Consider the following 72089-nt stretch of genomic DNA (forward strand, 5'->3'; position numbering starts at 1 on the left):
AAGCCCTGGTTACAGAGGGTACAATTGCTGGGGCTGCCTAAGGAGAGCTCTGAAGGGCAACAGAGCAGGAGCTCTGAGTGGAGACAGGGATTAAAAGGGGACAAGATGTTGGTGAGAGACCAAGGGGAGCCTGGGATTTGCACCACATTCCCAGAAAGACATGGGTGAAGCACTTTCAGAAGCTTATGATTATGGGCAGTAGGGTTTTGAAAATTCCTTCTGAGGAATTTTTAAAGGCACCAATATCTGTTGGTTTTGTCAATGACTAATCTGAATGAGTCTTGCTGTCCCAACCAAAATTTTGGTCTTTATTTTGTTACATAATGTACAAAACGCAGTTTGGGAAAGGCAGAGCCCATAACATTGTATATGGCTGTGTTCTAGGTAAGGAAAATATTTGCAATCCCTTAGGTTTAAACAGGTAACAAACAAGTGAACTAGAGAGTGTCTTGTGGGGGAAAGCAGAGAGGCATGTTTTATAGTATTTTTCTTAAGTGGTTTCCTAGAGCTGCTCGGAGGCCTGAGCTGCCTATTCCTAAACAACAACAGATGTTATGGCCCTGGGTCCCCTGCCTGTTCCTAGCAACCATGGGAAATTGCCTTTGTGCCTTACGTAAGACTGTGCTGGAGTGGAATAACAACATCCAGGCAAGGGGGGCTCCTCTCTGCGGGCCACAAAACCTTGTGTGAAGATTTGTAAGAGGAAACAGAGGCCCTGCAGTTTTCCGCTTTCAACTCTTTCAGCTGCTCACTAGCAGAGGATTCACAAAACACAAGACAGGGGCAGATAAATTTTCTCAGAGAAAAAAGGGAATTAAAGTAAAACTAGGAACTGGGGGACTAAGAAGGAGTTTCAGAGGGCTCTCTGCACACTTTAACCCTTGTGCCAGGGGCTGCTCACAAGGCAAGGTGTTTTTATTTCAAGAGCTCAAGGCTATGCCTGAAGACACCTTTTAGAGTTATCCATTTATACTAAGGCTGCACACCTGAGACAACCCACAACAGTTAAAAAGATTTCAGAGGAAAATAACAGTCTGCATGTGGATCTCTAATAACAAAAAAAATACAGCTGGCTTTGTTTATAAAGGGTATGTGTCTCTTAAAAGCAATAGTTGCTGCCAGTCTGGATTAGAACAGATTCTCAAAAGCAATTTTAAATGTAATGTATTGTCACAGTTAATGTCCCCCATTCTTCAAGAAATGGTTGTTTATGCATGTTTAAGTTTACTAGAATTCCTGATGCACCTCCTTCTAGGTATTTCGTTAGTTGGATCTTTTTAGGTTTTTTTGTTTTATTTTTAGTAATTCCTTTTTGTACCTGTCAGCTTGGAGATAGATTTTTGCCATCACCCTGCTACTATAAATTAGGTCCTTCTAAAGAAGGATCACAAAATTTGTTTAACATTCCGCCATCTGCTTTACACAGAGTCCCTTTCCTGGGGAAAATTCAATCAGATCTCTTAAATGTGCTTTAACAGAACTCTGAGGATTCTTTCGTGTGCTTCTGCCACTTTCAGGAAGGTCTTTAGTTGGCACTTTGTGCTTATGCTGTACTTAGGTAATTTGGAAAAGAGGCTCTTGTGTGATAGTGCTAATTTCTCTTTATGAAGCAACAAGAGATAGATCTACTCAGTGAGAAACTCTGTCTTAGTACAGCAATTTACAGCTGAGCCATATTACAAAATCATCTGACTTATGTGAGAGGCCAAGGTGCATCAACCTGCAGCTGCCACAAATCAGTTGTTGAGATTAGGGGAAGCAGCAGATCCAAGCACACTCCAAGCTTAAATTTGAAGGCAATTCTTGTTTCAATTTCACCAAGGTTCCTTGGAAACTAGACTGCTATTTAATATCGCCTGTTTGTCCCAAAATAAACAGTGGTGCAAAATTAGTGAATGTTGGCTGATAGAATTGAAAATATGATGGGCGTGCAACAAAATGGTTTCCCAGACTACAAGTTGGGAGCTGTTGTTCAGAATAAAATAACTTGGTATTGATTCCTCCCCAGCTGTGATAGCTCTGTACTTTATTAGTATTTCACCTGTGCTGTGATGAGCCTTAGCCAGGGCTTTGTGCTCCTCCAGGTGCAGAGAGTTTAAGGTAGGACAAGATGATGGGAGAGAAGTTCCTCTTGTGAGGAGCACAGCTGGGTTTTGACCAGCCAAAATGTACCAGAGGCAAATTTTACTCAAAAAGCCATCATGGACGTGAGAAACTTCACAGTTTGATTCCTCAAGTGTGTGTGTTTTTCAACCCTGCATGTTGCTGTTGATGAACAGACTCTTTTTCTACACTGTTAACTTTTCCATGTGTGCCTCTCTGGTGATGTGAATTTCTGATGTGACACCCTTTCCCTCCCTGAGGCTCAGGTGCTGCTTTATCCTTTGCATGACAAGAGCAAAATAACAGAAAAAAAACCCCTTTGTGCCCTGTAAATATCTTTGTGCAAAGTGGTAACAGGGCTGTTTTGATAGGAGGGAGTGGGTGGTAAGAAAATAACATTCTTCAACCTAAAGCAAGTTCACGTCAGTGTTGTTACTAAAGAACTGTGGTTCCTTTTGTTTAGGGGTGCCTAAAGCATTTCTCAGCTTTACTGCAGTTTTCATGGTGATTTTTGCTATCAGTGTACCTGAAAACAAGGTGAACATGTGAAAACTAATGGATATAACCAAATTTAAAAAGCTCAGCAAAACAAATGCACAAGGAAAACAGATTCTCATAGTCAATATATGGACTTTAAAAGACTTCAGCACTTCTCGGAAGTGGTGCCAGCAGAAATGAAAGAAAACAAATGGAAATAATATGGTCTCTGTGCAGCCCTCTTTGCATATAGCAGAGATGATTTTCATTGTTCTCACAAGAGCAGAAGATTTCAGGTTGTGATAACAGGATTACCTCATTCCACAGCTGAACTACATTCCTTCTTTGGCTGCTCTGACAGGGCCAGGACAGGGCCTCTAGGGCTGCACAGTTCCTATTTAGCAGAAGAAAAGTTGTCTGTCCAGTTTCATCATGGTACTTCAGGATCAAAACAACATTATTGCCTTTTCCTGGTACCCCCTTCAGCCCAGCTGGGTTTGTCCCCTGGACTGTGAGAATTGCACTCAATCTGAAGTGACTCCCCTGAAATCTGATGTCTGCTAAGGTGTAGTAGAAATAGACCTTGTGGAGTTAGGTGTCAAAAGGGAAAGCTAACAAAAATAAATGGATTCCAAGGAAGGGTGTAAATATGCTGGATGCCTTGTGAGAAATGCTGATAGAGAGGAGTAGGAAAATGAGTGGAAAACACAGAGTTGGCTGCTGCTGGTTGCAGTATTGGTGGTGCAGGACTGTGCAGGGGATTAGTGGCAAGAACAGGTTAAAACTTGGCATGGGGAGAAAGAAAACAGTAGTAAAGGCTTGAAGGGGTTGTGTGCTGGCAAGGAGAGAAAATGTCCTTTCAGTTTCTCAGCAATGCTGGTCCTCAGGGTGACAGTGCAGCCAAAGGATGGCTCAGGGAGGGAGTGGAGCAGAAACCAGAATCCCATTGAAACTGCAGGGCATGGGAGCCCCTTAAAGTGAATTTAGCTATAGAAGCTGGGGATTATCCAGGGTAATGAAGTAAATGAAAGTATGATGGTATTTGCTGTTGGCTTAAAAATGACTAAATTCCTACCAGCCTTGTCCAAGTCAGACCACAGAGCTCTCACAGTCCCTGAGGCATGGGGCATCTCAAGGCCAGCATGTTGGGATGACTGTCAGATTTCTAAAACATTTAAGTGGTGTGCAAGAGCATTTACTGGGAGAAGCTATGCTAAATCACAATTCTGGAGACTTGTGTTGGGAAGCTGAGCTTAAAACATGGAGAAAAAGAATAGAATGCTGACTGAACTACACCCTTGCCCCAGAGAATATAACATTTTAGACTTGAATGAGTATTCTACTCCCCAGATTAAAGCCACAAAAAATTTTGAGTCTTTCTTTGTGCATTGAGAGTGTTTTGCACCATGGTAGATGAAATGAAATAGTTTATTTCTGTAGGTTTTTAAGAAGAGGCTGCCTCGAGTAGCAGAAAGACAATAATAAAGCCAATAAAAGAAACCAGCCCAAAAGAAAACAAGCAATTTTGATTACATTTTATACCCCTAAACAGTATTTCACAGAAAGATAACCTTACAAAACACAGTATTACTCCAATTTCTGCACAGAATGACTTAGTGAATGCCATATGGTACATGTGTGGTGGCTCACACGCCACACTCTTCCTGAGTAATTTTGAGGATGCCATACACCAAACAGGTGGCCTCTTGAGCTCAGCATGTGACAAATATAGTTGTGTGTAAAATGTTCAGCTCCAGAGGACTCAAAAGATAAAATGCTGGATTGGAAAGAGGAACTCAGGAACAGGGAGAGTGAATGACATAATTTCAGATTGTTCAGTGCAAAGAATGTTTTGAAAAAGTAATCATTCCAAAGAATATTCATCCCACCCAAAACAAGTTGTATTTTACATTTCCCGTGGTGTTAAGGGGTGTTAGAAAACCCCAATTCTTTACAAAGTATTTTACTGCAAGTCTCTGTTTATGAAGCAGCACAACCTGATGGCTTTGTGCTAAAAGATTCTTACTGAACCCGGTCTTCCTTTTACTTTTTGTATATACAATGTGTTTTCTGTACACAAGTTTTGTTTATTTTACTGAGCAAAGTAACTGCAGTGTCATATTAAATCCCACTTGAAATTTCTTATCTGACTGGGCTCAAGTTGGCTGCTAAAGAAAGCCTTTGTTCAAGGCTTTGAACAAAGCTCTCTGCAAATTATTTGCATCCTCTGTAAGAAAAATTACTCACTACTAACCAAAGGGCTCAGAAAACATGACCTCGTACTGTGATTGTATTTGTTGTAGAACTATTCCAAAGCACCCAGTTCTGGTGTTGCTGGTACTGCTCTTTTTGTCCCCAAGTTGTTCATTGAATTGATAACTGCCTTTACACCTCCACTTGGAATGTACCACTGGACTCAGGTTCACACAGGATTCACAGGGGGAAATCACTGAGCTTTTACTGAATTTTAGAACTGTTCTGTTGAAATTGCTCGCAATTACCAGATTTTTTTTTCTGATCTTGCTTCAGCTAATTATGTAGAAAAGAGTTTTTGCTGTGAAGCTTCAAAAAGAAAATATATCTGACTAAGCTGGCTAAAAGAATTTCAATGTCCTAAAACTGACTCTCCTGTTTGGACCCGTGTTGGTCTATTGACAGAAATGAAACTGAAAAAATCTATGGGCTGAGAATGCTGAGCCCTGACTTGTGCAACAAGTTTCCTGTTGCCTCCTTTCATTCAGGAGGGTTCAGTCAGAGAAGTCTCAGTAAGAGCTCTGAGTAGTGAAGTGATAAAACTTGTGTTGTTCTTGTGCCTTCTCATTAAGATCTTCAAGAACTTCTTACAAGCATAACAATCAAGGAAAGAAGGTAAACCATGGCACATTGTCATAATTGTTGGGACCTCCTCCTTAGCATGAGAAATAAAGTGGGGAAAAGCAGAAAAATATATTGTTTGAATTCCATTGCAGTGGGCAGTAGAGGTGGCTGTGCTGAATCCGTCAGAGACTGGTGTAATAGGCAGGAAAAGAGCACAGTTTTATTCCTACTATTAATGCGAGAAATTAATTTATGGTAACTTGTTGAATTCAGGGTACTGGACCTCCCCAGAGCCAGCACCTGTGCCATGAGGTGTCCTTTATTCCCTTGATTTCTCCCTAAATGAATCTGAGTATTACATCTCCTCTATCTTTATGTAAGGTATTCCCTTCAACGTTTGATAAATAACAGTACTCATCAACCTACACCACCAGCACTTTATGTGTGTCCTTTGTGGTTCTCTAATTTAATTAGATTTTTTTTCAATTTACCTTTGTTTGTCTCTGGTATATTGTAAGCAGAGTTAATTGCATGTTGAAGGATTTCTCCCAGAATAACTGTTTTAGAAGCTGGAATATTGTGGCCATTTTCTCTATCTACTTATCAGAAAACAGTGTCTTTATGTGTACTATTTTAATATGCATTGGCACAGCATTCTGTAGGATGTGTAGATGTGCCATAAACACAGATTGCTTTTTGCTATTTAGATTAAATTTTCCTTTTTGAATACTGCCCTTCATATTGACATCTCATCCAAGCTCACCTCTTTGCCCTTTTTCTCTTGCACTTTTCCAGTTGTGCGTCTGAATTCCATTTCTTGGCCAAAGGTCTAATTTCAATACTTCAGGATTGGTGGCTAGTGTACTTAAGATTGTCATGGTTATGATTTCCCTGTACCTTATAGCTGAACTTGTTGGTATTGTTTTGCCTTCAGAAGTGTGGTTTACATGACACTGCTGTCAAGGACTATTCAATTCTGCCTGTGTTATGCTCTGGTTTAGGACTTTGCACTGAACACAAATCTATTGTCACATCTCTGATGTACTTAAGGTGCAGGTCCTAGATTTCCATGAGGCTTAGCATGCCCTTGTGACTTGACAAATGCAAAAACTCTGTGTCTGAAGCAGTTCTGGCTTCTCAGAAATTCCATCCACACCATATTTGTGCCATGGATTTAAGGAGGAAGCTCTACCTCATTTTTGACTGGGATGGACACCATGAGCAGGAAAGCACTGTTTGCTGTAATTTGTTTGCTGATATCCATTTTTACAGGGGAAAAATCTCAGAAGGATCATTTTTTTCTTCTCTCCAGTTTGCTGAGTGCATCTGTTTCCCAGTCATACTTGAAGATTTCTGTCAAGTGGCGGATTAGGCTGGGACTCAGAATTTTAAGGGGAAGATGTAGGTCAGGAGATTGTTGGCATGAAAATATCTCAAATGTACCTGAAGAGTTGCATACTGATATACATTCATGGGGATTTCAGCCTATCTGGTTAGATGCTTGTTTGGTTGAGCAGAAATTATGGTATCTTAGGAAATTTTGAGATGGGAGTGGAAAAATATTTCTAAAAATACCCAGTGAGCTGATTCTTTATGTTGATTTATGTAGGTGTGCAGAAGAGACAAAAAATGCAAGTCAGGCTTGGCAGTTGGTGCAGCAGGATCAGAGCAGTGGAATAAATGTCCAAATGTATTCACCTTTTGCCAGAAGGTGAGGTTAAAGATAGATATCAGGAAACTGCTGTCAAGGTCTGGTGGACCAGAGACTTGTAACATTTGTCATTCAGCCCTCTTGGTGTTTCTAAATGACAACAGGGAAAAATGAGGTAGAGCAGTTCTTTCCTGAATTTGGAAAATTTGATTATTTTAGTAGTGAGGTGGTGCAGAATTATTTACCACAAAACACCTGCAGATGCACTCTGTATGGTGGGGATTTTTAGAGTTTTTTAGACTAACATTATATAAAATGAAGAAGCCAGGTGAATTTTTAGAAAGTTTAACTGGGCCTCAACATAGCTGGAAATAGCTACTGACTAAATAATTCTTATGAAAATGACAAAACATTTAAAAAAAATTAAATTATTTCCTTAAGCCCAGGCAGCCCAGCAGCCCAGAGGTGATCATTCAGAATTAATTTATCTAGCAAATCCTCTTAGTGGAAATGCCTTTAATCTGACAAATGGAAAGATGTTCACTACTCTGAAGTCCTTCTACCACATATTCTATCTGTATCACATGGGGAGTTGTCTGGCTTGGAGCTTTCAGAAATTCAGGAGAATACTTGTGATGTCCTGTACGTGTAAATTTGTAAACCCACATCATTTTTGTAGCGGTGATTCCAAGAGTTTTGAAGACTGGGTCAATGTGCCTTGAATAAGACATTTATAATGATGAAAAGTTTTGGAAACTTTAGAACATCTGATTTTTGAGGGATCAGAAGTAAAACAGGCTTTGGATTTGAGCTTGCTAAGTAAGAAGGAGCTCTCTGTATCAAAAAGAGAACTCCAAATAACAAGCCCTCTAAGTCAAAGCAGAGCAAAGCTCCAGTCCCTTCCTCTGCTGTACTCACCCTATTGATTTATTCCTAAGCAGAGCTTCCTTTGTCTTTTTCACCAGTTCAGTTATAAGACTAAAAATTGACTGGCTATTCATTGTTGGGATTTTTTTTTTTTTTGTTTATGATTTAAGAGTGTTTGCTTTAAGAAGGAATAGAAGAAATAACTGTTTATCCTTCTTCTAGGTGGATTGACATAATACCCAAAAATTTAGAATATCAATCCCTGCTTTGAACTTCTGGATCTAGGGCAGACCTTCTGTCTTGATAGAAGACAAGGTCAGCTCCTTTGTAAAACTGGGTTCCTATGTAAACACAAATCTAAGTGGAGCAAAGAATGACTTTTTCCTGATTTATGGTGTGACCCAAGTCCTGTAGTGTCCTATAGTTCTGATTTAGTGCTGGTACAGTCTCTGGCTTTGACTTCCCAGTTATTGGCTGTTCATCAAGGAAATGGATGAATTTGATCTAATTTTCTCAGGTGGGCCACTGCTCTTGCTGTAAGCTTCCCAAAAATTCAGAGGCATTGAAAGCCAGAAGGATTTTCTTTTAATTTTCTCCCCCTATTGCCTCAGATTTTTCTGTGGGGGGGTAGAAGAAAAGTCAGGAGAAACAAATGTCTTCTAAATGTTGAGTTATTGTCAACAAGGAACAGGCTGGAGATATGCTGAACCACAAACATTTTGACCATTCCATACACTTCTGGAAGGAACGAGTAGGAAGTGGTGGAAGAAAAAGAAATTTAAAAATATATAGGGATTTTAGAAATATCTTCTGGTATCTGAGTGCACAGAGATGACCTCTGAATAATATGGAAGATACTGAAATGTCACATGCTGATTCTGGTGCTGAGGGTAAGAGCCCCAGGAATCAGGCAGTGAAGTGAAGCCATTTCACCCTGTTGTCTTCAAATGAATCATTAGCACCCTGATAAATACGCACAACAATGAGGAGGCTACTTAATTTGACAATTAAGATGAATTGCTTGGGAAATAACCTGCTTGCTCTACCTGGTTTTAATTATCATTTAAATGATTGGGAAGCTCACTTCACTTGAGAGAGGGCAAAGGAGAGTGAAATGCAACCTGTTGAAGCAATGACTACTCCTCCAGCAGCTGGAATTTAATACTCACCTGGGATTGTTCCAAACACAGCACAATAGCTAAAGTGAGAAGAGTTCCTGTACTAGACCATGGTTAAAACAGACAGTAGATTTTACTGCTTTTATGCTTTTTTCTGAGGTAGGGATATGACCTGGGGGGAGAGAGGAAAAGAGGTTGAATATTATTTCAATCTCATCCAGGAGAAATCTGCTACACCTGCTGATGCCTTGGAGTGGCTACCTAGAACAAAGGCTAGACAAGGTCAAGAGAATAAGAGTGGGTATTTCTTAAAAGGCCTTCAACAGATACACCTTGGGCAGTCAAAAGCCTCCCAGAGGCTACACCCAAGATGGACAGTGGTCACGAGTTTTTCAGACAGAAATAAGTGTGGTCCATTTACATATCAGGGGTTAATTCTCCAATGACATCTTCAGGTGTTGAAGTCATATTCCTCTGGTTCGCTCCCAATTCACTTTTGTTTATACTTTTCAGGGCTGTAGGGTGTCCTTGAGTTCCAGGCCCAAAGGAATTGTCTGACCAAAGTGTGTAGACAGTAGTTAACATTTTAGATGGAGTTTTTATATGGATTATTTATCCTAATGCAGCTCAGGATTTGAAAAATATAAAGGCTAAAATCTTAAGGCATCTTTTATATGGAGTTTTTATATTGATTATTTATCCTAATGCAGCTCAGGATTTGAAAAATATAAAGGCTAAAATCTTAAGGCATCACTGCAACCAGGAGGTCCCTCCTAGCCCCTGACCAGGATGTCTGCAAGGCTCAGTGCTGATAGACTGCTTATGTTTGAGGTGCTAATGTATTCACCTCCCAGTGGCTCCCTGCACCTCAACAGGGAGAGCCCTGCAGTGCTGAGCTCTAAATCATCATATGCATTGTCACAGCTCCCTGAATGGATGGCCAAGCCGTAGCTGAGTTTTATTAACCTTGCCTAATTTTAACTTTGGGCCAAACGCTAATTCCTTTGCGTCTGTAAATGATCCCATTGGTTCCACCTCATCTAAGTTGCTGGAGTATTACTTGCCTTTGAAATGGTAATTCAAAAAAAAATTCATTCATTGATTATAGTTAAATATAAAGTCTAAAAACTATACAGGAAGTGAGGGGAGATGTCAAGAGAGAGACTAAATACTCTCTAGTGACAAATGCCGTGCTGCCATGGAAGTAAATTTTTGACTCACTTTTTAAATTGTTCAAAAAACAAAAGCATCAATGGTGCTTGTACAGTCAGTGGAGCTGTGACAAAACAGCAGGTTTTGAGTGAGCCTGATGCATGAAGTCTAAAAACTATTGAGGAAGTGAGGGGAGAGAGACTAAATACTCTCCAGTGACAAATGCCATGCTGCCGTGGAAGTAAATTTTTGACTCACTTTTTAAATTGTTCAAAAAACAAAAGCATCAATGGTGCTTGTACAGTCAGTGGAGCTGTGACAAAACAGCAGGTTTTGAGTGAGCCTGATGCATTCTAAACTTTCTGAGGTGGAGGATGACAGGAGGCTCAGCTGGCCCTGCTTGGCATGGCTCTGGAATGTTGGGGGGAGTGTGTGGGGTGGCCAGTGTCACTGGGGGTGACAGGGCAGGGAATCACCCAGGGCTTTTCCTTGGGATCTGTGTCTGTTTCTGCCTGTTGGGTGCTGATCATCACTTGAGACTTTCCTGTCTGTGGGTCAGGCTGCCAAAACCGAGCTGAGGGCTGAAGTTTTTGTCCTAGCTGTGCAAGTGACCTGTGAATGGGATTTCCCATTACTTCCAGTCCCTTAGCAGCCAGTTCAGATGATTTTCAATTCAGGTAACACTTGAGGCTCTATTTAGCACCCTGCAGGTTGCAGCATTAAAGAAACTTGGCAGAGGTCCATGTGGTGGGATATGTTATTTGGGGCCAAAATGCAGAAAATAATTAGGATAGAAATTGCACCTGAAGCAAGTAATGGCTCTGCCTGAAACTTGCTGGAAATAATACTTGAACTTTTTCTGCTGCCTTTAAAGTGGTGTTAGTATATTATCAGTTGTAGTGACTGTTGTTCTACTGTTACTCCTTCAAAAAAAATCTGAGATTACAGGCTTAGAAGGCCTCAGAGATTTAGGAACTGCACCATGAAAGAGTGACAGATTAACAAGGCTTTTTGCAAAAAGAAACAAAACAAAAAAATTCTTTGACTTAACCTGAGGATTGGATATATGGTTCTAAGGATATATGGTTCTAAGGATTTGTCTAAGAGAGCTGCATAAGGACCCCTCTCATCTGAACTGCTCTTAGTGGCAATGAAAATAATTTTGCCTCCTCTCTGGAGTAGCCTAATTTACTTTTACATACTGTCCATGAAAAAATATAAATATTGCCTTGCTCTGGATTAAGAAAAGAAAGTAATTCAGTAATTCATCTGGAAATATTTGGGTTTTTAATGCGATTTGACCCCGTTCAAAAAACAAAAGCATCAATGGTGCTTGTACAGTCAGTGGAGCTGTGACAAAACAGCAGGTTTTGAGTGAGCCTGATGCATTCTAAACTTTCTGAGGTGGAGGATGACAGGAGGCTCAGCTGGCCTTGTTTGGCATGGCTCTGGAATGTTGGGGGGAGTGTGGGGTGGCCAGTGTCACTGGGGGTGACAGGGCAGGGAATCACACAGGGCTTTTCCTTGGGATCTGCGTCTGCTTCTGCCTGTTGGGTGCTGATCATGACTTGAGACCTTCCTGTCTGGGGGTCAGGCTGCCAAAACCGAGCTGAGGGCTGAAGTTTGTGTCCTAGCTGTGAATGGGATTTCCCATTACTTCCAGTCCCTTAGCAGCCAGTTCAGATGATTTTCAATTCAGGTAACACTTGAGGCTCTATTTAGCACCCTGCAGGTTGCAGCATTAAAGAAACTTGGCAGAGGTCCATGTGGTGGGATATGTTATTTGGGGCCAAAATGCAGAAAATAATTAGGATAGAAATTGCACCTGAAGCAAGTAATGGCTCTGCCTGAAACTTGCTGGAAATAATACTTGAACTTTTTCTGCTGCCTTTAAAGTGGTGTTAGTATATTATCAGTTGTAGTGACTGTTGTTCTACTGTTACTCCTTCAAAAAAAATCTGAGATTACAGGCTTAGAAGGCCTCAGAGATTTAGGAACTGCACCATGAAAGAGTGACAGATTAACAAGGCTTTTTGCAAAAAGAAACAAAACAAAAAAATTCTTTAACTTAACCTGAGGATTGGATATATGGTTCTAAGGATATATGGTTCTAAGGATTTGTCTAAGAGAGCTGCATAAGGACCCCTCTCATCTGAACTGCTCTTAGTGGCAATGAAAATAATTTTGCCTCCTCTCTGGAGTAGCCTAATTTACTTTTACATACTGTCCATGAAAAAATATAAATATTGCCTTGCTCTGGATTAAGAAAAGAAAGTAATTCATTGTCTAAGAAAGCTGCATAAGGACCCCTCTCAGCTGAACTGCTCTTAGTGCCAATGAAAATAATTTTGCCTCCTCTCTGGGGTAGCCTAATTTACTTTTACATACTGACCATGAAAAAATATAAATATTGCCTTGCTCTGGATTAAGAAAAGAAAGTAATTCATCTGGAAATATTTGGGTTTTTAATGCGATTTGACCCCACTCCATATATGCAGAGAGAAAAGCATTCAGTCTTTGCCAGCAGCCACACAGGTATCACCGCTGAGTCAGAGGTTTACAGTCTGTAGTCAAAATTCTGTGATAAGGAACAGGCTGCACGCAGATGGCAGAAGTTAATAGTCTGATCCTGCTATCAGGACACATAAAGAAATGATCATCCATAGAAGACAGAGCAGTTCTGATGGCTCGGAATAGATCTGTACTGCCCTGTACTTTGTACCCTCATTTATGTAACAGTGTTATCGTTCTGTTGCACACTGTATTATTTTTAAACTGACATAAATAATTCCACACAACTGAGCATAATGGGTCTGCAGGACCAAGGTAAGGAGCCTGTTGCACTAAATCTTGGAAGGAAATGCTGCCAATCCCAATTTCAGCTGCAATTAATGAAACTATTGCCGTGGCCAAAGCAGTAAGTGAATCTGGTCACAAGGATGATGCTGTGACACAAGCTGTAACACAACTGCTGCCCAAATATTTTGTAGCATATAGAAGTTTGGTCCCTTTTCCATACTGCAGGATCCTGCTGTGTTTTGCAATTAAGATGTTACCCCAAAGCCTTCTCATTCCGAGTCCTGAGCCTGATTATAGCGGCAGATATTTTTTGTTCTGCTTTGTGTTTCAATTAAAATATTTAACATTGTGTTATCACATTGCTATATCTCAACTATTTGGACTATTTTGTTCTTGTAAATAAATCCTCTGTAAATGTAAGAAGCCAGTGGAAAACATATCCATGTCCATGCTTAACCTGTTTAGCAAGACAGCAGTTTATTGTGTAACTGCTATATAGCAAGAATAATCCATTATACCTGAGAGAGGACAGTTACTAATTTGTATGACTTTCAAAAAATTATGATGTTAAATATATTATGAAAACATAATTAAAGATAGGCCTGTACCTGCACATTTTAAATGACAGGTAAAAAATAGTTATACAAAAGAGATCTAATTAATATCTGACAAGTTGAAAATACGGTTAGTTTATTTTGTGATTTATATGGGTTCACAGTACTCTGAAGAAATAGAATGATACATATTCAAAGCAAAAATAGCTGAGTTTAAGGAGCACTTTGGGAGCTGGGGCACCCACATTTTAGAGGGTGTCAGCTAGGAGTCAGATGAGACTCTTGTAGTTGTGATGCAAGGAATAATGTAACCAACACATCAGATGCTGACCTCAGCCATTCTCTCAGAGCATGGAAGGAAAGGCCCTTGCTTGAGCCAATCTTTTCCAATTCTACCTGGCTTTGCCCTTTGCCCAAAAGTGATGGATTAGTTGGGCATGCCTGTGTTCTCATGGTGCTGTCCTTACCATCTTCCAGGAAGAGGTATCCTTGCAGACTAGGGTTTGGGTTTTTTTCCTTTCCCTTGGAAATTTGATTATGAAGCATCCACTGTGCATAATTCTCTTCTGACTTAAACCTGGCACTCACTGCCTCCCCAGTCAGGGTGCCTGGAATTCAAGGTCAAAGTCAAAGATGTTGTTGCAGTTCAATTTTCCGAGTAGTTTTGTGTAAGGCTAATACACACTAATGCCCTCACAATGTGTGCCAGTGCAAGATAATTTGGGACTAATGGGCTAACTTCAACAAAATTTTGATAAATATATGCCCACAGGAGTGCAGCTTTGTTAAAACAGCTGTCAGTGAAGACAGAGGAGTGATTCCTTTACCAGTAAAATGTGAACTCCACTCTTACTGGGCCTGAGAAAATCCATACAAAGCTGAAGTCCTAAGCAGTGAAACTCAGCAATCAGTGACAGATTGCCAGCAGTGGGAATGTGAACTTTAATCCTTATCCCAGTATAGGCTATTACTTCTAGACTGACTCTGGTGTGATAAACCTCTATTTAAAATTCCCATCTGACACAGAGAACACATTGGTCCGTCTTACTTCAAAATTAAGGATAAACATTGCATTTCTTTCCTCAGTTTATGACCATGTGCACTTATTTTATACAAATTTTCTAACAATCCAGTTCCAATATGGACTGCAGAACTTAATCATTTATATAAGTCTTCTGCTTCATCCTCTGGAAACTTGAAAATACTGTAGGATGAAGGTATAGGCTGCCAAAGACCAAGCTGAATGTAGAATCTAGATAAATTCTTGTCAGAAGGATCCATTGGTCTCCAGAATAAGTATGTGCTATAAATGGAATTATGTAGGTATCTGGGAAGCTGGGAAAAAACAGATAAAAGGAGGAATTAAGAGCAAGAATAGTCTGAAATCTTACAGGGTACCTAGCATACAAAGTTAGAAATAGTTTCTGGGATAAAGTTCAGGGATGAATTGGTGAAAGAAGCCTGGCATTAGACATATCAGTAGAAATCCAGGATTTCTAACAGTACAGATGGGGATATATTCACTCTTTCCTCAGAGCCCATCTCTCTGCTATCAAGCCAGGCTGTGTTCCTCCCCATAAGTATGCGTGTCAGGCCACACTAGCACAGATAGTGGCAGATAGTGGGCAGCCAAACAGATGTTCCCTGATAAATAACACTCCTCAGCTTGAGCTTTTTTATTGGAAACATTTACTTCCCTGATATTTGTAATGCAGCAAAACTTCTATTGCTCTTGTTTCAATTTTTATCCCTCCCCCCCCCTCCCTCCCTGCTGCTTTATAGAGCAGTTTGTCTTGTAATCTTTTCCTTATTGCTGGAAGATTGTCCATTTCAAGCCTTGATTCTGCTATCAGCTATGCCAGATCAAATCCAGAGCAGCAGCCCTGGGGACAGACAGTCCAATCTGAGTGCTGCTCTTGTCATGTCAGGGTTGTGTCCTGTCCTTTTTATCAGTGCTGCCTACTAGGAATAAGTCAATAAACATCATTCTTAAGCATTGCTTTTTTCTTACTGATTTTGTACGTTATATTCAAGCAGCAGATTTTCAGGAAAGCTTTCCTGACCACTGTCAGAGCTGTCTGCTCTATTCAATTAATAAATCTTTGGGTATGCCAGCTCAAACAATTCCCATTGCATTAACTGCAGTACTAAGTAAAAATAATTAAAGCAGTCTGGTCTTTTTATTGCAGGAATTATTTCTCTTTGAAAACCCATGTTACACATGAAATAGCAAGATAATTTGTGTAGTTGCAGTGAACAAAACAAGCTAAATTTTGTTATGCTCTTAAATTACAAGACACTGACTTTTCCCCTTTCAAATCCCATCGAAATCCTATGACCCTGTCTCTTCATTTGGTTCACCAGTACAATCTACAGGTTAGGTCAAGTGTGGACATTTGATTAAATGAATGTAAAATTAACTCTGCCTTTTGCAGACCTGCAGATAATAATCCTCTGGGTGTTATCAACTTCCCAAGTGACAGAACATACAAATTTTGTTTTGAATAACAAATATATTGCAGAAAATCATACTCCATTCAGGTGCAATTAAAAGGCAGAATGCTGTCATTTCTAGAAGAAAATATTCATTATAAGTAATTTGTTTGGCTGTCAGCCAATTAAATGGCAACATCATCTAGTGAATGCTGTGAAAAAAATTACTTTAGAACTGTTTATTTTCAGTATGCTATGGAGGTATTTCTGATAATGGGTTTTTAATCATATTGCAATTGTTGTAATCATTGTGCTTTTGAGTCACAGACATGGGATGGGATACCCTAGCAATAATCCTGGGATATCCTCAGCTGTTTGGGAAGAAAAAACACAGTTCTGTAGGTAACCTTACAGGGTTATGCAAATGCAATAACCTTAAATGCAAATTAAATCACTGTATTGTAGGAAATGCTTGGACATATTAATGTCCATTATCTTGAATTCCCACACTGAGGCAAATCTTTTTTCAGTCAAATACTTCTAGTGTTTTTATTTTTCCTAATTTTCACTGAAAACATGCACCTGGATCAGAAATGCAAAGTTAGGGCTCAGTCTTGCTGAAAAACAGAACCTTCTACATCTCTAAAAATTATTTAAAAACCACTTTTCTCATAATCTGTGTTATTTGAACTTTGCTTGGCTCACTGAAATTCTAAGCCTCTGCTCAAATGACTTTGTAGGTGTGCAGGTTGTAGTCCTGTTTACAGACAGGTTACAGCAGGTGGTCAGGACACGTCCCAGCTGCAAAGCTCACACCTGGGACACAACTCTGCCAAAAGCCTGGCACCAGGAGACGGAGGTGAAGTCTCAGGCAGACGTGGAATAAGTCACCAGACCAGCTTAATGAAGCAAGAGGAGATGAATCAATGTTTATGTTCATCAGATAATGAACATTCTGATTCACAGTCACAAGGCGATGAAGCCTTGCAGAGAAATATCAAGTGAAGAGCAACGGGAATACAAAGACAAGAATCCTGATGGGAGTGGGTTGTTAAAGTCTGAAATCTGGTAGGATACCAAATTATCCTGAAGCCAAAGGTCTGTTTTAGTCATGCTGACAATTTTAAACTCTCTATTTTGGTGAATTTCTATATAAAACCTTAAGAAAATCAATGAAATGGAATCAAATCAACAAAATCTGCTTTGTCTGTCAGAGAGTTTTTCCATCTTTGGCAAATTTCATAATTTAGGGTTTTGTTATGCTTTGAGATGAAGCCTCAGTTTGGATTGCAGACTCTTACTAGTGTTATTTGAAAGTTATTTTAGTTTTTTATTTTACAAAAATTTTATAGCCGCTCTTAACAAAGCTCTGATAAATTTTCTTTCCCCTGTGTTGTTGTGGATGTTTTTATAACTTTAATGGTCCTGATAGTGGTAAAAGAGTTCTTAGTAAAACAGGAATGCAAATTGAAGGAAGCAGTTCCCTAAGACGGGCAGCTAATTAGCTTTGCTGTTTTGTGTTGGGGATTGGACTCTGGGAGAGAGGATGTACAATAACTTGCTTTTGACAGAGAAGATGCTATTGTGAGTCTGTGCTAATTAAGGAATGGGGATTGTGGCCTCATGTTAATAGCATAGATATGATAGCCAGATTACTTGTCTGGAATGTACATAGAATGAATACTGAGATTTTTTTTGGTACATCTTGATATGAAACCTGTGAGGCTAAAATGTAATAACAGTGTAACCATGGTGATTCTGTTGAATTAGGATTGATGTAATGTTAAGAACAAAGGTTGATGCAATATTTGATTAATAAATTTTTCCCCAGCACAGTAACATCCCTGGTTACTGTTGGGGGCTGTGATGTATGATGGGGCAAATTTCCTGGTTTTATATGTTCTGTTTACTTGTGTGCAAAGGGGAATTGGCAGCACAGACCTTTTTTCCTCTGCCTTTGCATGTGTGGGAGGGGGTCGGGGCAGAATATTTGGGGCTCTGTGGCCCCTCCCTGAATTTGGGTGGGAAATTGTTACTTCAGAGCCACAAAAATTGAAATAATTTACCACAATGCATGTTGCTTGAGAAGATGTGTCAAGCCTTTTCCTAAGTACAGGTTTTGCTGGACTGCTCCCTTCAACCCCAGATATTCCATTTTTATAGAACATTGCTGTCTTCTCATTAGTAATGTCAGCTTCTTTCCCTCTGCAAAAGTAAGCTGCAACAATTAAGTTCAGTAGTACTGTCTGAAGAAAACAAACTCTTCGTCTAATTTATATTAAGCTACTCTGCATTAATATTCAGCACTTTATAGTACTACCTACCTTTAGAAATGTAGTTCAATCAAAACCCCAGATTTCTTATTTCCTGCTGCATTATATATTCTGCCTCATATTCAGGGTACATCACCACAATTCTTTACCTCTTTAATTAGATGTGCATCATTAATCTAGGCTGCATTTCAGGCTGATCTTTGCTTAATGGAGTAACATTTTGCATTTCTGGGAGAGTAAAAGAGTTGTGGCTGCTGGAGTTCCCTTGCCATCTCACAGCTGATATCTTATGATATGGTTAGAGCTCTGTGCAATTCACTCAAAGTAGATTCAGTGTATTTCACCCTCAGGATTTTAACATCTAAAATACACTCATGAACCCTAGATGATTGTGCAGTTATTTTCATGCACATACTGATGTGCTCTCTCTATGAAGTTTCATGCAATCCATTTTTCTCCATCATATTTTTGCTGATGCAAAGCTGAGCCACCAAAACAATTGGAAAAGCATGGAGTTATAGTCTCCATGGAGTTTTAGCAGTTGTTGGATATTTCCTACTCCAAGGTATTCTGTTTCACCCCATCCTTGGACTTTGCTGCTTGAAATTAAGACTCAGTTGAACTCTCTGCACCCACCAACACACAGCAACTACTTCCACTCACTGGAATTGATTTTAAGGGATCACTTCATGCACACTAAGCTGGGAAATCTATAACCCATCCCTCCCTCCAGCCTGACTGTGAAATCCAGAACTGCCTCTGTGGGCTCACAGTTCCTCTTCCCTTTTGCCTGTATGAGACTTCCTGCCTGTATGAGGAACTGTGCCATCAAAATTCCTTCTTCTTCAGCTCAGCTTTTTTCAGGGTCTGGGTAAGAATTTTGTCTCTTAAGTTTTTCACTTGGTGAGCTCTATCCTCATCTTATTCCTTGGCAACTTGAAAATCAGGAGACAGTGCTCAGTATTCCTTTCAATTTTTTTTTTCCAGACAATAACATTTCTTGAGAGATTCCAGACATCCAGCTAAACTCTCACCATGCTGGGCTAACATGTAATTGCAATTTCATGAAGTCATTGGGTAAAGGAGGTTTCTGGGCACCAATTTTAGTGAGTGTGACAAACTTCCCCTCTTTGAAGAAAGGGGCATGCTGCTGGGAAAGGGCTTGGTTCTACCTACAGATGAAGAATGAGAAATGCAGAACATACTATCAATAGCTTCTCCCTGCTTTGGTCTTAGAAAATTATTTCCATTTTGCAGAAAAGCATTTTGATTTCATTGATTTGTTCTGACACTCTCAAAGTGTTCTCAAAGGAATTAAGCTGCATAGTTCCCATTAATTTAAACTGGAATTGCCAAGAGTTATGTGCCTTGAATGCCTTGGGAAATCAAAGTTTTGTTGGTTTGGGGTTTTTTTAAAAATTATTATTATATTTTCTTATTATGCAACATCATATAATGCAATTAACCCCCAGAGTAGGAAGTCCTGGGCAGGTGCAATAGTGATTTGTGTGGATGACAGCTCTTTACTTGGACAACCCTGGCCTGATTCATGGTTCAAGAGCTCCTGCATGGCCCAGGGTGAGAGGCTGCAGAGGCAGGGAAAGGCTGTCCTGGGAGGTCAGTGCTGCTAAGGGATTGCAGGATTTGCACTTTCAGCTCAAAGCAATTTCTTTCAGCCACTGCAGGTGAGTGGTGCTTCAGTGTTGAGGACCAATTTTTATGTTTAAATCACATTTATTTAACATAAAATATGACAATGCTGTCTATAGCCACCTCATCAACTTCTACTGCCCATAAAACTCACCTGTGCCTGCTCCTTGCCTCTTGTACTTATTCTTACCTGGGCTCTGCCTTCTTTTGTCTATTGTTTCTATTCCCCAGGAAAAAAACTGCAGAGACACTAAAGCTGTACCTGTAGCTTCCCGCAAAAGGGCAATGCTCTCATTATGCTAACAGCTGAGGACTTTAGAGATGCCAATTACATCCCCAGATTCTTGGATCGTGTTTGGCAAGTCGTGTGCTCTCCATACTTGGACTTCCCTCACAGAAGCCAGGCAGGCTCCATATATAAATGAAAGGGAAAGCAGAAATAACATGCAAGGCTCTGACTGAAGCTGGAGCCAAAGTCTTTGTCCCAAAATCTAGGGGAGTATCATAAATAGTACTGTCAATAGTGATGATAGCCAAATTATAATTTTTTGCATTTCAAGTAGATGTCTGAAGTTGAAGCATTTTTAAATTCAAAATTCTTAACAAAGAATATATTAAAACCATAATTAACTTAGTGTGTCAGGTGATAGGTGGTTTGAAAAATGTGAGCAAAGGAGAATCCAAGAAATGCATTCCAGTGGAACTGCTTTTCTTCATCATTTCATTCAGTTTGCCTGATCCCAGAAGAGTAAATTGTGTACAGGGAAAATCATCATTGTTAAACCCTCCCCAGACATTAGAGAAAAATTGCCTTGGAAGATCAGGAATATTTGAAAATGGAGTTCTGTATGAGTGGTGCTCCAGGTAAGTCCATGTTCACATACCCTTTATGTCTAAATTACTGGGGGAAATGGATGGGGCCAAGCTGGGCTGAGTTAACATCAGAATACATTATTTCCATAAAAAGGTTACAGTCTAGAACGAGATTTTGCATCATGGTTATAATAGCACTACTCTGGGAAATAAGCACATTAGCTCACACAAATTTCATAGCATCAGCTATTCCATCCTTTTAAGCCACATTTCTGATAGTACATTTCCTTCTTGCAAACTGGGAATTTGTTCTATTTTTATAGAAATGAGCTGATTGTAAAATGGCATCCTACGTAGTGTACACAGCTTTCCCTGCCACACAGGGACCACAGTGTAATTATCAGAGGCATCCATTGAAGCACTTGAGTTATTTGGCAAATGCTACTTTGTTTTCAGATAAAATAAACAGTTTTAGTACAAAAGGGCATTTTAAGTACTCCTATTTTTGCTTACTTTATTTAAATTATTTGTTTCTCTTACCCCTTTAAAAGCACTTCTCTGTTAACTGTGTTTTCCATTTTGATGTGCTCACGGCCAGTTCTGGGACTGATTGCCTTTAAAGTCTTCTATGAAGCTGAGCATATGGGTGCTTATCCCAAGGTGGAGCTGTACAATCATGTCAATTCAAAAGAGGAGGTTAGTGAAAGACTTAATTAACAATTAAAAAATACCAAGTTCCTCTGTATGAGAAACAGAAGAATGGTTTTGCCAGCTGTGGTGTTACTCCTAAAAATAAAGCAACTTCTAATAGGCATAGGTTCACCAAAGCTTGTCTTCTACTGGTAGTGGATTATTCCTTGTATGAATCTGCTGATGCATTGCAAAAAAGACACATAGTCCTACGTCCTGCACATCCACCTCAGCACAGGAAGTCTGGAGGGTGTACCTTCAGTTGCCTGTTTTTCCATAACTCCAATAATAATGTGGAAAATGTGGATTACAGGCCTTTTAATTCTACCCTCTGCTTCTGATTTTAGTGTTCAGCTTCTCAGTGATATCTTTTCAATGGGAATAAGCACTGGCATATATTGCATGTGTGTTGAAAAAATTTTCCAATAAATCCAAGGCATTCCTTGAGGACTAGAGCTGACAACCCTTGAACAGAGCTGATAAGCTCTTGACTGTTCTGCCCTGTTTCCTGCTCTCAGACCACCCTAAACCCAGACAGGACCAGGCATTCAGTGATGATTGCTGGGTGGGTGAACACCTCCTCTTGCTTTAGAGCACACCTTACACAGCTCCAGCTGCTCTTTGGATTGTGCTTTAGGAATGCAGTGGTAATTCTGGCTGGCCAGGTCCAGAGGGCTTTGCCAAATACTGGGATCCCAAGAGCCTTGTGTCCTTAAGGAGCTCAGCTAAAATCTCCTCCCTGAACTAGGAAGAAAAAGAATTGGGTCACAATATTTAATGTGTCTCCAGGAGCTCATGAATGACTGGCTGGTTTTATTACCTGCAGCAGGCAGTGCACTCCCTGGCCTTGTGGCTGTGAGACTGCCATGGATTTCCTACACCTCCTGATTTCTGGAAAGGACTACATACCCTGCAGTGCTGCACAGCCCAGCTTTGCCAGAAAGGTCACTTTTTAAAATTAATTTTCCTCTATTGTGTTTCTCTTGTTGGTGACCATTAATTCTGCAATAACAGTAGATTTGTCACCAATTCCCTGTCGGTTTGCAGAGAGGAGCAGACAGGGAAGGCAAAGGACAAGGGAAATGGTGGAGAGCTTTCTTCAGCTGACTTGCTCTTCCCTTTTGCTACTGTGCAGAGATTTCTCTGTGCTGGCTTCTTCACTCTGCTTTATCACCTTCAGCAGCCAGCCTTGCCTAATCCCAGCCTATATCAATCAATGATCCCTCTCCTCCTGCGCTTCTTTTCCTTACTTTCAGCTTTTTGCTGTTTTCAACACCTCCTTGTGTCCCTGCTGACAAGTGCCTTTGAAGAGATCCTGTGCTGCATCTTGTCAGACCTGTTCAGAAGCAGAAATCTGAATGGCTTTGCTACATGCAAGAAACAGAACTGCCATCCTTATGCAGTCTCCTCTGTGCACAGCAAATGATGGATTCAAAGCAGTTTAGCTTGGAACTAAATGTGGTGATTCTTGTGAGACTGATCATTTTATTGTACAGAGTGCAATGAAATTATAATCATTGACGTGTTTTTATATAATTACTTTTGCAGAAAGAAAGTGTGACACGGTGGAACTGGGAAACAGTGTTCACCACTCCTGAAATGCCAACTGTCTAAAGATAGTGCTCCATCCATACCTTTCTGTGATGACAAAAGTAACTGCACCACGGCTGCTTTTTGAGTTGTAGGACTGATTGCTCTGCTGAATTCTCCCCACCTTCGTGCTGTGTGTGATCTGCAATTTGTTTAATTACCTTTTCAGTCTTGACCAAGTCATCTTGTCAGTCTTTCATTCTGCAGTAAAACACTGAGACACAAGATATTAACAGTGACTTTCGTCTGAATACCTGAACATAGAAAAACAAATGAGTAAATGCATTCCTCTCCCACTCCCTTTCAATTTTCATCCTCTGCTATACCAGTGATAGCTTTTTCTGACTCCTCACACTATTCCCCAATTTTCACTTTTATGGTATCATCTTTGCTAGTTTGTACAGGTGTGTCCAAGTCTTAGTGGTGTTAACATCAGATTATCTCCAGCTGCTGAGTTCCTTTAATTCCACAATTTGAGAGCAGGATGAATGAATCCTTTCATCTGAAATATTTCCCATTTCACACTATTCATCTCTGGCAGTCTGCTGTCTCCCAGGATTGAGGTGGCTAGATTGCTCAATGTGGAAACTCATCAGCCCCTTTTGCACATAGGTCATAAACTATGCTTAAAGTCTTTGTGTATATTTAAATAATTTTCATTATCTTTTTTGCCACAGGCAGGGAATACAATATATAAACCAATACAAATTTTCAAGGGAGGAGAACATTTTCAGTAAACTAATAGAGTTTGGAGAAATAGAAACTGGCATCTAATAACAGGAGAAGTGACGAAAGTTCTTGGGAAAGGGCAGTGACAAAAGGAAAACAGCATAAGGAAACTACCAAATTACAAATCAAACAATAAACCTACTATTAACACAAAAACACACCACAACATGCTTCAAGATGAGATTAACTCAAGTGTTGAGGTGAAGTAGAGTTTGCCTTCAGAAAAAGAAGTTCATTGAGCATTTTGGGCTGAACTGTCTCTTAATATAGGCACAATAAACTCCTCTGTGGCTCATTTTAAAAAGGAGATGCTGGTGTGAGAGAGCAATGTGGCAATATATTTAGTGCCAGCATTAAAAGGTGACTTTGAGTCTATCTTCCTGAAGTTAGTGGTATTTGTTACTCACCTTGAGAATACCTATCTCCATATCCTTCTGGGAGCACAGAGACTTCCCACCTGTATCCAGGGAATGCATTTAATTAACTATTCCACATTCTAAAGTATGAAGGATGTTATGGCATTTTCAATAGCTTGCCCTGGGCCATAAGCAACCATAAGCCACCTTCACAAAAAGGCTGCTCAATGCTCTTGATGTGACTAAACATAATTAATGGGGAGTTAAAAGCAGTTCTGTCAAAAAATATGTAATGGCATATCCTTTCCTTAAAAAGTGGGCTGCATTCTCCCTTAAACAGATATAGAAGAGATACAGAATAACAATATCAGTGTTTGATGATTAATCACTTGACTCCAGAGGAAGGGTCAAAATTGTTCCAGTCTTGAACCTGTGGAAATTCATTAAGGACACTGTCCCGTTCTACTGTATAAGGGGGACTTGGGGAGGATTCATTTTGATAGATTTCCCAGACAAAAATAAAGCACAAATGCGGCAATATTATATTTATCTGAGAACTGTTTATCGGTAAAGAAGGGTCAGTGTTCCTACTAAAGGGGAATAGAAGAGAGAGAAGACAGAGAGGGGAAAAGAGAGACGGAGAGAGAAAGAGAAGACAGGGACAGCATTACTGCAAGAGCCCTGGAGCTCTGTCAGCATCAGCTCGGCAGAGGAAGAAGGAAGCAGGACCACAAGGAGGAAAAGGTGAGAGGAAGGGGAGAGGCCCCAAGTGAGGCCCCACTCGTGTAGCTATGATATTGTATGGAAAATCCTCTGCTAGGATTTTTCCCTCCTGAGAGTTGAGGGCCTCAGGAAAGAAATGTAAACAATAACAATCTGCTGCTGTGGAATGCAACAGGTGCATCTTCCACTGGTCCATGTGGATTGTTTTCAATTAGTGACCAATCACAGCCCCCTGTGCCGAGGCTGTGAGCAGTCACGAGATTTTGTTATCCATTCTATTCTATTCCTGTTCTTTGTAGCCTTCTGATCTCTCTTCTCTCTCTGTTCTTTTAGTATAGTTTTGGTGTAGTATTTTAGTATAATATATAAGATAATAAATCAGCCTTCTGAGAAAATAGAGTCAAGCCTCGTGTCTCCGCACATGAAGTGTTCCCCACAACACAGTCGCTCCAGGGTACCCCATGAAACTGGCTCCTGTTGTGTTGCAGTTAGCTGCTTTCATGTGCTATGGTTCCTCCCGCAGCTTGATTTCCTGGGCACTTCTGTCCATCCAGGGGTCTGCCCACTGGCGCGTGGGGGTCACTCACAGCCCCAGGTGGAAGCTTCTCCTGCCTGGACTGGCTGCCAGGAGAGCCTTCCCCAGGGACAGGGCTGACAGCACATGTACAGCCCCTTACAGGAATCCTTCACTTCATGTGTAACACATGATAAAAATCAGATTGGCCCCTCTCAGACATTAAAACCAGAATGATTTTCACCACCAAAGAATGAATTGCAGTTTTTCTCTGCTTTGGGTAGTATTGCGTAATTTTAGTTATAAGAACTAATTTTAACATCTTTGGAGCATTCCACCAGCTCTTGCCACCCACGTGCTGTCTAAGCTGTTTATCTTTTGTATTATTCTGACTTGATCAATGCTGTCCCTGTGGGCATGTTCATCACAGACTGTACTTTGCTTCACAAGTGTGAGGGCACCATGAACTGCCTTGAACAGCCTTGCTCAGGTGCACTGGTGCTGTTCAGGCCAGAACTTTTACCCCGAACTGCAAGAGATGTAAATCTTGGCCCTTAATATGGATTGTATCTATCTGGGAACAGACTAGACTTAGTTCCATTTGTGAGGCCATGTCTGTAGAGTCACTTGCCTTATGCAAGCAGTTTAACTCATAGCTGTATCCTTTAAAATTATTTCTGCAATGGAATTCTTCATGTGTCAACAGATTTTTACAGCAGTGTTAGGAGAGAGAGGGAGGAACGTCGGGTTTGGAAATGAAAAAAACTTTAAAGAAAATAATGCAATTTTACAACAAACTTTTCTTAAACTTACTATTGAGATAAATGTCAAGACATTTCTTTCTTAAGTCTTGCCACAGACTAAGAAGATAAAGCAGGATCCAGCAGCTGTAGGGCACTGTGAGTTTGGGCTCATCTTCCAGGTCTAGCAGTGATCATCAGAAATTGTTGCTGTCACAATGTTAAGTAAGACCTGAGAATACCTAATTGTGTGTCTTCCTTAGCAATTAAAAGCTAAAGTTCTGTGTATTCCGCAGACATCATCTGTAGGTGCCACTGTTGCAGTTGGAGGTGCTGATTGTTTCAGTGAAATTCAGCTTGCTTGCCAGGGACTGATGAGACTGGTGCATGTACCTTTACCTTCTGGGCTTGCCATTTAATTGAATCTAAAATCAATTTTCAATTAGTAGTGGTTTGGCACCTCATATTAGCTGTTAGAATTGTGAATAAGGGTAAAGAGTAAAGCATGCAAAACTATAATTACTTTTACCTTAATGAAATGAACATTAGCAGCATTAGGAAGAGATGTGCTGAGTACTTAAAGAGCTCAGAAGGAGAGTTAACACTGACATGTCCAGAGATGCCAAGCATTGCCAGGGCTGACCATAAGTATGGTGTTCCTGCATTTATCACACCAGCACAGCAAATGGAAATTATTTTCACTGCTGATGGAGAAACAGAACATTCCTACATAACATCTCTATGATCTGGGTTGTTTTCCTTGAAATGGGAGCAAAATCTCGCAGTATGTCAGTCAACACTTACATGTCAAATCAGCTCTACTGTGTGAAAAAAAAAAACAACAACAACCTGGAAACCTCAAACTGAATTGCTCTTGGATGGATTTGGCAGGTCTGAGACAAAACTAATTTTAAAATTTATCTAAGGCATGTATGTCTGAACACCCTGGAGAATACTATTTACAAATGGGGTTTCCATTAGTTATTGTCTTTAGTTTCTAAGATCTGTGGTTTTCCAGTCAGTGGTTGATATCTGTCTTCCAGAGCAAGAGCCCTTGGCCCCTTTCCTGTCAGTGCAGCTGCATCACCTCACAGTGGAGAGCTGGTCAATAACTTTGCATTCTGTTCCATCCTGTGAGTCTATTCCAGAGTGACCATTATTTTGCAACCACAGCCTTTTGGGCTATTTGTTTTAAATTGTTGCAACACAAAATCAATACAACATAGAGGGGCTCAAATGGTAAACACTGAAAATGGGAATGCAGTTTCTCCTGCCTACCTCCCCCCTCAACCCCTCACAATGTGTGTTTTCATTATTTTTAGCACGGAGGATTGCGTGTTTCTTTTTCCTTAATTTATGAGAAGTTTTACTTCTGTGAAGAGCCCGGGCAATTTTCTTCTAAGTATTTCTGTAGAAAGTCTGTGGAGGTCTTCTGCAGAGATAAGCTTAATGACAAACAGTGGAGAAGTAGTTGGAATGTTGTAAGGACAAACTGGATAGCCTTCATATTCTGTTATGTGGTCGGGCTTTCTGAGTGGCACATGGGCAGCATAAAAAAGGAAAAACAAGCAATAAAAACCCCCAACCCCAAAACCATGAAATTCCTGCTAATAAGTCACAAGTTAGAAAAGCAATTTCATAGTGTTTGTGATATCTGAAGTAGGAGTTAATAAAATCTCTTCAGGCAGCTGATTCTAACACCACCTGATGTTTGCTCTTGGAGTGTCAGAGTAGCCCCAGAGCTGCTCTGATTTGGTCTGACTGCTCCAGGCCCTGGGACTGTTCTCACCTGGATACTCCCCCCATCACCCTTGCTCTTGCTTGGCTGTTTCCCTTATCCTGGCTGTCCCTGTATTGATCCCTGGCTGCCAGGGAGGTCCCTGGAGGATGGAGTGAGTTTCCAGGCTGATGCAGCACTGTCCTTTGGTTCTTTTGCTCCCAGTCAAGTAAAGGAAGTAATGGATAACTTGCAAGAAAGTTTGACTGCTGCTATGGATTTTCTTTGCTCCTTTAATGCTGACTAATACATAACGTTTTCTTCAGGTATAAAATAGCTACAGATGGCCTTAGTTTAGCATCCTTGGTTTTCCACTTATGTCCAAGTTCTGTTCTAAGACTGGGTCTCAGTTTTCTGACTCAGTCCAACTTCTACCATTTGCAGAATTAATTACAGAGATTCCTAGGAAAAAATTCTCTGTTGTGCTGCACCTTATACTTGTTTCCTGAAAATACTTCCATATATGTGTTGAATAGTATAATGTCTAGATTGTTTTAGAGATTATTTTTTATTTTCAAAGAAGTTCTTAGGAGAAAATAGTGTTTCTTTTTAGACTTAGTAGTTAGGGCTCCTTGAAGATGAGCATTCCTTTGGAGTCAGTGGCTTTTCACTACTACAATGCTAATTAAGCTTGCTGGAGGAGAAGAAAGAGGTGGCTCTTGATCTTCTATATTAATTTTTTGTGGTTACTGCTGTACTTTTTTTTGTCTTCTCTGCTCCACAGACCCAAAAGACTTTGGCTTTAAATTAGATTTTGTTAATTGCCTTGTTTGTGCAACCAAAAGTGGGATGTTTGGCCTTATTCTATTGATTTGAACAGAATCTGGGTGGCATCCTTAGAGCTGTGGTGAGTAACCTGTGTCACAGAGGTAGTGGTGGTGAACATGGAGTGTCTTGGCTTGGAAGGAACCTTAGAGATCACCTGGTTCTATGCCATAAGTAGGGACACCTTTCACTGAACCATGTTGTCAGAGCTCCATCCAGCCTGGGCTTTACACTTTGTCTTATTAAATCTCCTGAGATTCTCGTGTGACACTTCTGAGCTTGTCCAGGTCCCTCTAGGTGATATTCCATAATGGGATGCTCTTGTTGAGCTCTTGTCTGGAGAAAAACAGCTGCTGTGGAGGTGCAGCCTTCACCATTCATAAGCTTTCAGCACAATTTTATAGGCAGAGGTCTGATAAACCCCTCCTTGAAAACATTGGTCATATATGAGATGTTTTCTGGTGTATTGTCTATTATACCATGACTGTGTTGTTCCATGGTAACACTTCTGTGTTGATACTGTAGGTCTTCAAAGGCAAGAAAAATCTATCAATAAATTCTTAACAATAGTATGGAGTAGATAAAACAGAATATGCAATTGTAATAGGGAAGAACATGGGAATTCCCTACCTAAACATGGGTTTGGGTAGGAAATGCTAGAAACCCCCAAATTCCTTGAGTCTTTACAATAGGGAATGATATAAACCCCAAAATACCCTCGATCTTTACAAACTAAACAGCATTAGCTGTGCTAAAATGAGTGCTTGGAATTGTTCCTATAACTGTCTGGATGTTTATGGATGTGTTAAATGGGCTTTTGTGTGAGAAGCTGTTGGCAATCGTAATTAAAACTTCCCTAGACATATATTATTTATGCCACACTTTGTCTCTGTTTAAGTAAGAATTTAAAGGCTTAAGGAGCTTCAGATGAACTGCAGCAATGTGTTAATAACCTTCTATATCTTACTGAGTACCTCAGCTGTCTGTAATGCCTTTTACTCTGGAAGTGTTCTGAAAGTTTTTTTACCAGTCTGTTTATGGTTATTAGTAGAGTTATTTCACAATCAAAGCATTTCCAAGTACTTTAGCTCAAGATATCTTACCCTTGTATCATTTTATAAAGTTCCTAAACTTATTGTCTCACACCAATCTTGACTGCTGCAACTAAAACCAAAAATGTATCTAATTTGTCTCTTAGACAAACAAAAGGGGCTGTTGCATAGTGCTGTGGGGGAAAATCACCAAAAGGAAAACACTGCAGAGAACTCCCCATCATTTCTTTCAAACTTCTGGTCAGCCAGTGGTGGGGGATTAATGAAGGTTGTGGTCCTAGAGAGGAGGCTGGTGTTGGGAACACTTGAATATCAGACTCTGGAATGAAGTTGTGCTTTTCCTGCTGACTCAGAAAAATGTGCTGTTCCAGGGCTCTCAGCACCAGCTGGGTCTCATCCATCTGCTCCTAGGTAATGTGAGAGTTTCCAAAATACTTTACAGGGGAGCAAATCATGTGACTGATGCCTCTGTTCTCTCAGAAAATGCCAAGATAAAGTAGGAAGTGTTCTGTTCTCCTGAACCCAAAATACTTCTTTACATATGCAGAAAATCTTCTCAGAGGACGTTGCCAGAGTGCTGGGAGTTGTATGTAACTGAAATTCTTGATTTCACTGTGTCACTTAATCCATATTATGTAACTCATGTAAGTATTTTTTTTTCCTTCTATGCTTTCATTGAGAGCATTGTTATTCTTGGAACCTTCAGCTGCCCATGGTAACTCCACTGAAGAAGAATCAATCTTGGAAGTTTTACAGCTAGGCATAACCCTTTGCAGCCCCTTTTTTTATTTTCCAGCCCTGTCTGTTGATTATTTCTGCTTAACATTTAAAGATTAACTAATGCTGTGGCACATGAGGTTTAGCATATTAAATAGGAAGATTGCCAAGCCTTTTTTCAGGTTAAGGAAGAACCAGGCTATGTGCAAACCCTGCAATTTGTGCAACATTGGGAAAAAGAGATAATAACTTGCAAATGCAGAATAGGCACCTTTATTATTATCTTCTGGCAAATTCAATAATGTAAAATTTTTATTCACCAGAGACAGGATGTCTTGGATCATCTAATTCTACATTTGAACCTGACAGGCCTTTACAAGCAAGGACAGCTCAGCAGTGAATATTAAATTGTAAAAATAAGGAAGTGTTCTTTCAAAGGGTAGGATACATTGGTAATGTCATGTGTTATAACCTATAAACTGTAGCTCTATAAATACTTGAAAGGCTGTAAGGATGTTTAAATAAAAACTTAATGTTTCCAACTAATAAATCTTTATAATGTGTTGACCCTTTATTTTTCTTGAGACTGTTCAGCTATGGAGAAATCACTGTGACCAGGAATGCTCCATCAAGCTGCTGTTTTTTTGTGACAACAGGAGTTTGTCAAACTTCTCTTATATCTGTAGCCTGAACTTTGAAATTCACAGTGATGCATAGGAAGGGAGACTGAGAGCTCTGGAATGCTGTGAATCTTTGCAGTTGTCTGGATGAATATCTGCCTTTTTAGTACTTTCTAATATCACCATTTCCAAGGAAATGTAATGGTGCTGCATAGAAAAGTACTACTGGCAAATCTCCTTTACTTTGCTCCACTTTGAAACACTTCATAGGCATTTCAGGATTTACTAATTGCAAGCCAACTAGGCAGGTTAATCTTGCAATTTGCAGCCACAGCAATTAGACAATGATAATGAGATTATGAATCCCAGGATCAACAACAAATGAACCCCAGCTAATTGCTGACTTTACTTGAAATGATAAACCCACACCTCATGGTTGGTAAATGGCTTCTGGACACTGTATCTAGACTACAGTTTGGGTCTTTGCTCTGTGTCCAAATAAATAAATTCTCTGTATCTGCAGTCTTGTGGTGAAGGGTTCCATCATTTACCTGTATCTTTTGTGGAGGGGAAAAGCACCTCCTTTGCCTTCAACCTGCATCCCATTACTTCATCTGATACCTCTTCCATACCTGAGTGTCACTTTTTGTGATATTGTGATCTCGTGTCATGCTGACCAACAATGTATGGATCACCTTTTGTGATCTCGTGTCATGCTGACCAACAATTTACTGTTTCTCTCTGCTCACTTTGCAGCTTGCTTATATTGACCTCATGGCTGCCTCATGTGGCAGAGAAGAGTCAAAGCTCTCGGGGTCAAAAATCTTTCATTTTTGCACTTGAGGAGCACTTAAATAACCTGTGCAGAGATCTGGTCTGGCTACCTGCAATTCACTACAAATAACTTGTAGGCAAAATTGTCTCATGAAATCACATTTCATGTAAGGAATTTATAGTTTTTAGCTGGGAATTTGAAATTAACTAATCTTATTTTTATATTTTTCTGTTTTGCATAGTAAAGTAATCAAATCTTGGCTTACAAAACCAAACAATGCCAATCCAGGTAAAGCAGTAAGGAGATCTAGAGTTTTTCACTCTATATGCTTTGTGCTTCATCAGCTGTGGTGGAGGGGTAGACAAAAGTTTCTTTAGTAAATTCTCACTATGAAAGTGGCTTGTATGGGCCACACTGGCTTTTTCTATTGCTTTTGCTTTTTCTTTTTCTTTTCACCTGTTTAGTCATCACCTGTCAGGACACACTCACAGACGGGCAAAAGAAAGAGACTGAGAAACTGAATTTTAAAGGAATGGTTTTTAGGTAAAAGTTTTTTGTGCATACAAGGCATTGGTGAGGATGAAAAATGCATCAGCCAAAGCCTTTCTGACAAACAAAATTGGGAAAACTCAGCAGAATTGAGGTATTGACGTACGGTTTGCATGTTGTGTTCTTCTCTAGGCATCTGCAGGGCAGGTTTAGCAGCTGAACAGGAAACCTGGAGATGTCTGGGCAGACAGATGGAGGCAGAAGATGTTGGGTCATCTTTATCTGGCTGCTGAGGGAAGATGATCTATGTGGATGCCACAGGAGGAGAAAGTGGTAAACATAGTTTAGAATTGTAAAATGTGGATATTTTTCATGGTTTTAGCAGTACAGTGGACAAGGTGCTTAAACAGCTTCCTTCACTCCCTATATGAGTGACTCAGAAGTCTGATGTACCAAAACTATTAAGATCCCATCAAAAAAAAATAAAAGGATGTTCTTGAATGCAGATGGTGACATGGAACCCAACAAGACCCACAGTCCACAGTTGGAGAGGTCTCAGTTGCTGCCCAGGACTGGTTAATTGAGTTGCACAGTGACTCAGAAATGCAGCATCAGAATGTGCTGAGGTGTTTGTTACAATAATGAATTCTGTGTACAGAAGTCACGTGACAAGGATGAGTGATGGTTCCTTATGTTACCTTAGTTCTGACTTTTCCTTACCTTACAGTGCTTGGCTTTGCAGCCTTGATTGCACTATTTAAATGAGAGACATTTTGTAATATTTTTTTCAGGAGGTTCAATGGATGATGATGGAATAGAGCCATTTTTTTTTTGGCTGGATTTTGCTCACAGTTAAAGAAATAAATTCCAAGAAAGCTTCCCTAAATTATTATTTTAACTTTATTTGGCTTTGGTAAATTACTTCTTGTAAGCTTGAGAAATGAAAAGTCTTGTTTCTGGGAGTGATTTGATTGGCAATTTAGAGATGATTTCTTAAACTGGAAGAGTGTGTTTCATACGTTTAAATATAAAATTTCAGAACAGCTCAAGGCTGTAATTGCCCTGCTTTCTTCTAGAAACACTGTTGTGCTGGATATGTATACACCAAATATGTACTTATGACATTGACACTGAAAAAGACACACACTGGTAATTTCATAGAGCTAAAAGTGATGAGTCCACTCCATCCTTCTATCTGTTCTCAGCTGCAAAGTCCCAATGTTTTCTTGTCAATAAACAAACTTTAAACCACAAACTTAACATATTTGTAGGCAGTTGATCTCTGTTGCATCCTTTAGGTTATCTGGTGATAATGCTTTTTTGTTTCTTAGCTCACAAACTAATTTTTTAAATATGTGTAAAATTTACTTAGCAACAGGGACAAGTTGGTAGGATGAAAAGGTGGTTAAAAAATTACTATTAAGAATTATGAAGAGACTCTGTGAGGTTTCCTCCTTTTCGGAGCAAAATCTAAAATAAGCTCTGTAAAGGGAGAGTGAGGGCACAGATTAGAGATCAGAGATGTTTTGGCAGATTAGAGATGTTTTGGCAGCAAGAACAGAAGCTGGACCTTGGGTATATTAAATAGAATGACAGAAAAAGGCTGCAAATCATTTTAGGCAAAATATTAATACAGGCCAGAATGTTTCCAATACTTTATGCTAGAACTAATTATTAATATGTTGCATCTCTCTTATTTGACTTGATAGAGTCATTCAGAAGCTGAGGGTCTGTCAAGTGGGTCACCCCTTCAGTCCTGGGCTGTCCAAGTGCAGCATCTCTGCTGATCTGTGATCACTTATTGCTTGGGAACTTAACAGGACTAAAATTCTGTTTCAGCAACAGCCTAAATATTGCTGTTGGTAGAGCACTGCATCTGTCCCTGTTAACTTAGCCAGTTAGAAAAATAATCGATTTTCTCTCTTCTTAAGATTCTGGCATCCTTTATGTACCCAACTCAAGAGCTGGTCATTTCTTAACTCTTCCCTATTATACTGAGACCTTCATCAAAGCTCTCTGTGATTTTATTGACGGTAATGAGACCAATGCATCACTGTTCATTGCTCTGGCAAAAGCCTCAAGTATTTGATGCACTGACATCCCCTGTTGGACTCAAGTCCTAAAATTCACTACAGTCCTAAAGTGTGTCAAGAAAAGTGCATGATCTCTCTTGTATAGATAAATATTAAGTATTTAGTTCTATAATGGACAGCGTCTTTTGGGTTCTAGACAGTTATAATGATAAAAAAGTCTGTATTTTAAATGAAAGCAAAGTACTGCTGAAAAACTATCACTTATTTCTAGCATGGTTGCTGTACTGAGTGTGGGAGAGATAAATTAGTGTTAGCACAACAGGCTGATTCTCTTAAGCCTTGGTGGCTTTTGATAAATCTTACATTTTGCTGTGAATTAAATTAATATGTTCTCCTTGTACTGTACATCTGAGAACTATGGAATTTGATAAGAGAATATAAGAAGCCCTTTCAGGTTTTGCATCACTCTCCAGCATCTCTGTGGAGCTCTACAGTGCTCAGAAAAACAAGCAGCAAATGCAGCATTTCCTACAACATGTCAGAGACCTTTTCTTGCAAGGGACCTGGGCTGGGAACACGTTGCATCCAGGCCTGTGATGAATCAGCAGCCCAGCTATGATAATGGTTTTAGGGAATGAAAAAAGCCTGTTTGTTGCGGTTACATTGAGCAGCGGCGGCTGTAATGCAAGAACGCTCATCCCAAAATAATCTGGTTTGCTTCATGTGACTTTGGAAGCTGGCGAGGTAAGTGTACTTAATTCCTGCAGAGGCAGGGAAAAGTTTGCTGAGAGTGCTTTTAGTAGCTGGCTTTGCTCTGATAGCAGCAACCATTCTGGAGTGATGTAAAAGCTGTGCAAAACATGCCTGGGGCAGTTTTCCTGGCTTTCTACAGCTCCAGTCCCTAAGTGCCTCTATTTCCTTAAACTAGGGGGAGTTAGGTAGTCAAATTCTTCTGTAAGTCAGAAGTTTCAGAAATTTGACCCCAGGGTCAAAGCAATATTTATATGTCACCAATTGGTGTTTTTCCCTTAGCAAGGTATGTACCTTTGTCTTTGCCAAATTATCCAGTGCTAATATATCCTACTTATGGCTTTACGGATGGCTGAAAGACATCCTGGAAAAGACAGATTTTTTGTGTGTGTGTCCCATGTCCTGGCTGGAATTTAGAGCTGGTATGTGCTTAATTCTCCTTAAGTTACAGAAGTCAGTGTTTCAAAAGAAAATTCATGTTGGGATTCTCACGGGAATTGGGGTTTTTTGGGGTCTTTTGATGGCTTCCACTCCATCCCAGCCAGGCTCCTAATTCTAATTCCTAATGTATCAAACTGGGACTTTTTTCCTCTGTATCCAGTAAGGGAATTGTAGTTTCTTGTGCTGTTTGGGGATATTTGCTGTAGACAACTTGATGATTAATGGAATTGTTTATACCTGAAGGTTGCTCAAAGCTAATACAGTAGTGCCTATGAGACTTTGATAAGAATACATTTTCACATAGGGGTTGTATGAGTCGTAATTCACCACTGAGACCCTTTTTCCATGTTACTGCAACCAGACTGAAATGGAAGAATGCAGTGTGGAATCTACAAGGCTATCTCAAATTTTTAAAAGCCTCCTCATTCCCACTGCTGAGGTATCTCTCTGTTGAATTGGTTTCCCTTATATAAATGGTGAGCGCTACTAATATTTCTGAAAAACAAAATACAAAGTATTTGTGCAACATGGGTAGCTTAGATCAGTCCTGGAGAGAAACTCAAAGCATCTGAGACAGCATATTCAACAAAGTGTGTGAGAGGATCCTCATGGAGCTGAATATAAAGAGAGAGTATAGAGGTGTTACAGATGTATATCTGTATATACAGAATAAAGCCCTGAGGGCTCAGCTGGCATGGCACTCAGGAAGAAGATAATGCCATCTTCTTGCTTCTAACACTGGATTTCTCATTGTGTATGGCATAATTTCAGTAAGTGCTGACAAAGAGCTATAAGATCTCAGCCCTTCAGGGGTCTGGCTCCTTTGTAAGGACTTCAAAAGAAATTGGAAAATGAGGTATGAACAGAAAACTTCTTGTGTTATGGGACTTCATTTTGGTCCAGAAGCCACAAATCTCATTGTAATTAGCATTGAAGTCCCAGTGGATCTGATAAATAATTGATTTATAGGGACTGTTGGTGGAGCAGATGGGAATGGAACAGCAGTAAGGTCAGCAGCAGGTTTGCACAAATACATGGGCAGTGACAACTTCAGTGCTGTATTGATCAGGACTGGTGGAAGCAGAAGATTTGTGGGGATCAAGAACTGCATTATGAAGGGTATAAAAACTTCCTTGGCTTTAGCCCCATGAGATATGGAAAGAAAACAAGCATTTAGTTTTGATGAATGACCAACACTTGGGGAAATGTGAGGCTTGGCATTGTACCCAGAAAAGAACAATTTTTTATGGTAAATGTTGAAGGGAAAGAAGGGGGGATCAAGAGGTTTGAAAGAACAGCTGAGGAGCCACTTAAATGAGTGGGAAAGTGTTGAACCCTAAGTCCTTGTGGAATTTTGTGATCTAGAAATATTTGTGTGCTCTTGGCCTGTATCCAATATTGTAAGGACCTACAGGACACGCTGGGTGTTCAGTAGTCAGGGCCAAGAAATTGCACTGAAAATATGTCTTTAGATGATGATGGCAGCTCATATGTCAGTGCAATCCATGACATGGTGTTCTTCTCTTTACTGCAAAGGTGTCTAGGTTGAAAATGCCAGGTGTGGCCAGGGATGTGTATTCTTCTGCCATCTATCAGACTAGGGCAGTTATCTTCTGTTAATTGTGCCACCTGTTAAAACCAGGTGGGGCAGTTTTCTTTATCTCTTCACCAACCAATCCTCCCTCTGGCAAATATCTTCTGTTAATGGGCAATTGAGTGTCACTGCATGGCTGATAAAATGCCATCATCCCATTGGGAGATGCTCCACCCAGGGGGAGGAGCCAAGCATTCCTACCTGGGTATGATCTGAGGTTTGGAGCACCACAGCAGCCTTTTCCCACTGGATTCCCAGAGGAGGAGCTTTCTTCTCCACTGGATTCCCAGAGGAGGACCAGGCCTATCTACACCACCACTGGACCTTCAGAGGAAAACTCCACCCTTCTCCAGGATCCCTGCTGTTTCCTGTCACTGCAGGAGGACTGCAGCCACCATTGAATGGGACTGTTGCCAGCACCCTGACCCACAGCGTGCCATGTCATATTCTGACTCTGTCAGTGTTGTTTTGTATTATTGCATTTTTATTTTTCCTGATAAAACTGTTATTCCTACTGCCATATTTTTCCCTGAGAGCCCCTTAATTCCAAAATTGTAATAATTTGGAGGGAGCGGGTTTACATTTTCCATTTCAAGAGGGACTCCTGCCTTCCTCAGCAGACACCTGTCTTTTCAAACAAGACAAAAGGCAAGCAAGTGGGCTTAGTATGTGGAAATTAAAATCTTGAGGGGTTATTCCATTAGCAGCCCAAGTATCAACATTAAAAACTTCCTAGTGTTGCCTAGCCTCTCACAGAGAGGCACTGCCTGGCTGCATTGTGCTTTCATGGCATGAGAACAGAAGTATAAACTCCACTGTGTAACATTTGTTTCATTTAGGCATATAATTATTAGTTACAGCTATTTGTTCTCTAAGGGAACCTGAAAGATCCTGCAGCAGGTAGTCTTGGGTGGCCTGGAGTCTTGCTTGGATGATCCCCCAGATGCCTGGAGCACCCCTGGGGCTTGTCAGGCAGATGGAGGAATCACACAGTGCAATTTCTTTCATGGCACCTTCATAGTTAGATTGGATTTCCGTGTTCCCATAAGCTAAAATAAGGGACTATGAATAAAACTCAGAATAGGATAGAATTTATCAAAGCTTGCAGTTATGAAAGGTTCATTTTAAGTCTAATTTGAGGCAACTGCTCAAAGACTCTGTGGTGCTGGTTAAAAATTCAAAGCAGAAGGGAGCTTCATAATTGCTTTTTTTTTGACAAAAATTATACTATTTCATCTAGTTCTGAGAGTTCTGGAAAAAACTGAAACACTGTGGCTGAAGAGAGCAAGAACTGAATTGGAGAGACTAAAATGTTATACTAATATAAATTAGCACAAGTTGAGTGTAGTTGCATGAAGACTTACTCTAGCAGCAATGGTATACTGGCAAGCCAGGACTGTACAGAGTAAATACTCACTGCAGCAGCACTGGGGTCTGTGCATCAGTTTCCTTCTCCTTGGATGACCTAGACAAGAGAATTGGAGAGAACTGGAGCTAAAAAGCAGGGACCCTGTTGGTGTTTAGAGACCTTGTTGCAGTTTGAGTTTCCTCTGTCCCTGCTTTATACTGTCCTACCCATAATCTCCCTTTCCATTCCTGCCTTGTGTCTTACAGTCAATCCCCAGGACGATAAATTGCTCCCTTTTCTATCTTCCCCTTTAGCTGCTCCATTTAACCTTTCAAAGTTCTTGAGAGCAAAAACTGTACCAGGTACTGTATGACATGGTGGGGTACGTGTGTATTTTGATACCTCAAGCCCAGGTTGTGTCCCTCTTTAACTTTTCAAAGTTCTTGAGAGCAAAAATTGTACCAGGTACTGTATGACATGGGGGGTATGTGTGTATTTTGATACCTCAAGCCCAGGTTGTGTCCCTCCACTGTGGTTTATAAATCCCCTGGGGTCAGGACCTCTCCCTGCTGTGTGTTTGCAGCTCCTGATGCAATTTCCTATCAACCTGGCCTGGTCTGTAGGTACCACCTAAGAAATACAAGTAATAAAAGTAATGGCAAAGGAATCTTCTCAGCAGTCTTGAAGTTATCCAGAGTATCACCTTCAATAAAGTGGCACGAAGTTCCTAGTTTATGAAATTTATCTGAACAGCAAGGGATAGATAATCCAAAAGAAAAAAATATGTGCACTAACATCAGAACATTTTTGATCTTGAAACTGGGACTGTGCAATTAATCTGGTTTCCCAGAAGCTAGCAGAAACTTCCAAATATGAAATTATTCCTCTTCTGCAGAAATGAAAGGATTCAAAAGATCAGCCTCAGCAATTTCTGCTGGGACTGTGCCCAGGGTATGTCATTTATTTTCTAATTTTTTTTTTTCAATTAGATTATTTTTTCTCTTTCAAAAGAGAGGATGTCCGACTATTTAATCTAATCTAGTTAATTTATTGTCTTTATCCTGCTGAGTCTCTCACTGCAAATCCAATAGCGCACTTATACCACAGACCTTGGGAGACCTCCAGGGAACTTTTGCACTACTTTTCCAGTAACAAAGCTTACTGGGGTCAAGAAATTTGTTTTGGTTGCAATGTACAGAATATTTCCATTACTCTGTCACTAGGTGGGAAAGATCTGGGTGGAAGACAGGGTAAGAAATGCAGCTATAATTTTCAAAACTGAGGAGCATTTAGGTGATAATTCCTTGAAGGTGATCTTCATCTTTCTGTAGCCATTTTGTTCCATAGCCAGGTGTTTGGTGTACTTTTTCTTGTGGTAATCCCATGTTTTCAGATTTGCTGTAGGGATCTGTGCTGCGTGTTCAGGGTATAGAATGTTTTGTATACTGTGTAGTACTGGTATAACTCTTTATACAACAAAATATACCAACAAAACATACTAACAGAAGTTACATCATATCTCACTATCTGCTTTTGGATGTTTAATGACGATCACTGAAACTACAGCAAACTGTGGTCCTTTTTTACTGTATGTTGTAGCAAACAAGTAAACTGAAGATAAATCCAGACCATCTGGAAAAAAGCTGAAGCTCCTGTGAGAAGTGGATTGGTTTTTTGTAAGAAGCTGAAACAGCTCTTGAAAACAAGATTGACCTCAAGATCAGAGTATAACTTAAATCTTCTGTGCAACTTTATCACCATCTGCTTTGAGTTCTGTTCCCGCTGCAGAAGGTCACACACAGAAACTAGCAGTAGACTTGAGAAGTGTCTCTCTGTCCTTAAAAGTAAAAAGTGAGACATGGAAAAACAATGGAGGCTGTATTGCCAACCAGTGCTGTTGTAAGGGGTGAGTTATTCATCAAGGTGTGCTCCTGGAGCTGCCAGGGAGATTGTTCTAAAGTCATTGTGCTTGGATAACTACATTCCTCTCCTCTTGGTAATTATAAGCAAATGATTCCCCATTCTAATGAGATGGACAGTGAAACATGCAATAAATGTTTATTGACATTAGTGAGAAATCCTTGTACCAGTTGTGGAATTACAAGTGCAATAAGCAGTAAGGTTGTTTACTGCTCTCTAATTTTCAAATAAAATGTGCAGTGCATGTAGATCACTGTGTTTAATAATAAACAATAAGCAATAACATGTATTCAGCCTGATGCTCTCAAACCACACACAAAAAACCTAACAAAGTGGAACAATGCTTTTGCAATGCTTTGTAAATTAAGGAGAGTTTTGTGATGCTCAGTTCCCTGATCAGGGACACACAGACTCCTCCTGATGGGGTTATTCACTGTGGGATGCAAATCATAGGTATGGGGGCACTACTTTGATTCCTCAGCTGTCTGCTGACATGTTTGGGGTGCAGAAGAATCACAACCATCTATGAAAGAAAATACAATTGGATATATCAGCACTATGAACACCATAGCATTTTTGTGTTTTTTCCTTCAGGAGGAGGTGACTGAAATTCTCATAATTGTTGTGTTTATGAAAAATGCTACTGTTGACAAATGCTGATTATATATGGCAGTGCCCTGGCAGAGTAAATCTGAAACCCAATGCCTGCTGGCAGAAATCTTTATTTTCCTGACCCCTAGGGATCTGGAGCTCACTTAGGCTTTCCTGCCCAGGAGTTGCACAGTGCTACAATATGAGGACTGATTACTGCTAATTTTACACAGGAAGGCTTCCTGCAACCTAGAGCATGTACAGAGACAATTAGAAAAATAAGTAGCAGGAAACATTTGTATTTTTGAGATGATAACTTTAATTTCTTCATTTTGAAAGAATTTCTCTTGTAATATTTTGGTGTAAAATTAAGGACAGAAGGGCAAGCAAATTGTGCTTGTCTGAAACTGAGAGATTAATACTGAAATATATGATTTAAAAAAAATCTTTTCTTGTTGAGAACAGGTGCAAAATGTTTCTTTTGTGCCATTCTTCCCCTTTTGATTCTCTCTTCCTGTCATTTCTCTGCACAGGTTTCTTATAAATAGAACATGAATGGAGTTGCCTGCTCTGATCCAGATGGAAGAATACAGGGCTGGTATAATTTTAGTGTGGAAGATGCATTAACTTTCATTTAAATTCTGTAAATATGCATCTTTTTCACTGAACAAGTGAAGACAAACTGGGAGGCATCAGTGATAATTGTACATGGAAGGCAGGAGCCCTTGGCATTGGTACCCACACAAGCTTTTCAGTTTTGAACAGCTTAATGTGGATGAATCACTGACCTGATCTTGCAAACAATTACCCATGAATTTAGTTTTATGCACTTGTGCAGAGCTGTTGCAGGCAGCAGGTTAATTGAATTTTGGAGTAAGTGCACAATCGATAGATCAGATTGGAATGAAATTTTATGCTTGCAAACAATTTCCTTGATGCTGTATATATTTGAATTCAGGTAATTTAGGCTCTGGTTTATGAAGCTGCTCCAATTATTGCAGAAGTTTTGTCCCCCTCCAGGTAATTGTGTCATCAGAAAGCAGGTAGAGAAAGCAGCCTTAAGAATAAATTTACTCCAGGAAATGAAGCAAAATTTTACCAAGGTATTGAAGCTCTGAAATGATTTCTTTCCTCTGCTCCTGACAGAGTCCAAACTGAGGTAAATGGATGGGCTTGACAATTATATGCTCACGTTGCGTGGTGTTTGCTAACCATGGAATACACAGAGGAACTTTACAGAGGGCAAAAAAAATTACTTTGAAGGAGTCAAATGAGTGCAGTGCTGTGCCTAGGCTGGAGTTATTATGAAGTACAATATGACCCATGAGCTGTAAAGGGACTCAGGCTCTTTCAACAGCAAGTCCATTTGTTGGGAGGGCTTGGAGAGAGCTGTGCACAGGTGTGTGTATTCATGTTCCTCATCAGAGAAATAAAATGTTCTCCCATATTCTTAGCTCGTTTATTTTTATTTTTCAGAGCAATACTACTCCCTAAAGATAAATAATTCTGGTCTCCATGTCAGCAGTAGTAACTGCTCTGTATTCCTCAGCAATAATGAACATTCCGTGTTCATTTAGGGTTCCACAGCCTAAAATATTACAAAATCAAGAGATTCATGGAAGAGAAAGGGAGTGTATGTTGTTTCTTTGTAACCAGCTGTCTCACCTTTGCATAAATGTGTCTAAATTAGCTGTGATGAACTGGAGAACAGCTGCAGCTGAGAGGATCTTGATTTCTCTCCTTTAGTGACACCTAAGAAGGGAAAAATTTGAGTACTTTGGACTTAACCCCCTTTTAGATATTGATGTATTTTTCTCTTTATAAGTAGCCACCTGTAACAACCAAATACCCTTGATGCCTTGTGAAAGCTGACCTAGAACAGAGACTAGACAAGCTAAAGAATAAAGCAGGGATTTCTTAGGAGGCCTCAACGGATCCACCTTGGACAGCACAAGAGCCCAGCCAGGGTTATGCCCCAGGTGAACCCAAAATGGTCACAAAAATGGACAACCTGTCATTAATAGTTTCTCTAAAAATTACAGCACATGTTTAGCAAATATCTGAAAACATTATGCATATTTTCTATGGCATAGTCACGAATTTATAACACATGTTGCTAAAATAATTATTAAACATTGATAGTTTCATGTTACTACTACTATATATTATAAACACAATAAAATCACTCAAATGTTTCCACACCTTTTCATCAACTCTCACTTGTTGTTAATATTTTTGGAAACTAGAGTAGTGTAAAAAGGACTGTAATGAGCATAAATTATTCATGTCCACCTTCTCATTTGTCATTTAGGCCACACATGAAATTGCTGCTGAACCCCTATGTAAATAAACCCATCTGCAGGGTTGGAGAGAATCAGCTGTGCTTCAAGGAAATGCCAGGACTTCCAAACTAAACTTGCTGGTAACCAAGTTAGTCATTGAGCTGAGATGACCTGGATTTGAGTTTGTTCAGCAAACGAGTCTCTGACTCCTCTTACCCTGGTCCTCAAGGGCTTTCTGCTGGGTTGGAAACCTTGCTCTGCAATCCAGCCCTTTTGCTCTGGGTCACTGCTCCTTTTTCCTTGCTTTGGTTGTGGTGCCATCACCTTTGTCTCCTCCCTGGCAGATTTGGGAGTAACTGGGGTGGAGGGAAGGAAGCTTTGAGTGTGAGCTGGGCTGGGCCAAAGCCTGTGGGACAGGAATCCTTGTTCCTGTGTGAGCAGACTGCTCTGGGCAGAGCCACAGGAGAAGACTGCTGCTCTCTCCTGATGGCTACTTGCTTGAGAAACCTATTTAGTATAAGATGTTTAAGCAGTTCTGGAGCACGAAGTAGAGTTTAGGGCTTCTCCTTTCCAAGGTATCTGGACAGTGACTCTTAATTGTTGGTGTGAATCCGAACCACCTGCACTTCTCCAGCCTGGCAAGTGTAAGATTAATGATCTTCTTACCTGGCAAATCCCTTCAAGTATCTCCCTTGGATACTGCACTCTGTATTAATTTGTGGTCTTTGCCCATAAATCTTGATTTTTGACTCACAACCTTTCGGCTCTGCTTTAATATACCTTTGCAAGTTCAAGTTGTTTTGCTGCACTTCAGATTTTATGCCTGCACAGGAGAGAGCTCTTCTGAGGCCTGGGGAAGTAATTGGAGAATGCTGGAGGATAGGCCTTGGTTCAGTGGCAGCAGAACTCTTCCCTTTCATCCAGTTCTTCATTATTGCCACATCCCCTGCTATGATCTCTTTGCAATGTGAATGGGTATTTTGAAATAAGGTCCCTGGATCACAGGATGGTCTTCCTTCCTTTTGAATATTTAAACTGTGCCTCTGAATCAGTACCAGCCATTTTGTGATAAGGTTTCAAAGTATTCTGCTGGAATTCCTTGATATGCATATGACATATTATTATTATTTTAATTGTATTTCTATTTATGCCTTGACTAATTGTTTTAATATAACCAACAGTTGTGTGCAATTTAATCTCTTCCATTCCATGTGTTCCTAACCCAGCTAAGTTTCACTCTCTGAGAAAGACTGCTCAGCCCTTACAGTTATATTACATCTGGAATTTAATATAAATTCTATGCATTCCGAGATACCGCTGTGCAAATACAGAAGTTACTCTATTTTTGGTGCTACAATAATAACCAGAACTAGTAAGTACCCCAAATGGTGTCTGAGATACAAAAAGAATCATTTAGTGCTGTGGATTCTCCCTAGCTAAGTGTAATATTATTGCTCCATTGTTTGTGATCTGTAATTTGCCATTCTGAAAGATTTTTTAATAAAGGGGGAAACTTTTAAATTCTTTTAAAGACATGGTAAGAGCGGGCAAGATACAAGATTAATTTTGCAAATAGCGCTTCCTGTGTCTTCTGTTTTCCAGTACAGATCTACAAAGCCATTGATCTTTAGTGTCTGTGCTGTGCTGCAAATCAACCTCCATGGTTCTCCAGTGCTGAGGGCTGCAGCAGTGATATTTGTTTTATTGTGTGTACAGCTGATGCTACCAGACTTCATTATTTCATTGTTACTGTGTGTGTATCTTGATTAGAAATAGAAGTAATGCTGGCCTTAAGCACAGGAGTCAGTGCATGTGACTGGAGTTTGTACACACAAGTTATACATAAATATGTCCAAGGATTAAGGAGATTGGGTTTTTTAGACATTTCAAAGAGAAGAATCATAAAGAGCTTTTAAAATTCAGTTCCTTTACAAAATCTCAAAGCTGAGGCAAGCGATGAAAAATCCATAAAAATAAAGCTTCAGAACCAGAGTGATGTGATGCAAACATCCCGAGGCAGTGTTCATTCTGAAGGAGGCTCTTTTAAAGTATTTGGAGTTTTCCCAGTGCATTTAGACATGTAGTTTGTGCCATCTTTCCCTTCTTTGATGGAGTTTTAGGTGCTTACACCCTACTCTTTCTAGGAAGAAATCATTGCCGATGAAGTTTTATCATTAACTTTCAAATTACTTTTCTTGTATGAGGGAAGATAAATCAAAAGATGACCTAGCAAGGTCTGTGCCGATCTGATATGAATGGCTCACCCTAAAGAATAGACAATTTTAAACTGTTCTTAATAGGAACCTTGGAGATATTCAAAGCTCTCTAAACATGGTCTGGCTGGATGCTTTAAATGCCCCAGCTTAAGCAGGGCTGTTGGACAAGACAACCTCTAGAGATTGCTTTCAAACTCAAAAATTCTGTGATATTTTATTAATTGGGTCCCTCATTCCACTATTAAACTGATGTGGGGGTTTTTCTAGCCTTTTCTAATGAAACATTTGCTTAGTTAGAGGCACTGAAAAATGTAGGTCCATTGTAGAACAAAGGCTCTTTTTCCTCTTTGCATCTCTTTAAGCAGATGAAAATACAGAATTTTGCCATGGATGTAAATAAATAGAACCTGGGTGTGTTAGGATCTGGTTATGCTCTTAGGGGATGACATCTTCCAATCCCAGAGGAGAAAAATGCTTTTGGAAGCAAATGATAATTGTGGGAATATGTGTTTCTGTCCCTCTAGTAGTAAACTGAAAACACATGGAATATCCTGGGCACGAGGAAGGGGAACGAGGCATGTGTGTGATTGCATTTGCTCATTGATCATGGGCTGGAAAAGTTGTTACAATGTTGTCCTTTCTTGTAAATGTTTTTCTAAAGCAAGAGTGGCTCTGGATTTAAAAACAAACCCAAAGCACAATAGTTCTGGGAGGGGATGACAGCGCAGTGTTCGCTGTGTGTGGATGTTGGTAAATGAAGTACTCTTGCTCTGCAGAGTATTTCTCCTCTGTTGAATGTGTCTCTGACAAAGCTTAACAGCTTTTGGGAAACTTAACAGCTTTTCAGATGAAAAACTGTAAGCGAATTTACTTGAGTATTGTCTCTTTCAGCAAAGCACTTGGACAGGAGATGAGGTGAGAACAGGAGTTTTTTGGGTTAAGGGTAGTGCAACCGTCACTGTGTTTAAAACAAAGCATCTCCTCAGCAATACCTGGGTTCAGCGACAGAGCTGGAGGATGGGTAATGCACCACTCAAGGTCCCCATCTTCTATTTCTGGAAGAAGATGGAAGATCTGATTGAGAGATTTCTTCTTCCATAGAAATTGATGCTGCTTTTGGTCTTCTGGTACAATGACTTTTCTTGTACAGGTGCTGCAAAATAGTTTTGTGCTGTTGAGAGGGTTGGTTCAGATTCCACTCTTAATGATGTATTTGCAATCACATTATGAGATTGTTAACCAAACTCTGTGCAATTTTTTCATGAAGCTGAAAGAAATTATTTAAATTGCCAAATAATACCACTGATGTCAAAGTTATGGTCTCTTTTAAATTAGGATTTTTTTTCTTGTTAAAATGTTAATGGCAAAATGGAAGCTTACAAGAACTTATAGTCTTCTGTGTTATTCTCTGTTGTACATTAGTTCTTCTAATTAGTTTTTAAATAATATATCTTCTTATTCTGGTGTTTGAAGTTCAGATTTCATTTTGAGAGTGTATAAGGAATTCTCTGTAGGCAGTTTCATAATTACAGAGTAATTTGTTTGTTATTTGATGATACACATTTTCTGTTATAACTATTCTGTAAATTAAAGAGGTAAAGAACCTGACTTCATATCTACAAGTAATCAGGGATTTCTTTAAGTACAGGGAAGCAATAGTGAGATGTGATGGATAATAGACAACACAGCACTTTGTGCTAAAGTAGGGAATTTTCTTTATAAGGGTTAGGGAAAGTTCATCTAGCCCAGCCTTCTAATTTGCTGAACATCCCTAAGTACTTCATAATGACTGTGCTCATGTTGGTACAAATTTAGAATTTAAAAAATACACACAAGTGCCAATTTACTGAGAATCCTCTGGACAGCAGTGCTGAGAGGCCCTATGTTGGAGAAGCCCTTTTTTCCAAACTACGCAGGCTCTGTCTCTTTTACAGGACTGAGGACTTGAGAAACCACTGGTGAGAGGTGGTATGGGTAAAACCAAAAGAATCCTTGTTAAAGAAACACAGACTGTGTTCATGTAAAAAGCACAAACAATGCACTTCAAGAGAGTTCTATCTGTTGTTGTGTAGTTTTTAATCTGAGTTAATCGGTATGTGTATGGAGAATGGAGGAATTCTGGGTTACATGATAGAAAAGGCTGTAAATTCCCTCTAACAGTCCCAGAAATTGGTGTCAGTGATCTCTCCTCTGTGTGTGGCATCTGTTTTTCCCTGATGTGCTGTGGTAGCAAAGAAGAAAAAGAAATGCCTCAAACCTAGCATCATCTCATGAAATGCTGTGGTGCTCCTGAACAAATTTTTGCTTTTCATGTGCCAGTAGTGATTGTATGGGTGACCAGCCTGACCAATGTGCTGTGAGACGTGATGGATCCATAGCTCAGGGGTTCCTAAACTGGGAGAGATTGAACACTCTCCTTCTCCAGCTGTGGGACTACAGGGCACAGAGGAATTCTGATGGGGGAACATGGATGCCCTGCAGCAGAATAAATTTTCTGTAATGGCTGTGGTAGTGGAAAAACAAGATGCTAATCTGGCTTCTTGAAATGAGGCAAAAATGCTGGAGGACTGGGTGACAAACACCAGGAGGGGCAGATGATAATGAAGGTGATGTGTCAAGAGTGCGGAACTTTCAGGTGGAATGGCCACAAGGCACTGCAGAGCTGGGTAGGACAGACCACAAAAGGATCATGACCATTACTGGGGTGTCTGGACATGACTGTGACCTCACATTGTGATTAATGTCTCACTGTCCTGCTGGGACTACTGAATGTTGTAATTTCTTTTGATTAGTCTTGGCTGTTGGAAAGTTTCCAAGTGCTGAATTTCTGTATTCAGCCACTTCCAAGTCTGTTTTTTATTAATCATATTTGGCTGGCACATCAGTTGGTCACTGTGAGAGGTTTTGGGGGGAAAGAGGCTGCACTGATGTGATGTTAAATTCCTCCATCCGCTGGATCTCCTGATGATTTCTGACTTTGTGTCTGTGGCCTTGAACATCTGTTCCCTCAACCTTTGTGAAGCCAAAGCTCAAAGGGAGCTGCTGGCTCCTGCACTGGGGCTGTGTGTACTGGAGTAGTTCTTTATTCCTACTTTTTTTTCCACAAATACAGATCCACACAAGGCAAAGTGCTTAAATCACCACTAAGAAGGAAATGTTTATTTTCTTTTGTTATTATTTGACAGGTGATAATTTTGTTAAGAAACTTAAGGAAACTTGCAAGGAGAGTTCCCACTTCATCCTTTCTATACTTATGATACACACGTATAAATAATATTTAGCTTTATCCACATTTGCAGGAACCACTGCTGTGGCTTTGTAGGAGGATTATCTCTAACTGCTTGACAGGAGAGTGTGTGTTTATGTAATGGGTAGTATCCATGACTATAAATATATTTGAACACCAGGGCTGAGTTGCTGAGGATGCAGAGCTGCTGTTGGGATTGAGCTGCTCTGAGGCTGTGTGTGTTGGAGCCATCTGGACCTGGCAGCTTTGAGGAGCTTTGAGGGCATTGGTGCCTTTCCTCTGGAGGATGTGGGTCCCTGCTGTGTTCTCCCAGGGTTTTCACTAGGAAAGAAATATTCATTTGGCAACAGCTGGAGGGGTGGAGGGCTTAGAACCACCAGGACCCACCACCTCCTCTCTTTTCCCCCCAGTACTGGTAGAGAAGTGGAGCCAGCAAGAGAAGCATGTACAATTAACCTACTGCCTCTTCATCTGGAGGGAGCTCAGAGTTAACAGCAACAAGAAAAAGTGCAACTGTAAGCTTATTTACTACTTTTATTAACCAGCTGGGATTTACAGCTTCTAAAGTAAAGGAGCTTCTAAAATTCATTCTACTTAACCCTGTGAAAGCAAAAGAGTAGATTTTAATTTCTTTCATCGGGCATTCAGTGCAGCACCAACCCTGTTCGAAGAGCAGTGCTAATGGGACTAGGGCTTTTATTTTCTCAGTGTGTCCACACTCTCACAGGAGCTGGTGGCTGACAGAGGTCACCAGTGCTGAGCTGGGTCTGTGGAGGAGGCCAGGAAAGGATGTCAGCAAAGAGTGAGAAACTCTTCCTTGACTGGAGCTGTCAGGTTCTGTGAGAGGTGATGGATCCATAGCTTGGAGGCTGCTAAGCTGGCAGAAATGCGACTCTCCTTCTCCAGCTCCGGGCCTACAGCAGTCAAATTAGGTCTGGTGGGGGACAGGGATGCTCTGCAGGAGAATAAATTTGTTTTAATAGCTGTGGTAGATGGAAAGCAAGGTGCTAATTTGGCCTCTTGAACTGGGAAAAAGTGATGTCTGAGAATTTGGACATTATCACCAAGAGGAGCCAGGTGATAATGAAGGTGCTGTAGCCTGCCCTGCAGAAGAATGTGAATGCTTCTGGAGTTTGCACAGAAAGAGAACAGCCCAGGATCATTTTCAGTTTGCTGAATAAGAATGCAATAAAAATACAATGCAAGGAAGGATCAGCACATATTGTGGCAGTTTAAGGTACTAGAAATGTAACTATGAATAATGTAACAGGGATGGTAAGATTTAGTATACAGTACTGAATAAAAACTTGCTTTGCTCTTCTTTTGTGACTGTGGAAGCTCAGTCATGGTGGTCTTTGACAATTTTGGTTTTTATTATTTAACAGTTTAGAGCTCTGCTAGCAAGGTGGAGAATTGGTACTGCTCTCTTCCCTGAAGAGCAATGAGCTAAAAGTAAGGAAATTAAGGAAGAGAAATTACTTGAAGAGAGGGAAAATCAAATTTCACAGCAGGGAGTCAAATTTTGCACTGGAGCAACCTTGGTTTCACTGGAGCAAGTTTCAGTTTAGAGGAGGAAAGTATTAGTCCATAGATGTTGAAAGCAGGAGGGAGAAAAATACTCCAGTTCTGATCAGAGGTGGGAGATAGCAGTATCAAGGGAGGGACAGAGAAGGTGTGATCCCATAAAGTAGCTGTAGGAATTTCCTGCAAGACAGGCCCATTACTTTGGTTGAAATCTCTTTTGTAATGCACACAGGCTTGGAATCTGGTCCTGACATACCCTGCTAGGTGTTGATTTACATCGCAGGAGCAGTGTATGAGCCAGAAAGAGGTGTGGCATTTCCTCCAGGAAAAAGGAACAGGGAACTGTAGCTCTTTGAAACGTGGGAGTTAAGTGTTTTGCACTAGTGAGAATCAGGTTGCTTTGGTGCCAAAATACGGATTTAGTTGCTTAAAATTAAGTCTGCCTGTGTCCCAGTTTCCCCATCTGTAAAATGTATTACAGCAATTTCAGCTAATCCTATTAAATTGTAGTACTAGTGTTTCACTATTAATATGTCCTTCAGGACACGCATCATGGTAACTTTACCCCATGGTGACTAAGATTTCTGCAGGAGCACAGGATGAAATAATCAGAGCCTTAGGGACTCTAGAGCTCTCCTCTTTTAATTGGTTGACTGGAAAGAAATTATGCCAATTTTCTCCCAAGTAAAGGTCTGTTGTGTTGCACGAGGTTATTTAGTTTTTCTTTTGCACTGGGTCATTGGGAATTTGCACAGAGTAGTTTTTATATTGCACTGAATAGCTTATGTTATATCACATGGTTTGTTATCCCTTTCCCCCATCACAAGGCCTTTCCCTCACCTACCCCAGTACCCCCTGGTGGTCTCCCCTGGGTTACCCCTGCCCTCACCACTCCTCACTGGTGTCCCTTTGGCTGTGGACTCACCCTCTGTCCCTATCCTGGGGTATAAAAGTCCCCTGCCACCAGGGAACACTCTCTTTCTCCCATGGGTTTGTCCACCTGGTGTGTCTCTTGGAATAAAGGAGAACATTTCCCACGTGGAGAAGAGCGCTTCTCAATCTTTTACTTTTGTCTATGAATTATTTTGTGGGCAAGAGTCCATAGCTAGCTGGAGTGGACCCCACAGCCCAGCAAAACCATGATATTTCAAAGGTCTGGGCTACCCTGACCATGAGGGAGGGAAAGCAACCCATTTTTCAGACTAGGATTTCTCCTACTTCCTTTCAACCTTGCTTTTTTAGGATAACAAACATGCAGGATTTGGTGACAAACCTTTGCCTTTCCTTGTGAATGTTTTGGTTTCTTTGTTTTGTGTGTCACTATTTAAGTGAGAACTCAGCTGCCTTCAAAATGTAAAAACTGTATAATGAAAAGGTTTCCTGCTAAGCAAGGAAAAATCTTCAGATGTAATTATAGCTTAGTTTCTTTGGCATTTTGTTCCATTTAGTGTTTTATTAAACCTCTCACCTGATCTTTGGTGTGTGTATGATAAAAGGAAGTTTGTAGTGCAGGCACCTCTGATAGATGATCTAATCCTTTTAGGAGGCAGGATCTAAAACAGGTCCCATAACACATCAGGATTTCTTCGGAAATCTCTGGAAAGGCTAATTATTTTTTTCCTTGCCACTGAGCAATCACTAACTCTCCTGCAGTTCCTAGTGCTTCTGACCTTCAATATTTCTTCTACACTTGTGCAGTGATTACATTTACAGTCCTCAAGGACATGCACCTGGGTTACTGTCTCAAAGCAGGCCTTGGGAAGGACACAGTTTTTGAGTGATGCAGTGTCTGCTCACTCAGTGCATCCTCCAAAGGCAGCAGCATAACCTGTCACATTGCTATAAGAAAAAACCAAATGCCTGTGGGCAAGGTTGTAGAGGAAGGTTATGGCACCTGGTGCTGGCAGCTTTCTGCTGGAATAAATCACAGGGCAAAAGCAGGGCAAGCTCCCAAAGGGAAAGAGAAACTGAGTCCCAAATCCTAGGAGCTGTTCTAGGCTGGTCCTGGAGCATCAGTGAGAGATGCAGCTGCTGCCTTCATAACCTTTCTAACCTGAACTTGTGAATGTGATGATCTGCCAGTGGTCCTTGTCTCAGAAAGGCTGGAAAATCTGACACAGGGGTTTAGAACAGGCAGCAAGAGCCATCTCATCCCTCTCTCCCTCTTCTGCACAGCTATTCCCACTTCTCTCTGATTAGGAGCAAAGAGTAATGAGAGTAAGGAATTTAAGTGTTCACCCATGTGTGGTAATATTTTGGATGTCCTGATTTTTCCAAGTTGTCCTGAATGTACTTTCAGACCTGGCTGCTCATGGATTGCTGGTAATGCTGAACATTAGCCTTAAGGTCTCCAGAAATCAGAACTAATTTCAGAAATATTTATGTTCATTTCAGAGGCTTAACCTTCTTGAAGTATTCATTGTTTGATAAAATCAATATGCATTTAAATATCTGCACTGTAATTATGGTAAATTATGTACAAGGGCTGAAATCTAAATTTGATGGTCAGGTGCTGAGAGCTTAAGTCTCAGGTCATTTGTAATTTAGAAATGAATGTTCCACCTCTTGTTTTAATAAGTAAAATGTTACCTCTTGTAGTGCTTTATTTGAAACCATTTTCACCAGAAGTGAGTTCATAACCATTCCCTCTCTGTCCTCTGAACAAGGAGCTTCTGCCACTTGAAGTTTGCTCTCTCTGTTTAATGCTGTTCTACTTTAAACACTGATTCCTGCCATCTTCATCCTTCTTTCTTAGCATCCTCAGAAGATAGGGATGTCCTAGAGCCAAACAGTTGGGGTTTACAGCCCCCAGCACATAGGTCTGTGTACCCTGGGGCTTCTTCTCAGTGGGAAGTTAAGACTTGGAAAAAACCCTTACTCTTTTAGGCACATTTTACACTCTCTTTGAGGAGTCAATTTTTCAGGCATTCCCTTGGAGGGAGCTTTACCTCATGCAGGACCTCTCAGTGTTGTTACAGCTGTAACTGAAACCAGAATGATGCAATTAAATATTACATCATCAATGAGGTGCTCCCTGTTGCTGTTTCATAAGATCAAGAACAGCCAGCCTAAAAGCAAAAAAGGGCAAAATCTACAAGTCACTGCAGGTTTTCTACAAGGGGAAAAGATCTTGGATGACTTTACAAACATGACTATGAGGAGACACCTCTGAGGAACTGTAGGGAGAATTCCAAATCATCAGCAACCTGCAGTGCTTGGCACAACTGAAGATTGAAAGAAGCCTTCCCCTTCCACAAGGGAAGACTAAAAATGCTCCCACAAATATCTGGTTTTATAAACCCTGTTAACCTGCAGGGTAAACCATCCTCACAGATGGAAAGCTGCAGAACAGACATTGAACGAATTTCTGAGAACTTGAACACAACTGGAATTCAACCCCAAGTCTTGGAGCTTGTAGGGGTTTTCTAGTAACTACTGGATTGACTTCCTGTTAAGGTGATTATAATATTTCATATCACACATGCAAAAGTCTGACTCTCCTGAAAACTATTCCAAAGGTGTGTTTGGGATCTCTGCTAAAATCATGCTGCGACATTGCTACAATAAATGCCCCAAATGTATTTCCTGTCTAGCTGTGGAATTGGCTGGTTCATGTAATGAAGATATTTTATGTATTCTGGAATACCTCTAGTTATAACTGGGGACAGGGGGGTTGCCATAACTGGGGCAGAGCAAAACTGGACAAGATTCTTCAAAGTATGACATTCTTCCTTACTACTTTTAAGGCCTTGATATTGCTGGAATAGTGCAATAAAGCTCCTGCCTAATGAAAACCTTAGTCACTCAACCTACAATATTACTTCTATCAAAGGTAATTTTTCAAAGTGCTGGTGTACTCAACAGGGCATGATCCTTGTAGCTAATGAGATCTTTCCTTTTCTTTTCATTTTCCTGGAGTTATGCATTTCAGACACCTCTACAGATTGTCAACAGTGACCTGCTTTACAACATTTTAAACTAGAGCTGGTCTGGGGTCTGCCTCTTTGTCTCTGACAAACATTTTCTTTCATTATTATTTGTTGTGTATTTTCTTTAAAGTAGTTCTTGGACTGAAAGTCCATGCTCTGCACTTGTTTGCTGGGTTGTTTTGGTAGCAGTTTAACTGTTGTGACCCGAAATTTTTGCTCATTTTATTTTCCTGCATGCCTGAGCTCACATTGCATTAGAAATGAGGAAGGTTGAATGAATGAAGGGTTACATCTCCCATCTCCCCTCTCTTGTATAATTTCTATGGAGCAACTGCTTGCAGCTGGATACTCCAGCTGGAAAGATTGCTGCCTTTCAGAGGTTCTTAGGCTCTCCATTTCTATCTGAAAAGCCAGTGTTTAGCTGTGACCCTGGCAGAATGTGTATATTGTGATATCAAAATTGCATTTGCTGGAAAGGGCATTCATCTTGTCTGTTCTTTCTCCACAATGGAACTTATTTTTCTTTACTTCTGTCATATTGTCATATTCCATTTTTTTGAAATCTAATAATTTTCTTGCTGTGGTGGGTAGGTATGTGTGACCCATTCCTGCTTTCAGGGCTTTTGAAGGCTGGACTAAACCCTTGAGATCTACCAAAGCATGGATTTGTTGAAGTCAGAAAAGCAGTGACAAATTAAACAAACAAATGATAATTTGGCAAAAAAAAGTGATCCCACCTCTTAGAGGGTGCTGGCTGATAAGCAGAAATGATGTGTGTTTTCCTGCTTTGTAGAGTCAGAACAAAGCAGGCTCTGCAGGGATGCTGAAATTGCTTGCAGCAATATTTTCTGTAATATGAATGCAAATAAATGAACAGACAAAGATTTCCATGAGGGTGACCGACTAATGGAGAAGAATCCCTTTCTCAGACACCTCAGAAATGTTTTTTATAGCTGGATAATTTCTAGGCATAAGAAAAGCAGCTGGGTGGTGCATTCTCTAGTGCTGTTCAGAGCCCCCAGATGGCTTTTCCACAGCCAAATCCTAGCAGTCCAGTGACAGCAGTTACAGACAAATACCTGGCAGAGGGAAGATGTGGCTGATCCAAGTGCCAGTGATGATGTAAACGCTGTTCTTGTATTTCCTAGTCACAGTCTATAGGGTTTTCTTCTATTTCTTTTGCAGTGTGACCCTAAATCCAAGCAGAAATTTCAAAAGCTTGTGTTTGTGTCTTATTAGCATTTGACTATAGCTTGCTCTTTCCTGGAGAATATTAAGAATACTGCAATGGGTCAAATCAATGTAAATTGATACTGCAAATCATTCAAAATCCATTTTTTTTTTTTTTTTTTTTTTTTTTTTTAGTGACAGCCTTTTTATGTACCAGTGCAATATGTAACTCTATGCCCAACATGGATCTGTGCTTTGTTTTGGAGCTAACTGAGAACTAGTGGTAAATAGAACTTATGATAAATTAAAACAGCTGCCCATAGATATAGTCACAAACTGCTCTGAGTCTGAAGCACCCGGTTCTGGTCACTAAGAATGAACTGCTGGAGTTAAGGAAATTAGAAGCTCATAAGGAGGAGGAAAAGTCTCTCCATGCTGGTATCAAACTCCAATTCTTCAGATCATCTTTTAAGGAAAGGGGCAAGTCCCCCACCCAAGTGCCAATCTGAGCCTCCTTCAGCTAAAACCAAGGTGTCAGCAGAAAAATGTATTTCCTCAGTGCTGTGCCAGGTGTTGTATCCTTCTTTAGTCTTTATTCTTGCATCTGGTAAAATTGGATAACTATTTAATTTGCTGCTTATCTCACTGGGTAACCCAGGACTGATGTCCTCAAGAAAGTGCCATTGAGCAGAGTTGATAATGCACAGCATTTCTCCAACATGTCTTTATCTTCAAAATGCTTTCAAGCAATAATTAGAAATTTAAAGGGAATGGAGAAAAACATCAGTGCAGTGGTTGTGTCGTGACTGACTGTGGAACTGTGTCAACAGGTGTCAGCCAAGTGCCACCAAAGGACTGTCCAGAGCAAAACTGCAGCTGCGCATTTGTCACCTCCCTTGGAAGGCAGAGGAGGATTATTTTGGATGGAGAAAATGTCAGCCTTCTGGGTACTAATTGAACCTGATAACAGGGCTTCAGTGACATAAAGTTGAGAGAAATGTAGGAAATCTGAGTGCTGCTGTGCAAATTGCTGCAAATGGTCCTCAGGCAGACTGCTGAAATGTGTTAGGCTCAGGCAGGCTGCCTCTCCACCTTCTCTAAAGCTTCTTCACTTCTTCACTGGTGACTGACATGCTGAGGATGGATTTGCTCTCAGGTGACTGGCAATGGATTCTTGTGCAGATGACTGACCCACTCTCCACAGCTTTAGGTGTAACTCCAACACCTGTGTCGGAGAGATGTCTTAAGAGTTTGTGCTTCCATGAGTAATAATTCAGCTGGTTTAGTTATCAGTGTGTTGTTTTGAGCATGGCAGGCACTTCTTGGGCTTCCCCATGTATGGACAGGCTGGACAGATGGGCCAAATCCAAAAATATGAGGTTTAACAGGACCTGGTGCTGCGTCCTCATTTTTTGGCCACAATTCCCTGCAGAGCTACAGGCTGGGGACAGAGTGGCTGGACAATGGCCAGGCAGAAGGGGACATCGGGGTGCTGGCTGTTGGCAGGCTCAACATGAGCCAGCAGTGTGCCCAGGTGACCAAGAAGACCAATGGCCCCTGGCCTGGATCAGGAATGGTGTGGCCAGCAGGAGCAGGGAGGTCATACTTCCCCTGTGCTCAGCACTGGTGAGGGCACACCTCGAGGGCTGTGTCCAGTTCTGGACCCCCCAGTTTAGGAAGGATCTTGAGCTGCTGGAGTGTGTCCAGAGGAGGGCAACAAGGGTGGTGAAGGGTCTGGACCATAAGGTTCATGAGGAGCAGCTGAGGGATGTTTATTCTGGAGAAAAGGAAGCTCAGGGGAGACTTCATCACTCTACAAATCTCTGACAGGAGGGTGCAGCCAGGTGAGGGTTGGTCTCTGCTCCCAGGGAGCAGTGACAGAACAAGAGGACACAGCTTCAAGCTGTGCCCGTACAAGTTCAGGATGGACATTAGGAATAAATTCTTCACAGAAATGGTGACTGGGCATTGAAAGGGGCTGCCCAGGGAGGTGTCACCATCCTGGAGATGTTTAAGGACAGAATGTGGGTTGGGCTCTGCTCCCAGTGAGCAGCGACAGAACAAGAGGACACAGCCTCAAGCTATGCCAAGGCAGGTTCTCACTGGACATTAGGAAGAAATTCTTCACAGAAATGGTGACTGGGCATTGAAAGGGGCTGCCCAGGGAGGTGTCACCATCCTGGAGATGTTTAAGGACAGACTGGATGTGGCACTCAGTGCCATGGGCTGGGTGACAGGGCGGTGTTGAGTGACAGGTTGGGCTGGATGACCTCAAAGGTCTTTTCCAGCCTTATTCAATTCTGTGATTTTGTGAAGGTAGAGGCATCAGCCTGGACTGTAACAGATACAAGGGATACAAGCCTGTGCACTCAGGTAGGGGAGGAGATGGCACTGAACTCTGCATATGCATTAGAGATTAAATGTCATCAAGTTTGGGTTGAGCAGCTTGAAAAGCCTGTGCATGTCTGTGCATAATTTTGACATGCACTAAACCTCTGGGGAGGAGGGAGTGCATCTGTTTGCTGCTGCTTTCATGCTGACCCCATCATAATGGATAAGAATAGTTCATTGCATAGAAATAATTTGTGCAAAGGACTATGTCTGTTTCTTGTAAAATACCCCCAAAGCATTAAAATAATTTCCTTTTATATTATGTTCAATTGCTACATATCCATGTGTATAAAGAATATCCAAAGTTATCTGAAGTTCTACCTGAATACATGATTATGAATCTGATATAAATTTAGGTTTAGACTGAATTCCCTGCTGACAATAAAAAAAACCTCACAAAATATGGTAGCCAAGCAAACAGCAAAAAAACTCCAGACAACCCTAACACCCCAAAAACCCAAACATACCTACAAACAAACCCAAACCAAAAAAACCCAACCACCATCAAAGAAAAGAAACCCTGAATAGTTTTTATCAAGGCTGTATGAGGATAGAGCATTTTGATTGTTTTGGGGTTTTTTATAGTTTAATTCTGTATAAAAATATTTTAAATCCCTTCACAAACAGTTTTTAGAACATAAATGCAAATTACCAGCCAAATAATACATTTACACATTAAGAGGAAGATTAGAAGGTAATGAAAGTAAAACTGAGACTTCTGAGTGAGCTTATAAAAATATTCTGTAAAAATGTGCAATTCTGAGCTGCAATAGAACATGTCTTTCCTGTGTTTAGATATTCAAATCTCTAGTTAGGATTTTTTTTCCCTGTCTAATCTTCATTTTATATACCATAAATCTGAAAAAAAGACATTTTCTTCTCTATATTTCCATCTGCAGAATAAACTTGCACACACACACATCCCATCACCCGTCCCTAACCATCCATTCTGTGCCTGCTCCATCTCGCAGGGCCGCTCCCTTTCTGGAGTACATCCTGAATAATTCTCCCAATGCATCTCTGTAATGGACCATTATTCTGAGACCTTCAGCACTGGGAAAGAAATACATCCTCATGCAGGGGCTGGCTCAAAATTGATGTGCCTCTTAAATTCTGAAAGTAGGTCTGAACTGTGCTGTTCTTCTGTCCAGCAGGGAATTGCAATTCCCAAAGCACAGACTCCTCCTCTTTGACACAGGAGTGTTACTGGAGAGCAGAACTTCAGCCTCGTGTAGTTCTGGTTGCATTTACCCCTCTGTGATAGATGACAGCTTGTCCAAGCCCCTAATTAATGTACCAACTTGGATGTGGTTTGACATCCTCCTGTGATCACGTGCCTTCAGGTTCCTTAGGTGTTAGGGTGGAGATGGATCACAGAGACCCAAAGTACGTCCTGAAATAGTTTGCGTAAGATGATTTGGTATTTCCCACTGATTGTGATAAGTCCTTGGGGAATCACTTGAGGCAAAAGAAATAAGGAAGAAGGAAAAAAACCTGACAAAATTTAAACAGTACAAAAATACTCCAAACAAGAAAAAAACCTCCAACCCAAACAAACAAACAAAACCCCCCAAGAAACCTCACAAGAACAACAAAAAACAAACAAACAAACCCAAAACCCAACCAAAAAAAAAAAAAAAAACCAAGCAGAAAAAAACGCCAGACCTCAAAAATCTGACATGGCATTCTCTGGTACTCTCTCAAGGGAGAGCCTGTCATCTGCATTCAAATTTCTTTATGAACAGAATGCTGTAGGTTGTTCCAGGCTGGAGCACAGCACATGTTTATGTGCAAGCTGGACAACTGGGGGACCTGAGTGCTGCAGTGAAGTGGAGAGAGCAGCTGGGTGGACATGCTGAGAGGTTCCACAGCTGGGACTGTATTAAATATTAAATTCTGTTTACAGCTAACAACTGCAGCACATTAGAACCACCCACATTTCCTCTATGCATGCAATGCTGTTTTTGCTGCAGAGTCGAAGTCCAGGAATCAAGAAAATTCAATCAGATTATGTCATGTTGATTAATGTGGCAAACCAACCACATATATTTAGGCTAGATTAAGATTTGGTGTCATTGGGCTTGTCTGTCCCTCCCTACACTCTACTATGGTTAAAAATCTGTTCAAAGTAGTTTGGGGCTGTTTGGTAGTGGTTTGGTTCATATAGCTACAGAACTCCATTCTTGAAAAGCATTACTTTTAAAATTACCCTATAACCATCTCCTGTTGAGGTAATAACAGATTTGGGCATCAATATTGAATTGCAGCATAACATTTCTTAAATATTACAAGAGGAATATTAGCATGGGCTGAGGCCACCAATTTCTGTTGTGGTTGAGCAGCCTGAGAAGTTGCTGCTGAATCAGGATTCCCAGGAGATGTGAGGGTTGGTTTTGCCTCTGTTGTTGCAGAGTCTCTTAAAAGTCTCCAATTAATTTCCACTGGTGCCTTATTCCTGCAAGTATCTTCTGAGCTAAAATATTTGCACCGAATTCTATGGCCCTTCTTCAGAATTTATTCTGCCTTTTGCATTTGTCAGGTTTTGTTTGGTATTTCTCTGTGTGTTTAAATGAATAATTTCAATATAAAATTCCTCCTGAAGCAGTACAAACATAATACTTACAAAGCAAACCCTTTGAATGTAAATGGATAATTCCTATTTCCTACCATGGGCTGAATCCACACCTTTTTCTGGCACAGGAGTATTGGCACACTGGAGCTGAAAAAATGGATGCGACTCCCCAGGATGTCTCTTCTTATCCCCCCACTCCTTTTCCTTTCTAGTCAAAAGAGCTAAATTGAGTTATTGAATTAAACTGGGAGAACTAGTGCTGGTTTATATTGTTTCTGTGTTCTGACAGCAGCAGTTTCTTTTGACTTTCCGACTTCTTGAGAGGTAAAACCTCACTATTGCACTGCAAAGCTTTTCCTGGCCAAACTGTTCTGTCTTAGGGCTCATGAGGCTATCATAGTCTTTCTTTTGCAGGTCTCTGGCAGGGACATCATTCCTGCCAGGGGACTCCTCAGACAGTCTGCATCCATGGTAAAGACCAGCAGCATTGTCCCTGGTTTAAGCAGTGTCCCAGTGGCACAGACCATTTCTGAGTGGCTCACTGGCAAATGAAGAGCATATTTTGATCAGTTTTCCCTGACTGTCATCACATGGGGTTTGCAGTGGATGTGGGAGCCGCGTTATCTGCTGCAATGCCAGACTGCAATTCTCCTGACCAGGCTTGCTAAACAGTGCTAACGTTCTGTCTTCTGGCCCTGCAGCTCTCTGGGCTCTATGAAAACCAACATATCTTAATATTACAGTTCTGTGCCATGTTCTGGAACAGGGCTGTGAGACAAAGATCAAAGTGCCTAAAAAGAGGAATGGAAGCTTGTCACAGTTTTAGAACTCAGTGGATAGAGACTGAAGCTTTTCAGTGATTTGGTGATTTAGTTTATGCTGCTCTTTCCTTAATTTGTTTCAGTTGATATGGTATTTGTGTTTTAGGAAGACGTTTAGTCTATACTCTGCTATTCAAAGTTTTAAACTTAGGCTGTGTGGCTCACATTCAGCAATATAATGCTCTTCCTGTCTGAAAAAACATGAGCCCTGTAACTCATTCACAGGAGGAGAAGCTTATAGAAAATATATTTTAAAATATACTTTTAGAAAACTGTGAAATGTCAAAACATTATGGACTTTTTGCAACACAGTGCAAAATAAAAAAAATTAAAATAGCAAATGATCCCACAGCACGGTGGAAATGTTGGAGGTAAATAATCATAAGCAGCAGAAATTTGCTTAAAGACCTAAATGACTTGTAATTAAAAGTCCTTTGTAGTAACTTGGTTGTACAAAATGTAGAGGCGGGACCCTTGTAGTGCTGTTCTGACAATATGCAATAAAAGACTTGGATTATTTTTCGCATTCACTATGGGAATAATTATATTGTGTTTATATAATTTCTATAATATAATATACATAATAAAATTAATAGAATAGAATAGAATAGAATAGAATATATAGTATTATACATTATATAACGGTGTATATATTATATATTATATATAATAATATGCAATATTATTATATGATATACAATGATAATTCTTTAATATATTATATATTCTATAACAGTATATATTATATATAATAATATACTATATATTATTATATAATATACAATGACAATTCTTTAATATAATAATTATATTGCGTTAATTTCATTTCTAAATTAATAATTGCAAGAATTTTGTAATTATTAAGTATTATACATTATATAACGGTGTATATATTATATATTATATATAATAATATGCAATATTATTATATGATATACAATGATAATTCTTTAATATAATAATTATATTGCATTAATTTCATTTCTAAATTAATAATTGCAAGAATTTTGTAATTATTAATTTAGAAATTATCAAAACACTCTAGTCAGGCAGGAAAGTATTACTGACTCAAGAAATTTCCAGGCTAAATAACTTGTTGAAAGCAAATAAAAAAAAAAACAAGGGTCAAACCAGATTTATTACAGCAAAAATGAGAAAGCAAATAACATTTGGAGCTGCAGTGGAGCTCCTGACACTGAACTTCTGTGCTGTCTGGAAGCTTTGGGTTGGATAGTAGCTTTGTTCCCAAGACACATCATCAAGAAAGGGCATAAAGACAATGTCAGCTCAGGGGAATGGAGCTGCTGGTGCACAGCAGAATTTTCTCACGTGCTTTTTCAGGGCAAGACAACAGAACAGCAAAAACTCCTCACAGAGACAGCACTGGTATGTACTTCACCATGGACTGGACCCCATTTCTGCATGCCCCTGGACCCCATTTCTGCAGTCCCACATCGTGGTGCAGTTGCAGACCTGCTTCTCTGTTAGGACTTACACTGTAAGATCTGGTGGGATTTCTCCACAGAGATTTGGCTTTTTTGCAGCAAAGACATGCAGAGGTTTTCGGGCCCCTGGGGAAGCTCAGTGGCAGCAGTGAGTGTCAATGAACAGGGAACCACAGTCCCTTGCAAAGCTGTTAATCTTGCTGGATGTATCTGTATTTACAATTAGAACTATGTTTGTGTATCTACTCATTTGCATGTTAATGGGACTCTCCAGGGCTTTTCCTTGATCTTTAACAAGAAGAAAGCCTGGCTAATTGAAATTTATTTGAAAAGGGTTTGTTTGCCTCTTGGGCTGAGGACAATAGACTACAACAGCTGAGGAAGGCTGCAATGGTCATGTTAGCAGAGTTAGATTTTAATGCCTGAGCATTCCTACGCTGTCAGGATAAGCTGATAGAGGCGGTGAAGGGTGCACACTGATCCTTTTCCTGCTAACCACCCTAAATTGGTTTGGGTCCAGCCTCTTGTAGTGGCTGGCTTCCCAGCTGCTGAGCTGGGAGTTCTCGTTTAGAGGAACAAAGGACCTGCATGTAAAGCTTTTCATGTCCTGCTGTACACTTCTAACTGTTGAATCTGGCTCCAGAGGGTAGCAGTGACAGAGAACAAAGATGTGTCCCAGTCACCACCACTAATCCCTGACCATCTGGACTATCCTTAAACGCCACACATCAAACCCTTTATTGTATGACTTTGTTTATTCCAGCAGCTTTAGTATTCCAAACCCCTTATTCCACTGTCAGTGAAGCAAGACTCTTCTGCCTCAGGTCTTAGGGGGTCTTGCAAGCAGCTCCTTGCTTTGTGTGTGCTGCTGAGGTGTGGCAGTTGCTGTAGCAGATCGAGGTACTCTGGGAATTACCTCCAGGCTGGGAACATTGTGATGGATCAACCCAACAGCTGACCCTTGGCCAGCACCATTAGCCACACTAGAGCTGGAGGTCAGGATTTCAGCTTGGAAATAACATTTTGGGTGAATGATGATGATTATTTGCTAGGGGGGGAAGGGTTGTATATTTTTACTGCTCATCCTCTGTGGCCTGTGTTTCCAGCTGATTGCATGAGAGCTGTCCTGGTGTGCATCTTCTGGGGTGCTTTGGTTTTAACCCAAATGCTGGAGTTTCTTTCTGTCTAGTTAGTCACCACAAAACACTGCAGGGGATGATTAACACTTCTCTAATCTCTGTGTTTTAGAACATGTCTATGATTTGGTGGTCTCAGTCCATTTCTTTCCGAATATTTAATTGCTGGGCCTTAAGTTGAGGTTTTTGATTATGAAGGGTTCATTAGAAGGCAGACAGCACATTTCCTAGTACACAGGGTGTAATCACAGCTGAAGCACAGCTGTCAAAATAAAATGAACACAAAGTGAAGCTATTGCTTTAGCTGTGCTTATAGACTCATTAACTCTGAAAACTTCACACTCCAGAGTGGTTCTTCCTGCTCATGTGGAATAAGGATGGGCTGCCATGCTGCTGTGACCAAAGTCCAACAGCATTTTGTCTTGCTTTTCTGAGGCAGAGCTGATGGATGTTTTGAAAGAAAGTACCAAGTTACCTGTGGCCTCACAAGGCAGGGAAATACAAATGTAACAGAGAGGACAAGACTGCCAAAGGAGACCAGAGTTTGGAGGGATGACTGGATGCCAGGTGGCCTAGCGGTGTAGAGGTGTCCTGGTGACAGTGTTCTGTGGGGCACAGGGGGAGTGGATGAGGTCTGTTCTCAAGGTAGCCATTGTCTTCAGATCTGATAAACCACGTAGCAGCCAAGTGCAAGCACAGTGTGAAACCACAGCTGTTTGTGCCATCCAAGCACCTTCCCTGAGGAATAATTCAGCATCTTCTTGTTTTTGAAGACTCTGAGTGTTCTGGGTAGGATTGAACGATACCAGCCTTCCATCCTTTGTATTCCTCCCTATCTCCCGAGACTGCAAGTCACCGATTTTATTTCTGTAGTAAAAGGTGCACAGACATGGAATTTTCTGGAGCTTTTTTTAAAAAAAGCAGCTTCTCTCAGCTTCTGACCTCCCCCACCATGATTTCCTGCTATCTGTTACACAAAAGCCGCTGTTTTCTCTGCCTCCCCGCTCTGTGCCACTGCCCGGTTTCGAGTTGCATGGCTCCTATGCTGCTCCTGCCCCCTCAGCGGTGCAGCCCTCTGCAGCTGGCACCATTTTCCACTGTGATAAAGGCCCGGCCTGTGCCGCTGCTGTCCGTGCAGCCGCGGTTGCTGCTCAGAGATGGAAATCGCTTGTGGCATCACTCGCGGCCTGCTCCTGCTGGTGCCGCCTCCCGCGTGGCCGCGGCTCCTGCCAAGAGAGGGATCGCTCCCACGACCCCTGCCACGGGGCAAGAGAGAGACTGTCACCACCACGAGGAGAGGGACTGTCACTGCCGTGAGGAGAGAGACTGTCACCACTGCCGCTGCCTGCGAGTGCTGTGTCGTCTGTCTCGCGTCGGCGCTGCTGCCACTGCAGGAAAGAATCCACGCTGCTGGTTCCGATCAGCACCGTCCTGGCATCGCTGTGGCACGGGAAAAAAATAAAGCAGCTTGGAGAAGCAAGCACAGGGTCCTTCCTTATTCCACTACCCTGATTCTTAGGCATTGAGCTGTGTTTCGAGTGGCTGAACCGTGACCCTGCCCGTCGGCGGCAGAGACAGGGCCCGGCCCCTCCTAACGGGTGTCCTGATTGCCTCTCACAACCGGGCCCAACGTCAATTAGATGCAACTTTCTTTGGATTTTTCCCAAACATTCATGGTATAAAGAGCAAAAAAGGAATTTGCATCTGGAATGGCACTATCCGTGACTCATACTGAGCTAATTAGGGAGTAACTTGATTGCTCTCTCTAGTACGTGAGCCTGGGTTTCCAGAACATCATGCATAAAGTGGTGGGAGAATAACATGGCTGACAAGAACTCACAGCTTTGGTCAAAATTAATATGAAATATCAGGTACCAAAAATTTCAAAAATGTGTAGGTTCTCTGGTAGGAACCACCTGACTGCATCATCAGCTGTTGTGCTCCTTGCGTAAGATATGCAGAATGAGATAGGGCCCGGCCCCTCCTAACGGGTGTCCCGATTGCCTCTCACAACCGGGCCCAACGTCAATTAGATGCAACTTTCTTTGGATTTTTCCCAAACATTCATGGTATAAAGAGCAAAAAAGGAATTTGCATCTGGAATGGCACTATCTGTGACTCATACTGAGCTAATTAGGGAGTAACTTGATTGCTCTCTCTAGTACGTGAGCCTGGGTTTCCAGAACATCATGCATAAAGTGGTGGGAGAATAACATGGCTGACAAGAACTCACAGCTTTGGTCAAAATTAATATGAAATATCAGGTACCAAAAATTTCAAAAATGTGTAGGTTCTCTGGTAGGAACCACCTGACTGCATCATCAGCTGTTGTGCTCCTTGCATAAGATATGCAGAATTGAAACAAAAAAGCAAATTCCAAACTGATCCCCAGGCTCTTGTGCATCACAAGAAAAACCATTGGATGCACAGAGGAGGACCAAGTGTTGTCCTTGAGGCAGGATGGGCTGTAATCACCAAAAAATGATGCTCTGCTCTCCTCTTTCTTCTCCACATGTGATGCATAGAACAGAATGAGAACTGAGAAAATGAGAAAATAAATTCCTCCTGGTGAGGAACAGTGACCAGATGTATTTGACTCCAGTGAGTTTATTGGCATCTGCCTCTGAGGACAGATCTCTTTAGCCAAACACAGAGTGGTCTGCAAAGAAGGTGGGGGGGGAAAAAAGCTAATTTTCTAAGATTGTCCAGATAACTGTACACTTCACTTCAGGTGGGCTACAGGGCTTAATTCTCTACAGCCATTTCTTTCATTTTGGCCATATGTCACTGCTAATGTCATGTCAATCTTTGCAAAAATATTTGATAGAGGAAGCTCAGGCTTGCTGCACCTGAGAGTAGCAGTAGCAAAGTAAGGCATGAGAGAGTCTCAAATGCTCTCCAGGTGTAAATGCACTGTGCACATTAGCAAAGCTGAGTCTCCAGTAAGGAAACATTAAAGAATGTTCTGAGATTTTTTTTTTTCTTTTGCTTGTCTCCACATCTATTTGATGAGTGTTTTTGCTGTTGACTGGGAATGATGTTAAAGTAAGCATGAGATGTGCTTCCCAAGATCTACTGGGATACTCTGAAATCAGTCTTTGTTCGGAAAGTCCTTGGGAAAGCTAAGAGAGAAAAATAGAACATTAATAGCCAAATTTGCTGGTAGACTCTGCAAACATTTGAGAAGCACCCTTCAAAGAAAGGATGTGGTAAATTTTATATTGGTCCTGAGGGAGCTACACAGGACCATCACCAAATAGACCATTTAAAGTGTGTCAGGAATATATAATTTTGTCCCACCAGCTGGGAAACCTCTTCAGCATTTAGTTAATCATATCCTTATGATGTTTATTCCTACTCAAATGGAAGAATAAAACAAGATTAATATTACAGAGAAAATATTTCCCTTTACAATAGAATTTTAACTAAGTATTGGGGGAAAAAATATGGGCTAAACTAGTTCTGCTTGCCTGAAGTAATCTGGAAGCTGAAATGAATTTATTATTTCTTGTCTCAGTATATTAGGATTAAATGGAGTCCTTCATACAAGCATTTCAAAAGCCTCAAAAGGGAGTTTCAGAGGCATATCCTGCTGCAATTTTACCTTCAGTGTGTTTACATCTATTTCAACAGTTGAGTTTTAATGTATGTTAGAGTTCATTTATTAAGCAATGGTTATGAATATTTGTACATGGCAGACAGAGAAATGTGATGTTTGACGGGTTTGCCGTGACTGATTAAATTCTTTCTCCACTTCCATTAGAATTTTAAGTCTCATCTTAAAAATCTCATCCACACCCTTGATGTGATTTTAAAATGACATTTATGGGGTGTGTGTGTGAAACAGAGTAACTTCTGCAAGCTCTGTATTTAATAATGAGCCTGAGAAAGTACTTGCAGGTAGTCCCTGGGAAATGATAATGAATTTTTCAGCAGAATCATCTATTGCTGACAGGCACTGGTGGTGGGTCTACTCACTTTTATGTATTCCTGTGAGCAGCAAGCCCTGTTTCAGCAGGATTGTAAAATGGAAAAGACACCTATTCTCAAAGCCATTTCATGGTCACACTTGATTGGGTCAGCCCTTCTGGCTGAGCTCCCTGAGGAAGCAAAAACAACAAAACAAAGAAATATGTGTATTTACCTGCAAATGTACTCAAAATCGAAGTGAAATCAAAGGCAGAGACAAGGGACAGGAGCACAGCACAACCAAAAAGCAGAGAATCTCTGGGGAAACACTGGGGAGAAGTTGCCAGGAATCTTACACAGACAGTGGTGACAAAGCCTCATCCTTTGTCAGCTGGTGAAGCTCTGCTGGTTTCTGTACAGAATTTGGCCAGATATTTGCTTGTGGAAGGGAGACTGTCTCTGAGTGGGTCTCGCAGGACATATGCACATCAAAAGTCAGTGTTCTCAGCCTTCCAGAATGTCTCTCCCTAAAGGCAGCCTCTCGAATGTTTGTTTTAATTAGGACATATTCTGGTTTTATGAGAGCCACTGTATTTTCAGCTGCTAGATGCTGCTGGATGTGGGAGAGGGAGGCTTATCTCTCTCAGCTGTGTGTGCTGAGTCAAAGGCAATGGTTATTTGTGTTTTTAATACAAAAATGCTCTCTAATAGCTCCAAATCACCTACAGAATTAGTTGCAGTGTGCTTATCATCACAGGATCTTGGTGGTGGGTGATGGCTGTTGGTACCAGAAGAAAAATTGTAGAATCCAGGGACAAGAACAGGAAGTAGAGTTATCTTTTTATCTATAATTTACCTTTCCCATCCTCTGCTTTTCAGTGATTTTCTAACCAAAACATTGCATTTGATTGGTTCAGGCTTAACTTTTGTGTATTTAGCTGGTTTTGAAAAAAAATTTTGTTACTGACTCACAGGTCAGTTTCTCCTCCCCTGTCCCATGACAACACATTTTAATAAAAGGTAAATCTCTGCTGGCTGATAGATTTCAAGATGGGATTTTGGGAGAAGATGCTGATGTTGTGTTTATTTCCAGTACTTTTTTAACTCCTGTTCAGGAAGACAGGCAAACACAGCACTGTGCAAAATGTGCCTAAAGCTACAGTTCTTTCATCTCCCTGCATGGTGCCCATAAGAAGAATTATGAAACATGGTTTTCACAAGGCAGGCATTTGTTTTTTTATATCAGGATTGGAAGATACACTGGAGCTTAAGAGATTTATATCTCTTGCTTCTTATAATTGTTTCTGTAAATGGATGTGAGAGTTGAATCACTTAGCATCATTTTTTTGGCTGGAAAAAAAGCAAGGTGTTTAAGTTTGGCTTATTTTCATAGCCAGGCAGATGATCTGTTATTCCTGACAACACTTTGGTGTTATGGTTTATTACTGCATGTTTATTGCTGCCTTTTCCATGGGAAATAGGAAAAAATATACAAACAGCAGCTCATGCTGTCAAAACTCTGGGATATTTTTGAAAATATGCATTCTCCATATGTCAACAAGATTTATTTTCACAGGGGCTGTTCATATCCTCAAATTTTCCTGATTTTGCCAGCTCACCTGATTTTACTGGTTCCAATTTACTGGGCACCAGCTGTGAAAATCAGGATCCTGGATGTCTGTACTCCACAGACAAGATTTCTTCTTGAATATTCTGTAAACAAAACTGGATGTGTGTATGTTCATACTACGAAAGTTTGCAATTCCTAGTTTAGCCATTTTATTGTCTTGCAACCATTTTTCCATATACATGGTATACCATTACAAATTAGAGATGTGATTTTACTTCCAACACTGAGTAAATTTTATTTTAAATTTAGTGCAGACACTTAGTGCAGTCAATGTCAGGATTTTTGTGAGCTTTTTACTTTTCCAAGTAAAGATAAATCAAAATTTTAAATAATTAATATTTGGATTTATTAACATTTTTCCCTGTAAAAGGGAATTATTTTGAGATACTGAGAAAAATACATTATTCATAATTTTATGTTAGAAATGAGAAAATTGATAGGAGGATTTTGGCATGGACCATAAAATCTCATTAGCAGCAGTGTATTAAAACAACCTAAGAGGAGAAATATATTTAGTCAGACCCAGATTATTACATCATAGTGCTACAGATTAACCTATACCTCCTACCTGATTATTTTGTAGGACTGTAGGATATTAGTTTATTTTACTCATTAGTTTTCCCTCTTGAAATCAATATGTAGTGAACAAAGTTCCAGAATAAGTCCCTCTGCCAAGAGAGGTTTGTAAATTCAAGCTATTGAATAAGCAGGAGTTTTTTCCGTATTAGTTTTTGCTCTGCTGTTGTCCTGGACTGAAGGAGAATACTCTGTCCTAGTGCAGCTGAGAGTCTTCACAGATTTCTCCTCAATAAGGTTCTTGAAGAAATTTTCCATCCTTGTTCCCAGAGAAAGCACCTTATTGTAAGCAGGTCTGCAATGTCTGAAATGTTCCAGTTGCTCTCCTTGGGGCCTGCAGGTACTTCTCTGGCAAGGAGATAATAAAGATATTATAATGCAGCATTATAGTACTCTTGTAATCTCACAGTAGAATAATTAAATCTGGTAGCTGGATACAGGGCAAAATGTCTGTTTGAAGAATAGGGCTCACTAATTACTTTTTGTGATTGAATGTCTTGATAGTCCAATGCAGAGTCAGAAGGCAGTAGACTGTCAGTGACCTGTGCTTCCCTTTATTTCCATGAGCCCAGAGTTAATGCACTTGGGCAGATACATGCTCTCCTCTGGCAGGAATCTCTTGCTCTAGAGCTGATGGCTGAATAACCCTGCAAGGCTCCAAACTAATAAAATGCACTGGTAATCCTAGGTGAAAACCAGGAGAAAAGCAGTTGATATTGAAGTGTGACTTCACTGAACAACACTGGATATTCTCAGCTGAGGTGATTGTAGCTCTTGGCCCTTTACCTCCCTGGCTTTTCCCAGCAATATAAAACAGTACATATTCAGTGCTTTCAATATGGGTTTAACATCTGTGTTTTCACTAATGTTCATGCTCTTAAATTCCACTGCAAACTCTGCAGTGATGGTGTCATCCAGGACAGCAGGATTTCAGCAGAAATTGCTCCATTGCTGTCTGAACTTGGTTTGACCTCTCAAAGTGCAGTATCGCAAAAGACAGACAACTTCAACTGTGTAATGAGGTACTAAAAAATATATTTATTTTTAGCTGCATCTTGCTCCAGAGGCTTGCTTTCCAAAGTCAAGCAGCCTTTTGGTTTGGCAAAATGCTGAGAGAATAGCCATGAGTTCAACCTGTGCCACGAAAAGCATTTAAAAGACTTCATTTACATAAAAATACCTTCAGAAGTTGCTTATGTCTTAATGCTTATTTAAAATATTAATTTTGGACTACATCAGATAATTTCCATTTATTTTTTGCAATAGACTGTTTAAGGGCATTCTGTAGCATGGGGTTCAGGGCAGCAAGGGTGTTTCTGGTAAATTCTTGGAGATTCTGTTCTAAAATAAATCCAACATTCACCAGTCTAATGTTTGAACACTACTTTTGCCTCGTGTTACAATTTTGACCTATTTTCCTGTTCTTTTATGTTTTCTTTCCTTCTTTCTTGTCTACATCTTGTAACTTCTCATAAAAGGTTTCATATAATGGCCATTAAGATCAGCAAGAGGCATTGCAGGTAAACATGATAATGTTCTTAAAAATCCAAGTTATTTTTAAAAGGAAAAATTCACCAACCTCATTAGGCTAAAGACTGGGACATTTCACCTGGGGAGATGTGGTTTCACTCCAGTGATGTATGGGAGCAATTAAATGTGTTGTCTATAGCAGAGCAGGCATATTATCTATTTTATTATACTTGTAATATCCAGCTTAAATATTTTTGAGAAACAACTTGAAGACCCAGAAGTATCTAAGTGGAAATTTTTCAGATGATGGGAGGAGATGCCTCAGAGATGCAATTCAGGTTCAATGTGTTTTTGTTAAGCTCTTCTCTAGGGCTGCAGAAATAGTTTTTACTCAAATGTTCTGTGCAGGTCAGGTTGTGCAGGAGCTGTAAATGAGACATGAAGGATTTTCAGGTAGGTTAAAAGGTTTTTATTAAAATGTAGTTGTCTGAAGACCAACAGCAGCATCACAGAAGCAAAAAAACTAAAGGCTTTTAAACAAATCTTTTCTTAGTCTCCAGCAAAGGTCCCAAGAAAGCATCAGGTGCTGTTTTGTGCCATGGAAATGTCAGCAATGTAGGGAATTACAATTTGAGGAAAACAGGCTACTGCATTTGTTCCTTAACACAGGTGAATAAAGAACATCTGATTTCCTAACATTTTAACCTAGCAACCTTGGTAAAAAGAAAAAGAGATCATAATAAATATATGTCTAGACACACACATATAGATCCAGCTAGAAAATCAGCTGAAATTTACACATTACATTCAGAGAAAAGCACAAACTGTCTCTCTTGCAGGACAGTCTGGG

The sequence above is a fragment of the Passer montanus genome, unplaced genomic scaffold, assembly GCF_014805655.1.
Source record: "Passer montanus isolate IOZ18808 unplaced genomic scaffold, ASM1480565v1 scaffold35, whole genome shotgun sequence".
Lineage (NCBI taxonomy): Eukaryota > Metazoa > Chordata > Aves > Passeriformes > Passeridae > Passer > Passer montanus.